At 49.4% G+C, this 71661-nt stretch overlaps 2 protein-coding genes across 15 annotated transcripts; both read right to left on the bottom strand.

The window, feature by feature from the left end:
• Positions 1-43406: 43406 nt before the first annotated feature.
• LOC123069418 (FK506-binding protein 15-like) lies at positions 43407-45223 on the bottom strand. The gene has a single exon (XM_044492270.1). It carries the CDS (start codon positions 44991-44993, stop codon positions 43773-43775), a length of 1221 nt encoding a protein of 406 aa, XP_044348205.1. The 5' UTR covers positions 44994-45223; the 3' UTR covers positions 43407-43772.
• Positions 45224-54970: 9747 nt separating this feature from the next.
• LOC123069416 (KH domain-containing protein HEN4) lies at positions 54971-63363 on the bottom strand. 14 transcript variants are annotated; one of them, XR_006432519.1, is made up of 10 exons: positions 63209-63363; positions 61833-62624; positions 61207-61710; positions 60224-60475; positions 59778-60035; positions 59243-59322; positions 59042-59150; positions 58799-58960; positions 56842-56958; positions 54971-55851 (listed from the first exon to the last, which is right to left on the bottom strand). XR_006432519.1 is itself a non-coding variant. In XM_044492266.1 (9 exons), exons 2-8 carry the CDS (start codon positions 62610-62612, stop codon positions 58817-58819), a joined length of 2127 nt encoding a protein of 708 aa, XP_044348201.1. In that variant the 5' UTR covers positions 62613-62624; positions 63209-63363; the 3' UTR covers positions 54971-56958; positions 58799-58816. The 14 variants fall into 14 exon arrangements, 8 of the variants coding, with proteins under 8 accessions (XP_044348201.1, XP_044348200.1, XP_044348198.1 ...); XR_006432522.1 differs by having other exon boundaries at positions 54971-55815; XR_006432521.1 differs by having other exon boundaries at positions 54971-55785.
• Positions 63364-71661: the final 8298 nt, after the last annotated feature.

Below are 71661 nucleotides of genomic sequence, written 5' to 3'. Positions count from 1 at the left end.
GAATCTCCGGAGTCTGGCCGCGTTCCATGGGTTCGGCTCGAGTCTGTTATCGGATGCATTACGTAAGCGGTACGCTCCTCCGGTGAGTACTTTGTCAATGACGAAAGGACCTTCCCACTTGGGTTTGAGCTTGTCCTTCTTCTTATCCGGTAGGCGTAGAACGAGCTCGCCAATATTGTAAGTTTTGGCCCACACTTCTCTGCTTTGATATCGTCGAGCCTGCTGCTGATAGAATGTGGAGCGGGCTTTTGCGAGGTCACGCTCCACCTCCAGGGCAACCAAGTTATCCTCCCAATCTAACTCGGCTTCCTTCTCTTCGTACATGCGTACGCGTGGTGAATCATGTATTATGTTGCAGGGTAGTACTGCTTCCGTGCCGTATACCATAAAAATGGTGTATATCCGGTAGTGCGATTCAGCGTGGTCCGCAGCCCCCAGAGTATGGAGTCGAGATCTTCGACCCAGTGCGTATCCGACTCTGTCAAGGATCGCACTAGTCTGGGTTTGATGCCGCTCATGATGAGACCATTTACCCGCTCTACCTGGACGTTTGTTTGGGGATGGTAGACGGAAGCGTAACCAAACTTAATGCCCATTTTTCTGCACCAAGTTTTCACTTCATCGGCTGTGAAATTTGAGCCATTATCAGTGATGATGCTGTGGGGGACACCGTAGCGGTGTACGACCCCGGATATGAAGTCTATTACTTGTCCGGATTCGGCCGTTTTGACTGGTTTGGCTTCTATCCATTTGGTGAACTTGTCCACCATGACCAGTAAGTATTTTTTTCTTATGGCTTCCCCCTTTAAGAGGTCCGACCATATCCAGCCCCCAGACCGCAAAGGGCCAAGTTATGGGGATTGTTTGGAGAGCGGTAGGGGGCATATGACTCTGATTGGCAAAAAGCTGGCAACCGACGCAATGTTGGACAAGGTCCTGTGCGTCTGCTCGGGCCGTCGGCCAATAGAAGCCTGTACGGAAGGCCTTGCTGACTAGTGCTCAAGCCGCGGCGTGGTGCCTGCCCAGTCCGGCATGGATTTCAGCCAAGAGCTGCCACCCTTCCTCTTCAGAGATGCATCTTTGGAGCACTCCGGTAGCACTTTTCTTGTAGAGTTCCCCTTCATGGACTTTGTAAGCTTTAGAACACCGGACGATGCAATGTGCTTCATTTTGCTCTTCGGGGAGCTCCTGCCTATTTAGGTAGGCCAAGAAAGGCTCAGTCCACGGGGCGATTACGGCCATGATTTCATGGGCCGAAGGTGTTATTTCGTTGGCAGAGCCTCCGATTGTGTCTGATGGCTCGGAATCTGGGGGTGTGTTCGGATCCGTGCTAGTATTGCCGGACTCCCCTTCCCATACCACGGATGGCTTGAACAACCTTTCCAGGAATATGTTAGGTGGGACAGGGTCGCGTTTAGCGCCGATGCGGGCGAGGATGTCCGCCGCTTGATTGTTTTCTCGAGCCACATGGTGGAATTTGAGCCCCTCGAACCGAGCTGACATTTTGAGGATGGCATTACGGTAGGCCGCCATTTTCGGATCCTTGGCATCAAAGTCTTCGTTTATTTGTGATATTGCAAGGTTCGAATCCCCGCGCACTTCCAGGCGCTGGATGCCCATAGAGACTGCCATCCGAATACCGTGCAACAGAGCCTCGTATTCGGCTGCATTGTTGGAGTCTGTGTATAATATTTGGAGGACATACTGGACCGTGTCTCCGGTGGGAGACGTCAGGACTACACCTGCTCCCAATCCGGCCAGCATTTTAGAGCCGTCGAAGTGCATGATCCAGTTGGAGTACGCGCCGTACTCTTTAGGGAGTTCGGCTTCTGTCCATTCGGCGACAAAGTCAGCTGGTACTTGCAACTTGATGGCTCGCCGTGGTTTGTATATTATGTCAAACGGAAGGAGCTCAATAGCCCATTTAGCAATCCGGCCCGTAGCGTCACGGTTATTTATTATGTCATTGAGTGGTACTTCGGAGGCCACCGTAATCGAACACTCTTGAAAGTAGTGTCGCAGCTTCCTAGATGCCATGAAGACCGCGTATGCTATTTTTTGATAGTGTGGGTATCTGGATTTGCATGGGGTGAGGACCGTGGATACGTAATAAATCGGCTTTTGAAGCGGGAATTTGTATCCGTCCACCTCTTGTTTGACGACGAGCACTGCGCTTACCACTTGATGTGTTGCAGCAATGTACAGTAGCATAGGCTCGCCGATATTTGGAGCTGTTAGGACTGGATTACTGCCCAGTAAGGTCTTTATTTCATCGAGTCCGGTCGCGGCTGCATCCGTCCACACGAAGTGTTCGGTGCACCGAAGGAGGTGGTAAAGGGGTAATGCCTTTTCTCCCAACCTGGAGATAAAGCGGCTCAAAGCGGCCACACATCCAACTAGTTTCTGGATGTGCTTCAGGTCTGTTGGTATAGCCAACTGCGACAGAGCTAGGATTTTTGCCGGATTCGCTTCAATTCCTCTATTGGAAACAATGAAGCCCAGCAGTTTCCCTGAGGGGACGCCGAAAACACATTTTTCCGGATTCAACTTGATGTCGTATGTCCGGAGGTTATCGAATGTAAGCCTCAAGTCATCTATTAGGGTTTCGACGTGTCTTGTTTTTATGACCACGTCGTCCACATATGCCTCCACTGTTTTGCCAATTTGTTTTTCCAGGCATGTTTGAATCATGCGTTGATAGGTTGCACCGGCATTCTTAAGCCCAAAAGGCATAGTATTGAAGCAAAAAGGGCCATATGGCGTTACGAAAGCTGTTGCAGCTTGGTCAGACTCTGCCATCTTTATTTGATGGTATCCAGAGTATGCGTCGAGAAAGCACAGCGAGTCTTGTCCAACTGTGGCATCGATAATCTGATCGATGCGAGGGAGGGGAAAGGGATCCTTGGGGCAAGCCTTGTTGAGGTCTTTGAAGTCGACGCATAGACGCCAGGATTTGTCCTTCTTTGGTACCATTACCAAGTTTGCCAGCCAATCCGGATGTTTAATATGTCTGATGAATCCGGCCTTGAGTAGCTTGGCTAGCTCTTCCCCCATTGCTTGTCGTTTGGGCTCTGAAAATTGCCTTAGGGTTTGTTTGACAGGTTTGTATCCCTTTAGTACATTAAGGCTATGTTCAGCCAATTCACGCGGGACGCCCGACATGTCCAATGGGTGCCAGGCGAAAATGTCCCAATTCTCGCATAAAAAGTCTCGTAATGCGGCATCCATTGCGGGGCTCAACTGTGTCCCGATGGAAGCTGTCTTCGTGGGGTCTGTTGGATGGACTTGGAATTTGACTATTTCGTCTGCGGGTTTAAATGAGGTGGACTTGGGTCGCTTGTCAAGTATCATGTCGTCCCTATCCATGGTGGCCCGCAGCGTTCTTAATTCTTCGGCTGCTAGGGCTTCGGATAATGCTTCCAGGGCTAGTGTTGCGGTTTTGTTTTCGGTGCGAAGTGCGACGTCGGATCACTGGCTAGAGTGATGATTCCATTGGGCCCGGGCATTTTAAGCTTCATGTACCCATAATGGGGTATGGCTTGAAAGCTCGTAAACGCGTCCCGCCCTAGAAGGGCGTGGTATCCGCTGCTGAAAGGAGCCACTTGGAATGTGATTTCTTTGGACCTGTAATTTTCCGGGGTGCCGAATACCATATCGAGTGTGATTTTTCCCGCACACCGCGCTTCCCGACTGGGAATGATTCCCCTGAAGGTGGTGCCGCTTTGCCTAATGCGGCCTTTATCAATTTCCATCTTGTTGAGCGTTTCTTCATAGATCAAGTTTAATCCGCTTATGCCGTCCATGAGTACTTTAGTGAGCTGAAAGCCGTCCACAATTGGGCTAAGGACCAGAGCGGCCGGTGCCCGGACAGTCTGGAATTGAGGTTCATCACTGGCATTGAAAGTTATAGCAGTGTCGTTCCAGGGATTTATCTTTGCCACATGGCAAATTTCAGCAGAGCTTCGATGAGCTCGCTTGCGCCTATTGTTTGAGGCGAAAGTCTCGAAGACTGTTAATACCATATTGTGTTCGTTGGCGGGATGTTGTTCTGCTTTATGGCTTGCAAAAAGATCCTCGCCACTTTTTTCAACCTGCCGGAGTATCCAACATGCTCTAAGGCTATGAGTTGGTGTTATGTCTGGAGTGTTGTGGAGTTTACATGGCCCATTGAGCCATTCTTCCAATATGGTTCCCCGCCCCGGGACGAGCTTTGGTTTCTTGGGAATTGGATCGGCTGACTTACGAGAGTTCGCCCGTTTAGTTCGGACAAAGGTTTTGGTAAGAGTCGTACTATCCCAAAATCATGTTCGGGTTTTCCAGGCACTTTCCATCGCACAGTACTTCCATACTGTGGTTGCCAAGTCCACAAAGTGTACTATGTCACGGCGACTTATAGCATTAAGGATTCCTTTGTTCATGCAATTTTTGCAGAAGAGCGAGACTACGTCCTCCTCGCGGCAATCCTTGACCTTGTTTAACACAAGGAGGAATCTGGCCTAGTAGCGATGTACTGTCTCCTGGGGCTCTTTCCTGACGCGGGAGAGACGGTTTAAGTCCGGGTGGGTGTTGTTAGCTAAATCTGGATTCTGATCCGATCTAGCACCCACGTGCATGGGAGGTTCCGAGCCCGACAACTCGGGATCTGGAGTGCTGTCCAATTTCTTCGGCCCAATGCCCGATTCTAAGTCCGGGACCCGGGTCATGTCTTCCTTTGAGCAGGTGTTTGGCTCAAGGAGTTCGGTGATTCGAACGTAATTCATCCTCAAAGTTGAGGGGCAATCCGTGTGTGGTTCCTCCACTACCGCTATCTCATGGGTGGCCGGCGGGGATCTGATGTCCCTTTGGTCGGGTTTAAGCCCGATCCGGTCATAGTCTGTAGCGACTCCCAGAGCGGCGGTGCAATCCAAGAGCTCATTAAGGGAGGAGAGCTCCATCGGATCCATCTGTTCGGCGAGTTCCGAAATGACGTGAAGGTTATGCTTGATGACCCGAGAGGCCATCGTTGGCGCAACCGCCGATGGGGCAGCCATGATAAAGCCGCCAAGTCGGAGTCTTTGGCCTACAGCCAGAGCTCCCCCTGAGGTAATGTTGTCCTTGACGACGAGGCGAGCCATCGAGTCTTGAGGCGATGACACAGAGGAACTCTCAATGAAAGCACCAATGTCGGCGTCAAAACCGGCGGATCTCGGGTAGGGGGTCCCGATCTGTGCATCTAGGCTGATGGTAACAGGAAGCAAGGGACACAGATGTTTACCCAGGTTCGGGCCCTCTCAATGGAGGTAAACCCTACTTCCTGCTTGATTAATATTGAAGATATGGGTAGTACAAGAGTAGATCTACCACGAGATCGTAGAGGCTAAACCCTAAGAGCTAGCCTATGATGGTATGATTGTAATTGTGATCGGCCTTCTAAGGACCAACCTCTCTGGTTTATATAGACACCAGAGAGGGCTAGGGTTTACATGGAATCAGTTACAAGGAAGGAAACACAATATCCGGATCGCCAAGCTTGCCTTCCACGCAAAGGAGAGTCCCATCCGGACACGGGCCGAAGTCTTGAGTCTTGTATCTTCACGCTTCAATAGTCCGGACGATGTATATAGTCCGGTTGTCCGGGTACCCCCTAATCCAGGACTCCCTCAATGACTTCACACATAGAAAGTATGAGGCATAAAAGTTGTTGAGAGTTAATAAACGTAATTTTGGTCATCGTTGCAATTAATAGGAAGTAATAAGGAAAGAGAGGTTCATATACAAATATATTATCTTGGACATCTTTTATGATTGGGAGCACTCATTAAGTATGACATGCTAAAGGAGTTGACATTGGAAAAGGAAGACAACGTAATGGTTTATGTTTTCTCAAATCTCAGTTAAAGTATATTGTCATTGACCTTCCAAACATGTTGAGCTTGCCTTTCCCCCTCATGCTAGCCAAATTCCTTGCACCAAGTAGAGATACTACTTGTGCTTCCAAATATCCTTAAACCCAGTTTTGCCATGAGAGTCCACCATACCTACCTATGGATTGAGCAAGATCCTTCAAGTAAGTTGTCATGTTGCAGGCAATAAAAATTTCTATCTAAATATGTATGACTTATTAGTGCAGAGAAAATAAGCTTTATACAATCTTGTTGTGGAAGCAATAAAAGCGACGGACTGCATAATAAAGGTCCACATACAAGGGGCAATATAAAGTGACATTATTTTGCATTAAGATTTTGTGAATCCAACCCTCAACGCACATGACAACCTTTGCTTCCCTCTGCGAAGGGTCTATCTTTTACTTTATGTTTTTACTTTTTGCTTGAGTCAAGGTGATCCCCAGCTTTCCCTTTTTCATTTTATCCTTTGGCAAGCTCCTCGTGTTTGAAAGATCATGATATATATATCCAATTGGATGTAAGTTAGCATGGGTTATTATTGTTGACATCACCTAAAGGTGAATACGTTGGGAGGCAACACAATAAGCCCCTATCTTTCTCAGTGTCAGGTTGAAACTCCACAACCACAAGTATTGCATGAGTGTTAGCAATTGTAGAAGACTACATGATAGTCGAGTATGTGGACTTGCTGAAAAGCTCTATTCTCGACTCTTTCTGATGTTATGATAAATTGCAATTGCTTGAATGACTGAGATTATAGTTTGTTAGCTTCCACTGAAGTTTCTAAACCATATTTGACATTGTGAATTGATCGTTACTTGAGCATAGGAAATCATATGATAAAATCTATTTATGTTGTTGTTATAAGAATGATCATGATGCCCTCATGTCCGTATTTTATTTTTATTGACACCTCTATCTCTAAACATGTGGACATATTTTTCGATTTTGGCTTCCGCTTGAGGACAAGCGAGGTCTAAGCTTGGGGGAGTTGATACGTCCATTTTGCATCATGCTTTTATATCAATATTTATTGCATTATGGGCTGTTATTATACATTATATCTCAATACTTATGGCTATTCTCTCTTATTTTACAAGGTTTACCATGAAGAGGGGGAATGCCGGCAGCTGGGATTCTGGCTGGAAAAGGAGCAAACACTGGAAACCTATTCTGTACTGCTCCAAAAATCCTGAAACTCCACGAAACTTATTTTTGGAACTAATAAGAATTATTGAGCAGAAAAAACGCCTCAGGGGGCCCACACCCTGGCCAGGAGGGTGGGGGCACGCCCACCCCTACTGGACGCGCCGCCTGTCTCTTGGGCCCCCTGGTGGCCCTCCGGTGTCCATCTTCTGCTACATGAAGGCTTTTACCATGGAAAAAATCATGGGCAAGCTTACGGGACGAAACTCCACTGCCACGAGGCGGAACCTTGGTGGAACCAATCTAGGGCTCTGGCGGAGCTGTTCTGCCGGGGACACTTCCCTCCGGGAGGGGGAAATCATCGCCATCGTCATCACCAACGATCCTCTCATCGGGAGGGGGTCAATCTCCATCAAGATCTTCACCAGCACCATCTCCTCTCAAAACCCTAGTTCATCTCTTGTATCCAATCTTGTATCCAAACCACAAATTGGTACATGTGGGTTGTTGATTACTCCTTGTAGTTGATGCTAGTTGGTTTACTTGGTGGAAGATCATATGTTCAGATCCTTAATGCATATTATTACTCTGATTATGAACATGAATATGCTTTGTGAGTAGTTACATTTGTTCCTGAGGACATGGGTGAAGTCTTGCTATTAGTAGTCATGTGAATTTGGTATTCGTTCGATATTTTGATGAGATGTATGTTGTCTTTCCTCTAGTGGTGTTATGTGAACATCGACTACATGACACTTCACCATTATTTGGGCCTAGAGGAAGGCATTGGGAGTAATAAGTAGATGATGGGTTGCTAGAGTGACAGAAGCTTAAACCCTAGTTTATGCGTTGCTTCGTTAGGGGCTGATTTGGATCCATATGTTTAATGATGTGGTTAGGTTTACCTTAATACTTATTTTGTAGTTGCGGACACTTGCAATAGGGGTTAATCATAAGTGGGATGCTTGTCCAAGTAAGGGCAGTACCCAAGCACCGGTCCACCCACATATCAAATTATCAAAGTACCGAATGCGAATCATATGAGCGTGATGAAAACTAGCTTGATGATAATTCCCATGTGTCCTCGGGAGCTCCTTTCTCATTATAAGAAATTGTCCAGGCTTATCCTTTGCTACATAAAGGATTGGGCCACCTTGCTGCACTTTATTTACTTTATTTACTTGTTACTCGTTACAATTTATCTTATCACAAAACTATCTATTACCTACAATTTCAGTGCTTGCAGAGAAAACGTTACTGAAAACCGCTTATCATTTCCTTCTGCTCCTTGTTGGGTTCGACACTCTTACTTCTCGAAAGGACTACGATAGATCCCCTACACTTGTGGATCATCAGAAGCCTTGCAAGCAATGTGACTAATGAGTTAGTTATGGGATGATGCATTACGTAACGAGTAAAGAGACTTGCCGATAACGAGATTGAACTAGGTATGAAGATACCGACGATCGAATCTCGGGCAAGTAACATACCGATGACAAAGGGAATAACGTATGTTGACATTGTAGTTCAACCGATAAAGATCTTCGTAGAATATGTGGGGAAAAATATGACCATCCATATTCCGCTATCGGTTATTGACCAGAGAGGTGTCTCGGTCATGTTTACATAGTTCTCGAACCCATAGGGTCCACACGCTTAACGTTCGATGATGATATGTATTATATGAGTTATGTGCTCTGGTGACAAAAGGTTGTTCGGAGTCCCGGATGAGATCACGAACATGACAAGGAGTATCGAAATGGTCGAGAGGTAAAGATTGATATGTTGAAAGGTAGTATTCGGACACTGGAAGGGTTCCAGAATGTATCGGGTACATACCGGAGTACCAGTGGGGTTACCGGAAACCCCCGGGGAAAGATATGGGCCATAGGAGGGAGGCTAACCTGCCCACAAGGGGCTGGTGCGCCCCCCACAAGGGAGGATGCCTAATTGGACTAGGGAAGGGGGCGGCTCCCCCTTTCCTTCTCCTACTCCCTCTCCTTCCCCCTTTTCCCCCTCCGGTAAAAGGAAGGGGGGAATCCTACTAGGAGCCCAAGTGGGACTCCTCCCACTTGGGGTGCGCCTAGGGCCAGCCTCCTCTCACTCCCTCCTTTATATACGGGGGGCTAGATGACAAACCAATTACTCCAAGTCGTGTGCGGTGCCCCCCTCCACAGTTTACGCCTTTGGTCATATTCTCAAGGTTCTTAGGTGAAGCCCTGCGCGGATCACATCACCATCACCGTCACCACGCCATCGTGCTGACGGAACTCATCTACTCCTTCGACCCTCTGGTGGATCAAGATCTCGAGGGACGTCATCGTGATGAACGTGTGTAGAACTCAGAGTTGACATACGTTCGATACTTGATCGGTCAGAACGAGAAGAAGTTCGACTACATCAACCACGTTGAGCAAAAGCTTCCGCTTTCGGTCTATGAGGGTACGTGGACACACTCTCCCCCTCTTGTTGTTATGCATCTCCTTATTAGATCTTGCGTGAGCGTAAGAATTTGTTTTGAAATTGCATGCTACATTTCCCAACAGTGGTATCAGAGCCAGGTCTATGCGTAGATGATATGCACGAGTAGAACACAAAGAGTTGTGGGCGGTGATTGTCATACTGCTTACCACCAATGTCTTATTTTGATTCGGCGGTATTGTTGGATGAAGCGGCCCGGACCAACCTTACATGACCACGTTCATGAGACCGGTTCCACCGACAGACATGCAACTAATTTTGCATAAAGGTGGCTGGCGGGTGTCTGTTTCTCCAACTTTAGTTGAATCAAATTTGACTACGGCCGGTCCTTGTGAAGGTTAAAACAGCAAACTTGATAAATCACCGTTGTGGTTTTTGTGCCGTAGGTAAGTACTGTTCTTGCTAGAAGCCCGTAGCAGCCACTTAAAACTTGCAACAACAAAGTAGAGAACGTCTAACTGGTAGGAGCCTTATGGTTGTTGCTTTATTGTATGAAATACAAATGCCATGTAATTGCTTTACTTTATCACTAAGCGGTAGCGATAGTCGTAGAAGCAAATAGTTGGCGAGACGACCACGACGCTACAATGGAGATCAAGGTGTCAAGCCGATGACGATGGAGATCATGATGTTGCTTTGGTGATGGAGATCAAAATCACAAGATGATGATGGCCATATCATGTCACATATTTTGATTGCATGTGTTGTTTATCTTTATGCATCTTATTTTACTTAGTACGGCGGTAGCATTATAAGATGATCCCTTACTAAAATTTCAAGGTATAAGTGTTCTCCCTGAGTATGCACTGTTGCGAAAGTTCTTGTGCTGAGACACCACGTGATGATCGGGTGTGATAGGCTCTACGTTCAAATACAACGGGTACAAGCCAGTTTTGCACATGTGGAATACTCGGGTTAAACTTGACGAGCCTAGCATGTACAGACATGGCCTCGGAACACTGGAGACCGAAAGGTTGAACGTGAATCATATAGTGGATATGATCAACATAGAGATGTTCACCATTGATGACTACTCCATCTCATGTGATGATCGGACATGGTTTAGTTGATTTGGATCACGTAACATTTAGATGACTTGAGGGATGTCTATCTAAGTGGGAGTTCTTAAGTAATATGATTAAATTAACTTTAGTTTATCATGAACTTAGTCTTGATAGTATTTGCAAATTATGTTGTAGATCAATAGGTCACGTTGTAGCTCCCCTATGTTTTTTGCTATGTTCCTAGAGAAAACTAAGTTGAAAAATGATAGTAGCAATGATGTGGATTGGGTCCGTGATCTGAGGTTTATCCTCATTGCTGCATAGAAGACTTATGGCCTTGATGCACCGCTAGGTGACAGACCTATTGCAAGAGCAGATGTAGACGTTATGAACGTTTGGCTAGCTCAATATGATGACTATTTGATAGTTTAATGCCCATGCTTTACGGCTTAGAACTGGGACTTCAAAAATATTTTGAACGCCACGAAGCATATGAGATGTTCCAAAAGCTGAAATTGGTATTTCAGACTCATGCCCGTGTCGAGAGGTATGAGACCTCTAACAAGTACTTCGCCTAAAAGATGGAGGAGAATAGCTCAACTAGTGAGGATGTGCTCAAAATGGCTGGGTACTACAATCGCTTGAATCAAGTGGGAGTTAATCTTCCAGATAAGATAGTGATTGACAGAGTTCTCTAGTCACCATCACCAAGTTACTGGAACTTCATGATGAACTATAATATGCAAGGGATGACGAAAGCGATTACCGAGCTCTTAGTGATGCTGAAATCGACGAAGGTAGCAATCAAGAAGAAGCATCAAGTGTTGATGATTAAATGAGACCACTAGTTTCAAGAAAAGGGCAAAGGGAAAGAAAGGGAACTTCAAGAAGAATGGCAAGCGAGTTGTCACTCATGTGAAGAAGCCCAAAGCTGGACTTAAGCCTGAAACTGAGTGCTTCTACTACAAAGGAAATGGTCACTGGAAGCGGAACTACCCCCAATATTTGGCGGATAAGAAGGATAGCAAAGTGAAGAAAGGTATATTTGATATACATGTTATTAATGTGTACCTTACTAGTGCTCGAAGTTGCCCCTCGGTATTTGATACCTGTTTGGTTGCTAAGATTAGTAACTCGAAACAGGAGTTGCAGAAAAAATAGAGACTAGTTGAGGGTGAAGTGAAAATGTATGTTGGAAGTGGTTCCAAGATTGATATGATCATCATCGCACACTCCCTATACTTTCGGGATTAGTGTTGAACCTAAATAAATGTTATTTGGTGTTTGCGTTGAGAATGAATATGATTAGATCATGTTTATTGCAATACGGTTATTTATTTAAGACAGAAAATAATTGTTATTTTGTTTACATGAATAAAACCTTCTATGGTCATACACCCAATGTTGATGGTTTATTGAATCTCGATCATAGTGATACACATATTCATAATATTGATTCCAAAAGATGCAGAGTTGATAATGATAGTGCAACATACTTGTGGCACTGCCGTTTAGGTCATATTGGTGTAAAGCGCATGAAGAAACTCCATGCTGATGGGCTTTTGGAATCACTTGATTATGAATCATTTGATACTTGCAAACCATGCCTCATGGGCAAGATGACTAAAACTCTGTTCTCCGGAACAATGGAGTGAGCCAATGACTTATTGGAAATAATACATACCGATGTATGCGGTCCAATGAGTGTTGAGGCATGCGGCGGGTATCGTTATTTTCTAACCTTCATAGATGATTTGAGCAGATATGGGTATATCAACTTAATGAAACACAAGTCTGAAACATTTGAAAAGTTCAAAGAATTTCAGAGTGAAGTGGAGAAACATCGTAACAAGAAAATAAACTTTCTACGATCTGATCGTGGAGGTGAATATTTGAGTCACGAGTTTGGCCTTCATTTAAAACAATGTGGAATAGTTTCATAGCTCATGCCACCTGGAACACCACAGCGTAATGGTGTGTCCGAACGTCGTAACCGCACTTTATTAGATATGGTGTGATCTATGATGTATCTTATGATTTACCACTATCGTTTTGGGGTTATGCATTAGAGACATCTGCATTCACGTTAAACAGGGCACCGTCAAAATCCGTTGAGACGACATCGTATGTACTGTGGTTTTGCAACAAACCTAAGCTGTTATTCTTAACGTTTGGGGATGCAATGCTTATGTCAAAAGGCTTCGGCCTGATAAGCTCGAACCCAAATCGAAGAAGTGTGTATTCATAGGATACCCTAAGGAAACAATTTAGTACACCTTCTACCGCAGATCCGAAGGCGAGATCTTTGTTGCTAAGAATGGAAGCTTTCTAGAGAAGGAGTTTCTCTCGAAAGAAGTGAATGGCAGGAAAGTAGAACTTGATGATGTAATTATATCTTCTCTCAATTTGGAAAGTAGCTCATCCGAGAAATCTGTTCCCGTGATGCCTACACCAACTGGAGAGGAAGCTAATGATAATGATCATGAAACTTCAAATCAAGTTGCTACAGAACCTCGTAGGTCAACTAGATTACGATCCACACCAAAGTGGTACTGTAATCCTGTTCTTGAAGTCATGTTAGTTGACCATGACGAACCTACGAACTATGAATAAGCTATGATGAGCCCAGATTCTAACAAATGGCTTGAGGCCATGAAATATGAGATAGGATCCATATATGAGAACAAAGTGTGGACTCTGGTGGATTTGCCCGATGATCGGCGACCCATAGAGAATAAATGGATCTTCAAGAAGAAGACTAACACTGATGGTAATGTTACTGTCTACAAAGCTCGATTTGTCACAAAAAGGTTTTTGACAAGTTCAAGGTGTTGACTACAATGAGATTTCCTCACTCGTATCGATGCTTAACTCTATCTGAATCATGTTAGCAATTGTCGTACTTTATGAAATCTGGCAAATGGATATCAAAATTGCATTCCTTAATGGATTTATTAAAAAAAGAGTTGTATATGATGCAACCAGAAGGTTTTGTCAATCCTAAAGGTGCTAACAAAATGTGCAAGCTCCAGTGATCCATCTATGGACCGGTGCAAGCATCTCAGAGTTGGAATATATGCTTTGATGAGTATAGTTTTATATAGACTTGTGGTGAAGCCTGTATTTACAAGAAAGTGAGTGGGAGCACTACAACCTTTCTGATTAATATATGTGAATGAAATATTGTTGATCAGAAATGATGTAGAATTTTCTGGAAAGCATAAAAGAGAGTTTGAAGGGAGTTTTTCAAAGAAAGACCTTGGTGAAGCTGCTTACATATTAGGCATCAAGATCTATAGAGATAGATCAAGACGCTTGATAAGATTTTTCAATGAGTATGTACCTTGACAAGATTTTGAAGTAGTTCAAAATGGAGCAGTCAAAGAAAGAGTTCTTTCCTGTGTTGCAAGGTGTAAAGTTGAGTAAGACTCAAAACCCGACCACAGCAGAAAATAGAAAGAGAATGAAAGTCATTCCCCATGCCTCAGCCATAGGTTCTAGAAGTATGCTATGATGTGTACCAAACCTATTGTGTACCTTACCATGAGTTTGGCAAGGGGGTACGATAATGATCCAGGAGTGGATTATTGGACAGCGGTCAAAGTTATCCTTAGAGGACAAAGAAAATATTTCTCGGTTATGGAGGTGGTAAAGAGTTTGTCGTAAAGAGTTACGTCGATGCCAGTTTTTACACCAATCTGGATGCCTCTGAGTCTCAATCTGGATACATATTGAAAGTAGGAGCAATTAGCTAGAGTAGCTCCATACAAGAGCTTTGTAGACATAGAAAATTTGCAAAATACATACGGCTCTAAATATGGCAGACCCGTTGACTAAACTTTTCTCACAAGCAAAACATGATCACACCTTAGTACTCTTTGTGTTGGGGATATTACCACTGGGCGTGAACCGGCCTACCTGGGCCGGGTTAACTTCATTAGTAGTATAAAGGTGATCAAGCAGATGAAGGCCCAAGGCCTGTAGTCGGTTTAGAAACTGTAGCCGTAAACCGGCTTGATATGTAAACTTGTATTGTAAGTTAGGAATAGAGAGATACCAACCGGGATACGAGTATGAACCGGTTGGGACTCTATGGACCGACGGGCGTCACCCGTGTATATAAGGGGACGACCCGGCGGCGGTTCAAAGATAGACAACAACAACTCGAGGCCTAGGCGAAGCTTGTTTGCTCCCTAGTCATCGAGACCACATCAATTCCATCACAACTAGTAGGCTTTTACCTTCATCGAAGGGGCCGAACTAGTATAAACCCTTGTGTCTTTGTGTCCGCTTTAACCCCTTCAAGTTAACCCGTAGCGATGGCTCCACGACAAAGTCCTTTCACAAGGACATCTGCCGTGACAAATCCACGACAGTTGGCGCCCACCATGGGGCTATCGCACGACGGTTTGATGATCTTGGAGGGCAAGCTCAAAGGACTCGAAGGCTATGCTGTGGGCCGGATAACCAAGAGTCGTCGTGGCAAGATCTACATCGACGATGCAGGATGGGGTCCCGAAGCCGATTCGATCGATTACGGGTACCGGGTCCCCTTTGGTGGCATACACGTTTTTATCGGCAAGATTGGTGAGCCTGGGCCTGAGCCGGACATCTGCACCGACCTCGTCGAGACGGCTCAGCGTGCGAGATCTACCCAGGTTAAACCGGCCGTGAAGCGTGCCTTCATGGGAGTCATCCACGGAGGAGAGCATGAGGACGGGTCAGAATATGGTAGCGAGACCGTCGTCTATTCCGGCGACAAGTCTTCAACCGGAGAGACCGAATCATTGTACCGGTTGCAAGACGACCAGATTAGGGGCGGTTCCGATGGCGACAGTATTCCGGACCCCCCAGATCAGATCAACCGGGTTGGAATATTCATGGCCGGCACGCAGGCGGCGAATCACTCTTCGACCGCAGCAGCTATGCTCTCCGGATCAGCAGCGGCAGCAGTAGCAGGGGCAGGAGGCCTTGTGCACCCACCGGTTCAAGTTCTGTCTGACCTGTTTGACGCATTAGCTGCACTTATGGCAGAGGCCAATCCGGCGGATCAGGAGGCCCATGATGTAGAGATTGCAAAGGTGAGAGAGCAGATCGTACAGGCCAAAGCCGACCTGGCAGCAGAGAAGGACAGGATGGCCGCAAAGCGGGCCGCTTTGGATGCCCAGGCTTATAAGCTCATGCTCGACCAGAACACATCACAAGAGGTCTTGAAGCGGAAGCACAGATCACGCCTGCCGTTAGGGTTCGACCCTCGCAATCTCTTTCACACTCCGGGAGCTGGAACCAGTAATCTGCCGGGGCACCTGGAGACAAACCGGGTCGAGGCACCAGGGCCAGGAGCGACGGTCCAACCCCGCCTGATGGAGCCTCCCCGACAGAACATGGTGATTCCTACGCCGGTTCAGACACCTCCGGGTCATTATTCTAATCCTATGGACAATCTTGTTGCAGCTGCTGCGCGATTAGAAGCTATCCCGGTGGAAGGAGACTCTCCGCAAGCAATAGAGATGCGCCGGGTTAAGGAACTTCTCCGGACCGCTTTGATTCAACAGGAGGCATATTCATACAGCCGCGATCGGATTCACTCCACACCTCGTCCAAGCCGGAGCTATAGCAGGTGCCTGGATGAACCGGCCATATCAAGCAATGCGCGAGGCCATGAAGCGGCCCGTGGCAATAACCCGGTAGGTGGTGTTCGTGATGCTCAGGAGGTAGTGGACCGGGCTCGGGCACGAAGGGAGGCCGAGTTAGCAGCACAGAACGAGGCGGGTCAGCTTACACCGGTTCGTCCTACCACCTCTGCCGGGCCAGGGGTCGCATCTGCTTTGGGAGTACCCTGTTTAGTCCCCGCTTTACGCAATGTATGCCTGCCCAAAGATTTCAAGGGTCCGCGCAAGGTGCCGAATTACACCGCTGATTTATCTCCAGAAGCGTGGGTAGAGAGTTATGAGATGGCCATGGAGATGCTGGATGTGGATGAGACCGCGTGTGCGAAGTACTTCACCATGATGCTTGAAGGCACGGCCCGTACTTGGTTGAAGAGCCTGCCGCCTAATTCTATCAGTTCATGGGCCCAGTTGCGGGCCCGGTTTATCCAGAATTTCAAAGATACGTGTAAGCAGCCCAAGTCCATAGTAGACCTGGCGGCTTGTGTTCAGGAGGACGGAGAGTCAACAACCCATTGGGTACGCCGCGTTTCGGAAGTCTTGCACTCGTCTGACAGGATCAATGCTGACTCTGCGATCTTAACCCTGGAGGGCAACTGCCGGTTTATGCCTTTAAAGTTGAAATTGGGGCGTATGAAGCGGTTCTGTAATGACATGGGAACTCTCATGGCCGCTTTGGTGAAGTATGCTGATTCTAATAGTACCAAGGATCCCGAGACCGACGATGATGAAGCAGGGAAGGGAAAGAAGAATAGCAACTCCAAGGGGCATCAGTACAAACCGGCGGGCCACGGAAACGGAGGCAAGCGTAAGGCGGATGGCAGCATGGACTTTGTGGCTAACACTAATGCGCAGGACAAGGGTCAACGGCGCAGAGGTAAAGCGACGAATCGTAATGGGGCTCCAAATCCTAACCCGGATCGCTTAAATTATTTGTTGAATCAGCCTTGTCCAAAGCACGGGACGAAGGAGGCGCCGGCTAACCACCTTTGGAAGGATTGTTACATTATGCAGGAGTTTAAGAACTCTAATGCCTTCCGGTATGACCGTGGGTCAGGTGGTGGCTCAGGATCCGATTTCCATGGGCCGGGTCACGATGGAGCTTCCGGTTCGGGATTCAATCAGGGCGGTCACAACAACCAGAATAATCAGAGCGGTCAAGGGGGTTACAACCAACAGCAGCAGCAGCAGCAGTCGGGTTATCAGAGCCATCCAAAACAGTTGAACAATGGGCAGTATCACGTTTTCACAACTAGCTTGGATAAGCGCGACCGGAAACTCCACAAGCGAGCGGTGAACTCTGTTGAACCGGTCGTACCACGTTACTTACGCTGGTCGGAGCAGCCTATCGTATGGAGCAGGGAGGACCACCCACCCCGGGTTGACAATCCGGGCCAGTTGGCATTAGTGGTAGACCCTCAGGTGGGAGGTTATAAGTTCACCAAGGTGCTCATGGATGGAGGGAGCAGTATTAACATCCTGTACTATGAGACATTCCGCCGCATGGGGCTAACAGACAAAGATCTCAAACCGTCTAATACGGTGTTCCATGGTGTGGTGCCTGGCAAATCAGCATATCCTGTTGGTAAGATAGACCTGGAGGTGGCGTTTGGGGACGAGCATGATTCCCGATCCGAGACACTAACCTTTGAGGTGGTGAAAATCCGGAGCCCGTATCACGCCTTGTTTGGGCGGCCGGCTTATGCCAAATTCATGGCACGGACTTGTTATATCTATTTGCAGCTCAAGATGCCGGACCACAAGGGGACAATAACGGTTCATGGGAGCCGCAAGATTGCTTTGGAACGTGAGGAAGGTGATGCGGCCTATGCAGAGTCGGTTTGTTCCACGGAGGAGTTGAAATATTATAGAGACAATGTTGATCCGGCGGACATGACCCCTTTGAAGAATCCCACTACAGAGCATGATTCAGATCTGAAGTTCAAATCGGCGGCTGAGACCAAGCTTGTTGACTTCGTGCCCGCCGATTCGTCCAAGCAGTTCACTGTCAGTGCCAACTTGGACCCTAAATAGGAAAGCGCGCTCATCGAGTTCATCCGTGAGAATCGGGACATTTTTGCATGGAAGCCTTCTGACATGCCAGGTGTACCTAGGGAACTCACTGAGCACACTCTTACTGTTGATCCCAAGTGTAAACTGGTAAAGCAGTTTCTCCGCCGGTTTAACGAAGAAAGGCGCAAAGCCATTGGAGAGGAAATGGCCAGGCTCTTAGTGGCTGGCTTTATCATTGAAGTGTTCCATCCAGAGTGGCTTGCTAATCCGGTGTTGGTTCTTAAGAAAAATGGCACTTGGCGTATGTGTGTGGATTACACGGATCTTAACAAGGCTTGTCCAGCGGATCCTTTTGCCCTCCCCCGCATTGACCAGATTATTGATGCCACGGCGGGTTGTGAGCGTTTGAGTTTTTTGGATGCATACTCTGGGTATCATCAGATCAAAATGGCGGTTAAGGACCAGGAGAAGACGGCGTTTATTACTCCCTTTGGAGCCTTCTGCTATGTATCTATGCCTTTTGGGCTCAAGAGCGCCCAAGCCACTTATCAACGGTGTGTACAGAACTGCCTGCATAAACAGATCGGCCGTAATGTGCACGCCTATGTGGACGATATTGTAGTTAAGTCAAGGCAGAAGGAGACGTTGGTTGATGATTTGAAGGAAACCTTTGACAACTTGCGGGCTTACAAGATGATGCTTAACCCGGCCAAATGTGTCTTTGGTGTTCCGGCAGGCAAGTTACTGGGTTTTCTTGTGTCCAATAGAGGAATCGAGGCTAATCCGGAGAAGATTACGGCTATCACCTCCCTGGCTAAACCGAAGTGTATCAATGATGTTCAGCGTTTGGCAGGCCGGATTGCCGCGCTGAGCCGGTTTATCAGCCGCCTCGGAGAGAAGGCCATCCCTTTATACCAGATGCTGAGAAAGACAGACCAATTCATCTGGAGTCCGGCTGCTGATGAAGCGTTGGATGACTTGAAGCGGCAATTAGCCAATCCGCCCGTTCTTGCAGCTCCGGTCGACAAGGAGCCGCTATTACTAATGTAGCGGCCAATGCTCGCGCAGTTTGCGTGGCTATTGTGGTAGAACGCAAGGAGGCGGGCAAGGAATATCCGGTTCAGCGGTCGGTTTACTATATGAGCGAGGTGCTTATTGAATCCAAGCAAAGGTATCCGCATTGGCAGAAGCTGGTATATGGAGTTTTTATGGCAAGCCGGAAGTTGAAGCAGTATTTCCAAGGGCACCCCATCACAGTGGTCAGTTCAGCTCCCTTGGGCAATATCATACAGAACCGGGAGGCGACTGGCCGGATTGCCAAGTGGGCTATAGAACTTGGGCCGCACGGATTGAAGTACGTACCTTGGACGGCGGTGAAGTCTCAAGCACTTGTGGATTTCATCAATGATTGGACTGAGTTGCAAGCATCAGAGGAGAAGCCGGATCACACATATTGGACTATCCATTTTGACGGATCCAGGCAATTGGAGGGCTCGGGGGCTGGAGTCGTATTAACTTCCCCATGAGGTGATAAGTTTTGTTATGGTCTCCGCTTAATGTTCCCTTGTACTAATAATGCAGCTGAGTATGAAGCCTTGCTCCATGGTCTCCGGATGGCTAAGGAGATGAACCTAAGTCGGGTTAAGTGCTTCAGTGACTCGGACCTCGTGGCTCAACAAGTGTCTAGCACTTGGGATTCTAAAGACCCACTTATGGTTGCATATCGTCGTGAGGTGGATAATATTGCGGGTCACTTCAAGGGTTATCAGGTGGATCACGTGGACCGTCGAAAGAATGAAGCGGCGGACGCTTTAAGCCGGTTGGGCTCTCAGCGTAAACCGGTCCCGCCTAATGTCTTTCTTGATGTGTTGCACAACCCGTCAGTCAAGCTCCCGGGTGAAGCGGATTTGGCTATTCCTGATTTGGAGGCTCAATTGGTGGCAGCCCTGCATGTTATACCGGATTGGACAGTTCCTTATCTTGCGTATATGAACCGGGGAGAGTTACCAGAGGATGAAACTCTAGCCAGGCAGATAGTACGGCGATCCAAGTCTATGACCATTGTTAATGGCGAATTGCATCATTGCAGTGTGTCAGGGGCGTTTCAACGCTGCGTCTCTCCTGAGGAAGGCTGTGAAATCTTACGTGAAATCCATGAAGGGGATTGTGGTCACCACGCCGGTTCAAAGTCTCTGGTGGCAAAAGCGTTTCGTCACGGGTTCTACTGGTTGACAGCTCATGCTGATGCAGAGGACTTGGTTAAACGGTGTGATGGCTGTCAGAAATTTTCAAGGCATGCTCATGTACCGGCTCAAGAATTGATGATGATTCCAATTACTTGGCCGTTTGCAACATGGGGGCTGGATATGGTCGGACCTTTTAAAAGATCCAAGGATAAGAAAACCCACCTTTTGGTGGCAGTTGACAAGTTTACCAAGTGGGTTGAAGTGGAGCCTGTCAGCAAGTGTGATGCCGCTACAGCGGTGCAGTTCATTAAAAAGGTGATTTTCCGGTTTGGCTTTCCACACAGTATCATTACTGACAACGGTACCAATTTATCCAAGGGTGCTATGAAGGAATTCTGTGAACGTGAGCACATCCGACTTGACGTATCATCAGTGGCTCACCCCCAGTCCAATGGGCAGGCAGAACGAGCTAATCAAGAGATCTTGCGAGGCATCAAACCCCGGCTTATGGTTCCATTGCAAAGAACACCGGGATGTTGGGTTGAAGAGATACCATCTGTGCTATGGAGTATCAATACTACGCCCAACCGATCTACAGGATACACGCCGTTTTTTATGGTCTACGGAGCGGAGGCGGTTCTCCCTAGTGATATCCGGCACGATTCACCTCGTGTGGCGTCTTATGTTGAAGCGGATAATGAGACAGCACGGCAAGATGCTTTGGACCTATTAGACGAGGAGCGCGACATAGCGGCTGCCCGCTCGGCGATTTATCAACAAGATCTTCGTCGCTACCACAGTCGCCGGGTCAGAACCAGAGTTTTTCAAGAAGGAGATCTGGTGCTTCGGCTCATCCAAGACCAAACGGATATGCACAAGTTATCCCCACCTTTGGAGGGACCTTTCGTGGTCAGCAAGAATCTGCACAACAGGTCATACTATCTAATTGATATTCGAGAGCATAAAGACTCACGCACATCAGAGGAGGAGACCAACAGGCCGTGGAACATAGCTCATCTTCGGCCTTACTACACCTGAGCCATTGGCTCTATCTATGTACATATTATGACAGTGTATATATTATCTTTGATATAATAAAACCGGAGCCTCAGCTAAAGCGGGGTCTCTGTCCTTTCATATCATGTGTGGTTACATGGAGTGGTTCTGTTTTAAAGCGGCCTCTGGTTTACCCCTTGAAATTTGCTTTTCAAAAAAAAAGCTTTGTGATATCACTTGGGGCCTTGGTCGTGTCCGAACCAATGCGACACCTTTTGATAGGCGAAAGCCACCAGATCACTTGGGGACATGGTCAAGTCTGAACCAGTCACGCCTCTTGATCGGCCTAAGGCCACAAAATCACTTGGGGGCTTGGTCGAACCCGAACCATTGCCACGCCTTTTGATCGGCATATATGCCACGGTTTCATTTGGGGACCTGGCTGACTTGAACCATTGTCACTCCTATTGGGGGCTTGGTCCTGTCCGACCATGGTAACACCATCTGATCAGCTCAGTAAAGCATGTTTTTTGCAAACGGTTTTTATCATTGCCTTTGCTTCCATATTTCTTTTATGACTATTCCTTAATTTTTGTTGTGTTTCCTTTAAACCAAACAACACTTTTTTACCGGTTCAGCTGACGGATTCGGTTCATTTTTAATCCGGAGAAATATGCCCGGTTTACCTTTCCTGTTAACATCATGGAGTAATAGGGGGGCTCATAATGACCCAGCACAGTTTACCTGGGAGTTGTTTTCTCCCCTTTGACGGTAATGGTTTATAAAACCTCCGTTTCAAGCCTGGCTAAGCCAACTTCATGCCCAGCGATGGCAGGTATTTTGTATCGCCTATTTGGTTATATGTCTTAAATACATTGATGATATATATATATATATATCAAGGTCATAAACCGGCTGGCGGTATAACCGCCACCGCAATTCAAGATTTTCTGATTGCAGGAAATATAAATTGAGGATTTCAAGCAAAAGCATCAGTACTTATGCACGAAGGCATATTTAAAGCGGAGGTATTGGCTATTCTATTACAAGGCAACGCGGTGCCCAAATAAGATCATTGTTCTTCTGGCGGATCATAATAAAGTAGCTATTTAAACCGGCTTCCGGTTCAAGCCTGCTCATCGTCCCGCGCCGCTTCAGCTTCCTCATCTCTATCCATTGGCTGGAAATCAACAGTGGTCCATGTCGATTCCCATTAAAGCTTGAAAGACAGCATCTTCATGGATCAGAGAAGACGGGTCAATATCAGGAGCGTAAGTATGCTTACGGTTTGGAGGAATCAGGTTCTCCGCTTCAAGAGTTGGTGCAGCCACACGTTTGTTCTGATCATTATACTGAGCTTGATAATATGACAAGTCTGCCTCTTTAGCCAATTGACAAGCCAGAGGGCGTACTGCACGGTTTATCGCCCTCAAATCATCTTCATTGAACTCTGAGCCATCTTCCTTCAAGCTGGGATAGCCTTGAGCTGCTTCAACAGGATCGAAATCCGGCACCCATGCTTTTACCCGGATCAAGGCATTAATTACTCCGGTTCGAGCAGCAGATTTCTTCAGTTCTTCAATCCGGGCAGGAAGCATTGACAACCTCTTTAGAGTATCTTGGATTAAAGTGGGTGCCGGATTGTTATGAGATGCAGTGGTGATGATCCGCTGCGCTCCGGTATACAGCTGTTCAATTAAGGTGTAGGCAGCCTTCAGCTTCTTCCGAACATCTGACCCTAAGTGACCAATGCGTGTACCTGCAACAATACAGGAACGATCACAAACCGGATCTATTATAAGAAGGCAAAAGTTGTCAAACAAACCAAAAGGAGCTTACCAAAGATAGCAGCGGTCATGGCATGCACTTGCCGCTTTACGGTGGTCAGCTCATCTACCACCGGTTTAAGGGCAGCTTCAGCGTTTTCAGCTCTTTTTATTAAAGCGGCCTTCTCAGTGGCCCAATCAGCCCGCTCCTTCTTGAAGCCCTCCTTCAGCTGTTCTGTGATGCTCAAAGCGCTGGTTAATTCTTCCCTTGCCTTGTCGGTTTCAGCTTGTTGGGTCTTCAAAGTTTCCTGCAGATCAGTAATCCGGTCCTCTTTGATCCTCACTTCAGCCTGCATAAAGACAGTGCTTGGCTTTAAGAACGGTACAAGAATTTGAAGTACCAACCACATAACAAGTTATACGCTTGATACTTGGGGGCTAATGCACCTTCAATTTTCATCTATTACTAAATCGCAAAGTCCCAAGCTCAATACAGGTATTCAACTTGGCACTTGGGGGCTAATGGCTATTTGTTCAGTTATGTTCTGATATTAGAATCTTTATTGGAGTCCCGGTTTAACTATACTAAGTTGAACCGGCCCTTGGGGGCTACATTGATGGATTTCAAAGTATTGATGACTATATTCAAGTCCCGGTTTGACAAAGGTTACAAACCGGCCCTTGGGGGGCTAGGAGGATTAGTACAGTGGCAGTAATTAAAGAAAGAAGAAGCACAAGGAAGTTACCTCAAATTTATCTCTCATCATCTTTACCAGGCCAGCTTCACAGTCAAAACTAGTATATAGCTGGTTCAAGTAACCAGAATGAAGATCTTGGGCACTCAGAGCAGCATATGTTTCCAGATCAACATCCCATTTACCTTTGTTCATGGCAGAAGAATCTTCTTTCACAGTATGCTTAGCTAAAGCGACAGGATTCCCTGGTTCAAAGCGGCCTACGCCGGTAATTACAACGTCATCATCCTTGGACTCGCCGGTTTGCGTTGGTGCTACCGGTTTATCAGCAGGTCTTGAAGGACTGCGGGATTTTTCAATCCGGACGGGGCTAGTAGGTTGGTCGACAGGGACTGAAGTATTGATAGGCCTCTTCTCAGTAACAGCGTCATCATGCAAAGGAGGGTCACTGGGAATATCTTCATAAACAAACGCTTCAAGATCTGGTGCTTTGTCCTGTTCAGGGGCAACATCTTCCTCGACCGCTTTATCCAGACGGGCTTTATTGCTCGGTTTGGGTTTAGCCCTGAAAGAGGAACAAGGAGTCAAGGAACAGTATAAGTTATAACATAATATACCAGAAGCATATGTTCAGTCTAGCTTACCCAAGAACCATTTTCAGTGGTGGCAGCTGAGTGGCCGACGATTCACCAGAGGATGAATGAGAAGTAACCTGATAATCGGAGTCAGACGGATTAAGAGGTTGACGGATGAAACACGCTTTAGGATATAAATTAATAAAAAGGTCGGAGACCTCGGAGCGGCATTTTCAAACCGGACTGTTTGGTAAACCGGCAGAGGTAACTACCTGGCCGCTGTGCCGGGTTGTGCGGCGAGCTTCATGTTGCTGAGTCTTCATAAGAAATTTGGGATCCAAGTAAGCAAGAGGATGAGAAAATTTAACTTTCCGGTTTGCCTGGTGAAGTTTTGGTAAAGGAAAAGGATCTGAATCGGAAGAAAGAATAGTCACCTCAGCGACATCAGCATTACTGGCTTCAGCGTCGTCCTGACAAGTATCATCATCAATAAGGCATGTAAAAAGTAAGCCTAGTGAATCGAGTTCTACCTCAAGGTCCGAGTTACCCACATCATCATCAACAGCCGGATCAGATGAGGCGGTGGTTTTCCTTTTGTGAGCCGGCTTCTTGATAACCTTGGTCTTTGGCCGGGTTGACTGTTCTGTTTTCTCCGGTTTGTCTTGCGGAAGCTTCTTGCTCCAAAACGGATTATCCCCCTGGTTAAGCAGCAGTTGATGTTAGACAGAAATAGCAGTAACAGGTTCAGTAAAAAATACAAGCAAAATCTTACAGCTGGCGGTTTGTTGGTAGTGCAGAAGGGGAGCAGGCCGGTTTGAGCGTAGAGGTGTTCCGGTTCATTCAACATTTTCTTCACAGCATCTGTGACTTCGTCATCGGAAAGCTGGATTTTAGTGTGTCGGAGTGGGTCATCGACGCTACCAGTATACTTGCACATTAAACCGGAGCGCCGGCTGAGAGGCAGTACGCTCCATGATATCCAACAGCGTGCAAGATCTATTCCTGTTAAACCGTTGGCCATGAAGGCTCGGAGCTTGGACAATTGCGGAGCATATTTACTTCTCTCCTTGGCACTTAATCTTTGTGGAAAGGGGTGAGTGTTGCCGAGCCGCTCCGGACGAAAGCCAAGCAAAGGATTTTCATTGTCAGGGGAGGTGTCTTTGCAGTAGAACCATGTTGCATTCCACTCCTTGGGGTGATTGTGTAGTCTGGCGTGGGGATAAGTGATTTCTTTTCTTTTCTGAATTGCCATACCGCCCAATTCGGTATTGGGGCCATCAGTGAATTCTGTGCGGCGGTTTAAGTGGAAGCAGTCTCTAAACAATTCAACTGAAGGCTCCTCTTGAAGGTATACCTCAGAGAGCACTTGGAAGTGACATAGGTTGGTAATAGAATTGGGGCCAATATCTTGCGGGCGGAGCTGAAAATTGGCTAACACATCCCGGTAAAATTTAGAACCGGGCGGCTTGAAGCCCCGGGCCAAATGATCTGCAAAGATCACAACCTCTCCCTCTTGAGGTGTGGGAGGACATTCATCACCAGGAACCCTCCAGTGGATAGTATCTTTGCTGTCTAAAGCACCGATCAAGACTAAATCATCCAGCTGAGTTTCTGTGACGCGAGAAGGAACCCAGTTGCACTCATATACTTGTTTGGCCATGGTGAGAGCTACAAGAAATAGGTGATTCCGGTTCAAGAATATGTCGGATAAAAGAAGGTGCTGGTCTGAACAATGTTAAACCGGAGGCGGTACATTTAAACCGGATTTCTATGAAGTGGCATCATATGGATAAAGAATTCTGGCAGTTCAACAAGGGGACTAATGGTGTATACCGGTTTACTAACTTTTCCTATTTTAAGTTAAACCGCCTGATCTAGGCATTGAAGGCAATTGCGGATGGCTAAGTATGCAGAAACAGGTTTCACAAAGTCTTATTGCAGCAATGGATCTGAAGCAAGTTCAGAAAAACAGAAAATATTCAAAAGGGTAAAGCAGAACGGAAGTAAATCAATGGGCAGGTATGTGGATGAGATCTATAAACTTGAGTGTGAAACTACAGGCGGATGCTAAAAAGCTACTGCTAGTCAGAGTAGGGTTTCACAGATCTATCCAGGAGTCTAGGTACGAGCATGAACAAGTTATGAACACGGCAAGAACACGAACCCTAGAATAGATCTATGTTAAGAAGAACAGAAGGCTTACCAGAATCGAGGAAGACGCGGAAGGCTACCGCGGTGCTCTGGTGCGTTCAGGTCGATGCAGTGGCCCAAGACGGTGCAGAGGTCAGCGGCGGCGGCGGAGCTCCGAGGCGGGCGACGCGAGGAATACGAAGAGAAAGAGACGAAGGGGAGAAAAGGAAATGACCCTTCGGTCCTATTTATAAGGCAGGGGACGTGTGTCAGGCGCGCGAATCCAGGAGCCAAAAATTTCAGAAGTGGAGCTGCTGCTTTGGGCGTTGCAGATCTATTAATAAAAGAAGGCGTCATAAATGTTAAACTTCGTGATGACGTCATGCCGGTTTACAGCAACCTGAGATGATGACGACATGGCGGTTCACCAATAACCAGAAGATGTTGAAGACAAAGATTTTTGTGAAGGATTGACATGAACCAGTTCAAATCAATCTGGGGCCTAATGTTGGGGATATTACCACTGGGCGTGAACCGGCCTACCTGGGCCGGGTTAACTTCATTAGTACTATAAAGGTGATCAAGCAGATGAAGGCCCAAGGCCTGTAGTCGATTTAGAAACTGTAGCCGTAAACCGGCTTGATATGTAAACTTGTATTGTAAGTTAGGAATAGAGAGATACCAACCGGGATACGAGTATGAACCGGTTGGGACTCTATGGACCGACGGGCGTCACCCGTGTATATAAGGGGACGACCCGGCGGCGGTTCAAAGATAGACAACAACAACTCGAGGCCTAGGCGAAGCTTGTTTGCTCCCTAGTCATCGAGACCACATCAATTCCATCACAACTAGACGTAGGCTTTTACCTTCATCGAAGAGGCCGAACTAGTATAAACCCTTGTGTCTTTGTGTCAGCTTTAACCCCTTCAAGTTAACCCGTAGCGATGGCTCCACGACTAAGTCCTTTCACAAGGACATCTGCCGTGACAAATCCACGACACTTTGGGGGTTAATCATATAGCAATGTGAACTAGATTATTGACTCTAGTAAACCCTTTGGTTGTTGGTCAAATGGCGATGTGAACTATGGGTGTTAATCACATATAGATGTGAACTATTGGTGTTAAATCACATGGCAATGTGAATTAGATTATTGACTCTAGTGCGAGTGGGAGACTGAAGGAAATATTCCCTAGAGGCAATAATAAAGTTGTTATTCAAAATAAGACATTGGTGGTAAGTAGTATGACAATCACGCCCCACAACTCAAGGAAATATAAAATAACAACTTTATTATTGCTTCTAGGGCATATTTCCTTCTGTCGGGCTGTCGGGACTGAAATGGCGGGCGTCCCCGGACGCGCACGGGCGCCCCCATATCCGCCCCATATTTGGGCTGGATATGGGGGTGCCGGTCAGCCCGGGTGTTTGAGGGCCGTTTGAGAGACCCGTCTGGGTCAAAAAATCATGTCCGGGCGGCCTGCCCGGGCGTTTGAGACGGGTTTGAGGGGTCCAGTTGTAGATGCTCTAAGGGCATCTTCGACGACAACCCGCAAAAATCCTCCCGCATCCGTCCGCGGACAGGGAGACCAGCCCGCGGACACGGATATGGGAACACGCCATCCAACGCTAGCCGCATACATTTTCATAACAACTCAAACTAACCGGACGAAATTCGATAAAACACGGCCAGATTTTATATAAAAATGTTGGATTTTGCATATAAACATGATGGATTTCATTACATTTACATCAACTAAGCGGTGCTTGTCCGGCTCTAAAGGTATAATAATACTTGATCTAAATGGCCGCCCGCGAATCCTTTTGTCTTCCTCATGTCCGGCAGCCCAATCACCGGACTGCCGGGAGCCCTAGAGGTATATGCTTTAGCGCAAAGGACGGCTCGCTTCCCCACCGCTCATCGGAGTGGAACCCCGGCTGATGCTTCAGCAGGAGGGGAAAGTAGCGCCTACGCTTCCGTGGAGCCCATGTGGGATCGACAGAGGTCCTCGCAAGAGAAGAACCAGTCAAGACATCGGCTATGTACGCCGGCGTCGCCCGGCGGTGGCCTTCATGGGACCCAAGCGGCGGCCGCCTCCCATGTTCTACTTCTCCTCGATGATGGTGGCGAACGTGAAGGGACTGGCCACTGACTCGTCACTCTCCGTGTTGTCGACGTCCTGGATTTGGGGGTATCCAGTCCTACCTGCCTGCGGCCCACCACGTGGCTCCGACGGCCTGGTGCGGCCCAGCTTTAACACCAATGCCACAAGACCCTCGCGAGGGGTCAAGCCTCGCAAGGCAGGCAACGCCAAGACCCCCGAAGGAATCGGCCTCCTTAGGAGGGTTCCTGGGGGCGGAGAGTTCTATGCAAGTTACCTCATGAGGCTCAGCTGACGTGAGCCATGACGACCAAGGCCAGGCGGGTGCCAGGCGGGCGCAAAGCGCAGGTTTCCTCTTCGGTGCAAAGGAGGCAAGCCACAAGCGCGGAGTCCCGAGGAATCAGCCAAAGGTTTCTATTCTGGTGCAACAAGACCAAGACCGCCAGGACGGCGGGACGGAGGTCATCGACGAGCCCACTGCAGCGTCACGACCACAGGATTTTTGCAGGTGAAGACTACTTTTGTCAGGATAGACTGTACTACTTGTCCCCTTTCAAATCCCGCTGTTGTGGGATCCCTTCCCGCTCATATTTGGGAAGAGGACCAAGGCCACTATATATAGGACTAGCCACCACCATAGTGGGGGGGGGGGTCGGATCCATTCTCACCCGACCACCACACCAGCTCAAGAACACCTCACCTTTTGAGGCTTGTTCATCCACTGTACTTGTTCATCCATAGCCCTTCGAGGCAATCCACCACACCACACTAGATTAGGGTATTACACCACAACGGTGGCCCAAACCAGTATAAATCTTTGTGTCTTTGTGTCTCTTTAAGCTCGACGTGCTAGGCTTGGGAGGATCGCGAGTACGCAGGCTGGGCAGGTTGAGATCTCCGCACGCACCCCAGAGTTCGAACCTCTCAAGGGTTGTCGGATCCCTAAATCCGACATTTGGCCTCCTCTCTTCCGTCGTTCGATCTACCATGCTCCAACACCTCCATGGCCGACGTGCACCAGGCTCGCGCCGAGCGTCGGGCTGCAGTCGCCGCCCGTGTTGCTCAGACGGCTACAACGGGTGACGGTTGCGCCTGCCGCGCTCCTTCTCTGGTGGCCAACGCCGCCATGGGCCCTGCCGGCCACGAGTAGCAGGCTTCATCGCTGCACCCGTCGGTGCGCTGTGACGGCTGCACCGCTACTCCGTCACTGACCCCAGCAGCCTCATCATCCCACGCGCGTCGCGGCCAGGTGGACACGCAGGCCGCTCTGCTCATGGCACGGGAGCTTCTTTGCTACCTCCTGGTGGAAGATCTCTACAAGGAGTGGCTTGAGCGCATCGCCGAGCTCATCAGCGTCGCGCACGGGGGCTCCGACGGGCCGGCTCGCTCGCTGCCTCAGCAACCACCTGCAGTGGGTGACGTGGCGCATGAGGCTCCTCCACCACCTCCGGCCCGGGGTGCTACCATCGAGCCGAGGCGTATGGCTCCACGGCGCGACCCGCAGTGCCCGGCGTCGGCTCGGGATGACATGAGCTGCCAGGTGGTGCAGCGTCCCCAAGGAGAAGCGCACATGCTACTAGCACCCCAGCACCAGGCTCGCGTGCCGCCACAGGAGGTGGCGGTGCGCGTGCACCAGGACCATGTTCCACCCCCTCGACGACCTCCGATGGCCACGGCAGGATGCCGCGCATTCACTCCGGAGCTCCGTAACATCGTTTGGCCAAGCAAGTTCAAGCCTGACCTGCCTCCATGCTACGACGGCACTGCCGACCCCGCCAAGTTCCTGCAGCTCTACGAGCTGAGCATCGAGGCGGCCAACAGCGACGAGAAGATCATGGCAAACTGGTTCCTAATGGCCCTCAAGGATGGCGCGCGTTCTTGGCTCCTGAACCTGACCGAGGGGTCGGTTTCTTCCTAGGAGGAGATGCGCAGCCGCTTCATCGCCAACTTCCAGGGCACTCGCGATCGTCCGTCGGCCACGGGTGACCTATGCCGCATCAAGCAGCAACCTGGAGAGACCCTGCAGAAGTATATCCAGCGCTTCAACAATGTTCGCCTCAAGATTCCCAAGGTGTCGGACGAGGCCATCATCTCCGCGTTCACCAATGGCGTCCGCGATGTCAAGATGAAGGAGGAGCTCGCCATCCACGAGGATCTCTGCACTGCTCTGGAGATGTTCAACATGGCGAACAAGTGCGCTAGGACTAAGGAGGGACGCCTCTCCCTCCTTGAGCTCCCCGATGCTGAGCCAGAAGACAAGAAGACCAAGACCAAGGACGTGAAGCGCAAGGGGCTAGCCGTGCTTGCAGCTGAGCCAGATATGAAGCGCGGTTGCGACCACCCCGAGTCATCCAAGGGCAAGCGGCCGTTCTGCGCCTTCCACAACGTTTACAGCCACAACACCAGCGACTACCAGGAGCTCAGGGCTCTCCACGACGGGCGCCTCGGTCGACGCCCCGAGCGCAACGATCGAGGCTACGGTCGCGGAGGTGGCCGAGGTGGAGGACGCTGGGATGGACGCGACCATTGTCAGGAGTGGCGTGATCAGCCTCGTGAGGACCGCTGACAGGACCAGCCTCGTGAGGGCAACTGGAGGGAGCAGCCTTGTGAGTATCAACCTCAGGGCAACGCAACCTTGCCTCCTCTGCCTCCATCGCCCGGGAGGAATGAAGATCACCACCAGGACGAGGGGGCTGGGGGCTTCCAGGAGCCACGAGCCATTGCCTGCATCTTGGGTGCTTCACACGCCCCGGCTTCCCACCGCGTCATCAAGCAGTTCGCACGCGAGGTGAATGCAGCGCTCCCCAAGCCTGAAGCAATTCGCCCTCTCAAGTGGTCCAAGTGCACCATCACCTTCGACTCCTCAAACCGGCTCAAGTGCACCGCTGGCGCGCTCCCCATGCTCTGCTCCCCCGTCATCACCAATGTGACCGTCACCAAGACTCTCATCAATGGCGGAGCAGAGCTCAATCGTCTCTCTGTTCAGGATTTCGACAGGCTCCAGGTGCCATACTACCAGCTTCACCCCACCAAGCCATTCTCAGGAGTGACCGACGGATCGACACACCCGATCGGGCAGGTTCGCCTCCCTGTCACCTTCGACGAGCGCAACAACTACCGCACCGAGCTCATCGACTTCGACGTCGCCGACATCCGCCTGCCCTACAACGCCATCCTAGGGTATCCAGCACTGGCCAAGTTCATGGCGGCCGCGCACCACGGCTATAACGTCCTCAAGATGCCAGGAAGCGATGGTGTCATCACGGTCGCCTGTCAAGAGAAGGATGCAGTGTGCTCCCTCGAGCGCGCCTTCCAAGCTGTAGCAGTTGAGAACCCCGAAGATGAGGACGGCGCCCTCCCTCTTGAGGCCACCCCGAAGACGAAGAAGTTGCAGCTGGGACAGGGGTCTCGCGAGGAAGCATCACTCGAGGATGCAGCGCTGAGCCTCGCATCTCCGGATGTGGCACCTTCACCCATCACATAGGAAGGCGCGTCTGGCGCTCCTCTCAGGCTGGGCTCGGGGCTCTCCTTTGGAGGGCCTCAGATCTAGCTAGTGTTGCGAGAGTGGCGCTCGGGCACCATCTGGAGGCGCTCTTCAGAGCACGCTTCCTAGAAGAAGGCAGTAGGCATGTGGCACCAGGCGTTCAGGAGTTCATCAGCAAGGCAATCGAGGAAATTCAGGAAGGAAGGGTTCTGCAAGGCGATCGTCGCCTGCCGCATGGCGCAGCTCACTGCCCTGGCGAGGGTAAGGAGTTTCGCGTCTGCATCGACATCCTCGGGCTCAATAGGGCCGCGTCTCGGCTGCTCATGTGGTCGTCTCGTGTCGGCCGATGTGAGGGTCTGCCTCACAGCTACGTCTGCATGCCTTTTGGCCTGGCGGGTGCGGCTGAGGCGTTCCAACGCTGCATGAGGGACGCTCAGACGGCCTGTGAGGCCAGGCACCAGGTGGTCCTGGCGGAGACGGAGGAGCACCTTCAGGAGCCTCTCGGTCCAACCAAGTCTCCCGAGGCTCGGCACCAGAGCGGCTCATGAGGAACGGCTCCAGCGGCACGTCTTTTTGGCTACACCAACACCTCTTCAGCAATGGTACCAGGTGACATCTCTCTAGTTCGTTCAGTTTGGGGGCGCCCCTCGGGCTGCATCATCCCCAGGTCGTGTGGGTCCGTCCCTATGGCATGTATCCCTTCCGCATTTATCAGAGCCAGTTACAATCCTTTGCAAGCTACTTTTGAATTATTGACTGCCTGACCGGCGCTTCGTTGCTAAGAACGTCTCGCGCCCTTGCGATCCCTCACGCTACCGCCTCATGATTAAGGACTGGCACGGCGTCTGTGCTCGGGTCCGTCCCTGTAGCATCGCTAAACCCAAGTAGCAGAGCTCTGGCTCACGGGCCAGTTCCCATGTATGTCACCTCCCATGGCGCTTGGTGCCTTGTTCTCGCATGAGCTAATCATGGGTGGATGAGTGAGGGCGCGCGACCTGGTGCCCCCGTGGCCACGGGAACCGCGCGCCGGTTGTTTTTCTTCAGGATCTTTGCAAGAGAAGATTGGGCATGGCGTCTGTGCTCGGGTTCGTCCCTGCAGCGTTGATAAATCCAACGGTTGAGCTCTGTATGGCGGGCCGGTCCCATTCATGTCACCTCCTGGGGTCGTTGGTATTTGGCCTTCTCATGCAATAGCCTCATGAAACTCATTCGGCGCAGGCTTCCTAACCATCTTGCAGGACCAGTTCAAGCATCTCCAATCAAGACCAAGCGCAACCCGCCTTGAGGTAGGGCCTCGTGAGTCCTGCGCTGGCTCACAGGTGCCCATATACACCTCCTCTAGCCCTGCCGTGCAAGCCACGTATCAGGGCGGGGCTGTACACGCCCCGGGGGCTCTTCTCAGAGGGAGCCCCCTCCCACGCACCAGTGGAAGCACCATGCTCCGCGCTGGCCGTCGACACTGCCGAGGAGCGGCTATGCCCGTCCAAGGGCGGAAGTGCTATGCTCTGCGCTGGTGATAAACAACTGGGGTGGCCTCACGGCCGCATTCACCTCAGGGAGCCTCCGGGCTCAGTGACTAGCCTCACCGTGCTGCTCCCCCTCGGGAAGGTAGCGCGAGGGGGCTAGGCACAGGGCTACGCTCAGGTCACGCCTGGCGTACCCCACCTTGCCAAGCCTCACAGGCCTGGTCTTCGCGCACCCCTCCCAAGCGAGAGCTCAGCGAGGAAAAGGTATGATGGTCTGTTCGTACATCAAGGGGGACTCCTGAGCATCGCGTCTCAGGAGCCTAACTAGCCACGTAGCCCCTCACCTCTTGGGCTCGTCCTAGTGATCCGGACGACTCAACAACGGTTGAGGCATGTGCCGGGCCGGGCCCTGCCAACGCAGAACGCCAAGACCTGGCTCTCACCCTTCCTTTCCAAGTCGTTCGTATGTCAAGGGGGACTCCTGAGCATCGCGTCTCAGGAGCCTAACTGGTCACGTAGCCCCTCACCCCTTGGGCTCGTCCTGGTGATCCAGACGACTCAACGGCGGCTGAGGTATGCACGGGGCCGGGCCCTGCCGACGCAGAACACCAAGGCTTGCCCCTGCACCTTTTCCTAAGCTGTTCGCACGTCAAGGAGGACTCGTGAGCATCGCGTCCCAGGAGCCTAACTGGTCACATAGCCCCTCACCCCTTGGGCTCGTCCTGGTGATCCGGACGACCCAACAGTGACTGCGGTATGTGCGGGGCCGAGCTCTGCCGACGTACAACAACAAAGCGAATGGAAAAGCTAAAGGAGCATAATCTAGTTATTACAAGACATATTGTTCCAAGCAAACAGTTTTAAATGCCTCCCCGAGGCATGTTGCATGATGCAGGACAGACAAGGAAAGGCAGAATCGCCAGGCCACCTCTTCAGACTTGGGCATCACCACTGCCTGCCAGCAGAGCCTCATAGCCAGGCGTGTCGCCCGTTCCACCGGCTTCAGTCGGAGGCCCAACGACCAGGAACTTGCTCAGCATGGCGTCCACGCGGCTCTTCACGGCGGCAGCAATAGCATCCTGGGAGTCGGGGTCCACCAGAGTAAGGAAGGAGGAGAGGTCGAAGCTGGAATCCTTGAGATAAAGATGGCTGAAGACGCATGTCAGGGCCGAGGAAGAAAGTGAGCGCGCCTCGCTTTCCACCAAGGTGGCAAACCTGTCGACAGCATCTTCAAGCACCGCCACGACTTCAGGAAGCAGAGCAGCAGGGCTCTCCCTCGGGGTCGTCACCACCGCCTTCTTCGAGGGATCATCTCCAAAGAGCACCTTCTGGGCCTTGTGGAAACATGCCTCGAGGAAGGTAAGAGTGTTGCGCTACATAGCGGCCAGCTTCCTAGGCTCGGCGAGGGCCGCTTGGGCCGCCTCCGCATCCTCCTTTAGCTTCGTCGGGCGGTCGCGCTCTCCAGCCTGCTCTAAGGCCGTCTTCTTCACCTCGGCGTCTTGGTTGGCGATGGCAGCTTCCTGGGCCTTCAGCTTCTCCTCACGCTCCTAGAGCTGGCTGGCCTGGGTGGCCTGCTGGTCCTTGAGAGCCTTCAGATCAGCCTCCGCCGCACGGCAGCGGTCCTCAGCTTCTGTGGCCTCCTTCCGCGACAGGTCGCGCCCCGTGGCGGCCACCCCAAGGGCCTTCTGGGCTTCCTCCGCAGAATCCCAGGCCGCGCGAACAGACGCACCAGCCTTGAGCCAACCAGAGATCAGCCCCAGGCATCCCTGCGCCGAACGATGATCCGGGCCCTGAAGCTCACCCTGGAGGAGGTCCAGCGCCACCCTTGCCTCCTCCAAGGCCCCGGAGGTACCAGGAGCGCCATAACTCGGCCACGCGCTTGGCACATGAGGAGACGCGCTTGGCACCAAGGCAGAAGAAACCTCAGCCTCAGGAAGGACCGGGGGCTCCGGAGGCTAGACGACCTCAGTAGCCACGGCGGGGCTGGGCTTCGGAGGGGTCAGGCCTACCGAGGGCACCGGCACTTCCTGAGGACGGGCATCCACGTCCTCCGGAGATGGTGTCACCTCTGGGGCTGCGGGGGCAGCGGCACTCTCCTTCACCAGGGTCGCGGTGGCCGCTTTAGCGCATGTGGCCACGGCAACCTCCGAGCCCTCTTTCTGCTTCTTTGACGGCTGCTGCCTAATGACAGGAGAAGACGCTCAATACCACTTCAAGAACCAACAAGCAAGGTTAAGGGAGGGACTTACTGGTCGACGAAGGCATAGCTCCCCTTCATGCTCAGCAGCGGGCGCTGGGGTGGAGCAGCTGGTGCCGAGCTCTTGGGAGCAGGAGAACTTGCGGTTGGCGCCACCCAGGACGGTGTCGGTGAAGGCGGGCTGCTGCCCGGAGGGATCAGCACGGTCCTGCTCTTCTTCGTGGGCGCCCGCTTGGGCTGCTTTGAAGAGGCGACCCCAGACCTCGTGGTGACTCCAGAAGGGCACGGCACCTCCACCACCGAGGGTTCGTCATCATCATTATCGTCAGGAAGGTCGCGCAGGAGCTCCCTTTGCTGCAGGGCAGAGGATTCTTCCACAACCTCGTCCTCAGTGGCCTCGGAGGAATGATCATCGGAGGACAGGTGCACCGGAGCAGTAGACGGTGGAGAAGACCCCAGCCGCACGAACCCAAGCTCATCGAAGACAGGCATGGCCGTGACAACCTCCTCAGTGTCATCACGGCAGATCTGGTGAGTTCTTCCACTGCGGGGAGAACGGGATCTGGAGCAAGACGAAGAAGGAGCAATGAAAGCCTGGCGGCAGGCGGCACCCCTTTTGTCAGACAGAAGCAGTTGCCGAGGCAGCGTTGGGAAACGGAGCCGCCCGCGTCCAATCAATCGCCACGCGTCATCAAGGCCGCAGGCGGTTAGGGCCCGCGGCGCTCCGCACTTGCCATTTGGCTTTGCGTGGAAGCCAAGTCCGGGCGTGCCTTGGGCTCGGGGGCTACTGTCGGCGTCCTGGATTTGGGGGTATCCAGTCCTACCTGCCTGCGGCCCACCACGTGGCTCCAACGGCCTGGTGCGGCCCAGCTTCAACACCAAGGCCACAAGACCCTCGGGAGGCAGGCAACGCCAAGACCCCCGAAGGAATCGGCCTCCTCAGGAGGGTTCCTGAGGGGCGGAGAGTTCTATGCACGTTACCTCATGAGGCTCAGCTGACGTGAGCCATGACGACCAAGGCCAGGTGGGCGCACAGCACAGGTTTCCTCTTCGGTGCAAAGGAAGCAAGCTACAGGTGCGGAGTCCCGAGGAATCAGCCAAAGGTTTCCATTCTGGTGCAACAAGACCAAGACGGCCAGGACGGCAGGACGGAGGTCATCGACGAGCCCACTGCAGCGTCACGACGAGAGGCTTTTCGCAGGCGAAGACTACTTTTGTCAGGATAGACTATACTACTTGTCCCCTTTCAAATTCCGTTGTTGTGGGATCCCTTCCCGCTCATATTTGGGAAGAGGACCAAGGCCACTATATATAGGACTAGCCACCACCATAGTGGGAGGATCGGATCCATTCTCACCCGACCACCACACCAGCTCAAGAACACCTCACCTCCTGAGGCTTGTTCATCCACTGTATTTGTTCATCCATAGCCCTTCGAGGCAATCCACCACACCACACTGGATTAGGGTATTACACCACGACGGTGGCTCGAACCAATATAAATCTCTGTGTCTTTGTGTCTCTTTGAGCTTGACGCGCTAGGCTTAAGAGGATCGCGAGTAGGCATGCTGGTTAGGTTGAGATCTCCGCACGCACTCCAGAGTTCAAACCTCTCAAGGGTTGCCGGATCCCTAAATCGGACACGCGCACCCGGCTTCTGTCTCTACTTGCATGACGCGACCGCAGGTACGGAAGGCGCGATCACAGGCACGGGAGGCGCGGTACAACGCGGCGTCGTCGATGGCAGCGACAATGCCCGTGCCTCCGTGCTCCCCGCCGGCTCGCCACTCCCCATCGAGCTCGCCTGGAGAGGCGAGTTTTTGTACCACGCACCAGCTTGGGGTGGCAACTGGCTCCGTCAGGCTAGGCGAGAGAGGTGGAGCAGCGAGCTGCCTCGCTCGTATCCGGCGGGCTCGGCGGGCCACCCAGCCGGCTTGTATGCCGGAGAACTGCTCTTCGGAAGCCATCACGGTGAAGGAAGAGATGAGGGAGCGGTGGAGAGGTGCGATTTTTGACCGGCGTCTCGCTTGTTTAAATAGAAGGCGGACGAAAGGAGCTCGGCCGGCATTGCGTTTAATACCGGCCTGCTCATGAACGAACGTGTGGCCAAAATAAGCTTACGGGATTTCATGCGGGTTTAAGATCTCATATGCGATTGCCTACTTTTTGCCGCCAACGTTTTGATGTCATATGCGAGTGCACATATACGCTCAATAACCGCTTCGCATGCAACCTTGCCGAGAGGTGAGTTGCCGAGAAAAGATCACAGTGCACCCACCGATCACTTCAACCGCATGATTTCAAAGATAGTGTGTCTATAGATATTTTCTGCGTGATAACAATACCGGTAACTTTGTATATAGAAATTTAGAAATTTTTGTAAGGGCCCATATCCTAACTTAGCTTCGCTCCGCTTCAGCCTAAACCTACCGAAGACGGGTCTCGCTTCGGTCGTTCATCAGAAGTTAGTCGTTCATCATCTCCGCGAGCTGCTTGCCGAGCTGGATCACAAGCTGCCACGCGGCTTCTACTCCCCATGCCTCTCGAGGCAGCCCAGCATGTAGAAGACTATAGGATGCAACTCACATGTATTCCATCGGAGTCGGTTACATTATATACAAGAGGTGTCTTGCGTGACAAGCCAACTAACTCTACAATATCTCTAGAGATCAATCTATACAAGGCTAGAGATAAGAGGAGAATCAGTCGGAAATAAATACAAGGATATCACGTTTCAACACCCCCCCGCAGTCGAAGCGTCGGCGTCGGCGTCGGCGTCGGCGATGCAAAGACTGGAACGGAACTCCTGGAATGCAGCGGTAGGCAATCCCTTGGTCATGATATCGGCAAACTGTTGGGTGGTCGGTACATGAAGTACACGGAGCTGACCCAACTGAACCTTCTCGCGGACAAAGTGAACATCGAGCTCGATGTGTTTAGTGCGCTTGTGCTGCACCGGATTAGCCGCGAGATAGGTGGCCGATACGTTATCACAGAAGACCACAGTAGCCTTCGGAAGAGAAATCCGAAGCTCACCAAGAAGATGACGAAGCCAACAAGTCTCCGCAACAACATTGGCGACAGCACGGTACTCAGCCTCAGCACTCGAACGGGAAACAGTGGCTACCGTTTAGAGGACCAAGAGACCAAGGAGTCACCGAAGAAGACACAATATCCAGACGTGGAGCGACGAGTGTCTGGACAGCCAGCCCAATCCGCGTCAGTATAAGCGAGGAGCTCAGTTGAGGCGGATGCACGGAGACGAAGACCGTAGGTCGGAGTGCCACGAATATACCGAAGAATGCGCTTGACCAAAGACCAGTGGACATCACGAGGCGAGTGCATATGCAAGCAAACTTGCTGGACTGCGAACTGAATGTCTGGTCTGGTGAGCGTGAGGTACTGAAGGGCACCCACAATACTGCGATAAAGAGCAGCGTCGGTGGCAGGCTGGTTTGCAGTCAGTCATGCCGGCACGGTCCAGAAGATCAAGAGCATACTGTCCCTGATGCAGAAAGAACCCAGTGTCATCACGTCGCACATTAATGCCGAGGAAGAAGTGCAATGCGCCGAGATCCTTCAGTCGAAACTCAGAACCGAGGCGACCAATGATGTCGCGAAGAAGATCCGTGCGGGAGGCAGTGATGACAATATCATCAACATAGAGTAGAAGCATAGCCACATGATCAGCCCGATGCAGCACGAACAGGGACGTGTCAGATGTAGTGCTGCGAAACCCAAGAAGACCAAGGAATCCGGCGATGCGCTGGTACCAAGCGCGCGGAGCCTGTTTGAGGCCATATAAGGACCGGGACAACAGACAAACATCATCCGGCCGCTGAGGGTCAACGAACCTAGTCGGCTGCTGACAGAGGACTTGCTCCTTGAAAAGCATTGTTGATGTCGAGCTGATGGACGGGCCAGTGACGAGAAGCAGCCAGCTGAAGCACCACACGAATCGTGGCGGGTTTGACGACCGGAGAAAAAGTCTCAGAGAAGTCAATGCCAGCACGTTGTGCAAATCCTCGGACAACCCAGCGAGCCTTGTACCGATCCAGTGAGCCATCCGGATGGAGTTTGTGACGAAAAACCCACTTGCCCGAGATGATGTTGGCTCCAGGAGGACGAGGAACAAGGGTCCAGGTCCAGTTGGCGACGAGAGCATCGTACTCAGCTCGCATAGCGGCGGTCCAATGCGGATCACTCAACGCAGAACGCACCGATCGCGGAACCGGAGAGAGGGTCGTGACGCTGAGGTTGTGGTAGCGCGGGTTCGGCTGGTGCACACCGGCCTTGGCACGCGTCACCATATGATGGTGAGGTGGCGGAGGAGGCGGGCGTGGACCGCGACACCGAGGCACCACAGCGACCGGTTCAGATGACGAAGAAGAAGCCGGTGCTGTGACGGGTGCCAAGGGCCCGGCCGACGGGGCCGAGAGGGTCGGCTCCTCCAGAGCCGACAGGGAGCCGGAGTGCGCACGCTCGGTCGGCGATGTGGGCGTAGAGGAGCCCGAAGAGCCCGGCTCCGCCTGAGCCGACGAGGCCTCTGATGGTCCGGCTGGGGTGGCGCCCGACTCCACCAGAGTCGGGGGGCGACGACCCAACGAGGCCGGGGAAACGGGCTCCTCCAGAGCCAAGAGGCGGGGGCCCGGCGTGGCCGGGGAGGCCGACTCCTCCCGAGTCGGTAGAGGGAACGCCGAGGGCGGCGAGGCAGCACGCGACGAAGGCGCAGCCGCGCCCGAACGGCGAGGCGGTGGGAGCGCAAGGGCTCCACGAGGCCTGCGAGGAGAGGCGTCCAGAGGTGGCGAGGGACGCGATGCAGCCTGCTGAAACGGAAAAACAACCTCATCAAAATACACGTGCCGAGACACGATCACACGATGGGACTCCGGGTCGTAGCAACGGAAACCTTTGGTGTTTGGTTGGTAGCCAAGAAAAACACAAGCGATAGAGCGAGGCGCAAGCTTGTGCGGTGTCGTGGCGGTGATATTGGGATAACGAAGGCAACCGAAAACATGAAGATCATCGTATGACGGAGGTGACCCAAATAAGAGGTGATGAGGGGTGTAGTTCCACCGAGGTTTGCAAGGCCGGATGCTAAGGAGAAGGGTAGCTATGGCGAGGGCATCGGGCCAAAACCTTGCCGGCATGTGTGCGTGGAAGAGCAAGGCGCGAACACTCTCGTTAAGAGTGCGGAGAACACGTTCGGCACGACCATTTTGCTGAGATGTGTATGGACATGTGAGACGAAAAATTGTGCCATGAGAGGATAAAAGAGTGCGAATGGCGAGGTTATCAAATTCCTTTCCGTTGTCGGTTTGGAGGTGAGCAATGGTGCGGTGAAAGTGGGTGGCAACATAGGCGTAAAAGGCATGAAGAGAGGAAGCGACGTCGGATTTGCGGCGCAACGGAAAAGTCCAAGTAAAGTGAGAAAAATCATCCAAAATGACAAGGTAATATGATAAACCCGAATTGCTAGGCACGGGAGATGTCCACACATCACAATGAATAACATCAAAAGGGAAAGTAGCAATGGATGATGAGGTTGAAAACGGCAAACGAACGTGTTTTCCTACGCGACAGGCATGACAAGTGTGTGCTGCCGAATTATTACATGAAAAGGGAAAAGTCTGCAGAATTTTATGAAGAGCGTCGGCGCCGGGATGGCCAAGGCGAGCATGCCAGAGAGACACATCGGCGTGGAGGGCGACGGGGCCACTGCTTGTTGTTTGGCCACACGGGTAAAGATCGCCGGGGGAGTCACATCGGTGCAGAACCTTCCGCGAGTGGGCATCCTTGACAGAAAAACCATGTTTGTCAAACTCAACAGTAACAGGATGTTCACGAGTAAGAGTGCGGACAGAACATAAATTTTTGATTAAGGATGGAGATACAAGTACGTTATGGAGAGGGAGGGAAGATGATGAGAGAGGGAGGGAGGATGCACCGTGGTGGGTGATGGGAAGAGTGGATCCATCACCGACGATGATGCGAGAAGACAGAGGGTACGGGGAGACACGAGAGAGGATACTGGGGTTGGACGCCATATGAGCAGCGGCGCCTGTGTCCATGTACCAGTCCCCGCCGCCAGAGTAGTTGCTTGGGGAAGGGGCGGCGTGGAGGGCGGCTAGTAGCGTCGGGTCGTAGGTGTAGCCAGTCGGTGCAGCGCCGTAGGAGGATGACGAAGCAGCACCGGGAGCCATGGCCCCGGTGTATGCCGAAGAACCGCCGAATCCGGGACCTCCGGGCGCGGCCAGGAGAGCCTGATGAAGACCCGGGCGAGGGCCAAGTATGCCCGGAGCGGGTGCCCGCGGAAGGGGCATCGAGTAGGCGTGCACCACCCCCGTCCAGGGTTTGTACCCCGTGAGCCAGGGCGGGGGCACCGCGGCCTAAGCAGGAGCGGGCGGGGCCGCCTGGCGGGGCTGGGTGCCACCGTTGCGGCCGCGGCCGTCGCGACCTCCCCGCCTCTTCTGGCGGCCCTGGTCAGGGGCAGCGGGCGGTGGTGGAGCCGCGGCGCGAGGAGGGGCGGGGATGCCCTTGGTGGTGCTAGCGTGGAGGGCGGCGAGAGGAGCTTGCCGCGCCGCGTGACGAAGGCGCTTTTCCTCCATGCGAAGGTACGTGACCGCCTTGGCGTACGTCGGCGTGAGGAGGGAGAGGTTGGCGGCGGACTGGCCGAGGTCGGGGTGGAGGCCGCGAAGGAGGTTGGTGAGGAGGACGGAGTCGTCGATGTTCATGCCGACATCGCGGAGTTCGTCTGCAAGAACCTTCATCCGCGTGCAGTACTCGTCGACCGAAAGATCGTTTTGCTGCATGGTGAAAAAATCACCTTGGAGGAAGACACGGCGTTGGAGTTGATTGTCGAGGAAGAGATCGCACAGCCGTGTCCACATGGTGTACGCCGACGGATCGCGGGAGTTCACCATGCTGAAGAGGCCGGGAGAGATGGTGAGGAAGAGCCACTTGACGATGCAGGCGTCCACAGCGAGCCACTCGTCGTCGTCCTTCATGTCGGTGTAGTCGACGCTCCCGTCAACGTGCTCGATGAGACGGTAGGAGCGGAATAATAGCGCAAAGTACGTGCGCCATGCGTTGTAGGACGGCGAGTCGAGGTTGAGGATGACCGGAACATGGTCCTTGATGTGGATCTCGTTGAGGCGATCGGAGGCGAACGTGGTGCCGGAGAAGGAGCCGGCGTCGGAGGCAGAGGGTTTGGCCATGGAGATGGTTGGGGTTTTTGGGTGAGAGGGGTGGAGCTGCGGCGGCTACAGGAGGTATAGAGGAGCGGTGGCGGCGATTAGGGTTTTGGGAGGGAGAGGTGGCGGCAGGAAGAGTGGGCGCGGCGGCGGCTAAGGCTAGGCGCGGCGGCGGCGGCAGGAGGAGTTGGCGCGGCGGCGGCTAGGGCTAGGCGCGGTGGCGACGGGTTGCGGAAGCGATAGGATCACGGTAAAACTGATACCATGTAGAAGACTATAGGATGCAACTCACATGTATTCCATCGGAGTCGGTTACATTATATACAAGAGGTGTCTTGCGTGACAAGCCAACTAACTCTACAATATCTCTAGAGATCAATCTATACAAGGCTAGACATAAGAGGAGAATCAGTCGGAAATAAATACAAGGATATCACGTTTCAACACAGCAGCTCTAGGAAACCAAATCTCTACTACTACCACCACCATTGACAAGGATAACTACGACCGAAGTCATACTCATTTTCTTCTCTTTGGCCGACAACCAGATTTACAAAAGAGATTTACTCCATCAATTAGCCAGATTGCCAAAGCTACACAAGACACGCCCAAGTTTTCCTTTTCGGTTCAACACGCCAAACCATGTTCTTCTTAAACTGTACTGTATTCTACTCATATACTACAGAGAACATGCTTTGATTTAAGCACGATCGCGGCAGGCAACGACATGCTTGCTTTGTGTACGTATGCACAGATGCATGGATGAAAGTTTGGAGCTCCATCAGTGGCAGATGGGGCACATCATCAAGCCGTTCTCGTTGCACTTGCCGCACCTCTCGACCACGCCGCCGGTGCCACCGACCACCACCTTGCAGCCGCCGCCGCACTCCAGGCACGGCACGAACCGCGCCCCGCCGCACCCCTCGCAGCCGCGGCCGTCCTTGGCCGCGCACGCCTCCCCGCGCGCCCTGGCCCAACGCAGCATCTCCGCCAGCTTCCCGCTCTCCACCAGCTCCGCGCACGCCTCCGCGCCGCCCAGGTACCGCCCCATCACGAACAGCCTCGGCGGCGGCGAGACGCCGGCGCCCTGCTCCTCGTCGGCCGCCAGCAGCTCCCGGAGCTCGCGCAGGTACTCCCCGTGCAGCGCCACGTCGCGCTCGTCCACGGTCAGGCCCGCCGCCTCCGCGCACGTCTCCACCGCCGCACGCGCGCGCTCGCAGTCCTCGAACGTGCGCCGCACGCCGCGGAGCGTCGTCGTGTACAGCACCACCCCGCCGCCGCTCGCGCCCGGGGGGCGTCGCTCGGGATACCCCTCAAACGGGTCCCTCCGGCGCCACTTGGGCGCGGCGGCGGTCCCGTCCGCGTTCTTGGTCTCGCGGTCCCGCAGCAGGAAGGGGTTTTCTTTCACGACGCGCCGCCCTGTGAGCTCCGGCGGCGCGGGCTTCCTCGTGTCAGAATCCGATGCGCCACGCGCGTACGGCGTCGGCGGTGGCGGGGCCTTCTTGGCAGCCTCTCCCGTGCCGGCAACAGACGGCGTCTGGGACGTCTGCTCCTTCTGCGTTGGCGGCGGCGCCGCCGGCTGGGCCTGTGCCTCAGCTGGCTGCTTCTTCTTCTTCTTTTTCTTCTTGGGGGCAGGCTTGGGGTCCGTCGTTTGCTTGGAGTCGAGCGTAGGCTTGATGTCTTCAAGGGCCTTGCTCACCTCGGACCACGACGCCGGCGCGAGCTCGTAGCCGTCGAGCTTGTCGAGGATAGGGAGCGCCACGCCGGCGGTGGGCTTCTTGGCGTCCTGCTCTTCCTCCTCCTCCTCCTCCTCTTCATCGTCGTCTTCGTATTCGTCATCACTCTGGTCTGGCTCGACGTCGCCGTTGGCGGCGGCGGCGTTCTGCTTGGCGATGAGCCACGGCTCCTCGACGGCGCTGATGTCGAAGAGGGAGACGCTGGTGGCGGGAGGACGGTAGGCAACCTCGGCCACCGCCACTTCCTTGGAGCCCGAGCAACCCATGGTGCGCCTGGTGCCTTGGAGCTAGGTGAGGTGAGACTTGGGTGGCGAACTCCAGGTACGGCTTTTGTGGCTGTGGAGGGAAGGAGAGTTTGGAGGAGAGGATGCGATGGAAGCTGTGGAGGGAGTGGGCTGCTTGGGTGGTGATAAGATGGTGTGCACGGATGGACTCGCGGCCCGGTTAACATCAGAGCTGCTCCCAAATTTCTTCCCGCCGCTCTGCGCCATGGAATTGCATTTCCTGTTTCCTTGTCTCTTTGTCTTCGAGAAACCAGTGGCCGAGCTTAAACCTATACTGGTATACTAGTACACCAAGGTACTGTAGACTCTACATCTCAGTCGACTGGAAAATTCGGATTTTTTTTTTTGTTGATGATTACTTCTCCTATCAGGAAAATTGCGCGGTTCGTACCGGCAGATCTCCTGCCGTCCATTGCGTTTTAAAGATTGGTGCAACACTATATTATAGTATAAAAAACAAAGCATTCTGTTCTACTCCCTCCGTTTCCAAATAATTGTCTTTCTAGCCATCTCAAATGGACTACAATATACGGATGTATGTAGACATGTTTTAGAGTGTAGATTCACTCATTTTGCTCCGTATGTAGTCACTTGTTGAAATCTATAGAAATACAATTATTTAGGAATGGAGGATGTATGTAGACATGTTTTAGAGTGTAGATTCACTTATTTTGCTCCGTATGTAGTCACTTGTTGAAATCTATAGAAATACAATTATTTAGGAATATTTCTATAGATTTCAACAAGTGACTACATACGGAGCAAAATGAGTGTAGATTCCGTTCCTAAATAATTGTATTTCTATAGATTTCAATAAGTGACTACATACGGAGCAAAAATGAGTGAATCTACACTCTAAAACATGTCTACATACATCCGTATGTTGTAGTCCATTTGAGATGGCTAGAAAGACAATTATTTAGGAACGGATGGAGTAGAAAATACATGGCTATACAACATGCAAAGGATACGGATGCATGTGCTATCCATTCCCTCTTTCTCTCTCTCTCTCTCTCTCTCAAACTAATGCATACATTTATTTCACCTTTGCTAACTTAAAATCATTCATATCTCTTAAACCAAACTTTCGATTTCAAAAAAAAATTATATATTTGAAATCATGTCGCAAAAATCTTTAAAACAAAACCTTATGAATAAAATGATTTCAGTCAGTTTCACAAATTCACATTTCAGTTTTGTGTTGATTTTCACATTTAGAACTTACATTTCACTTTTCACCGGCTTGTTTCAGATAAATCACATCTATTTCAATTGTACATTTGAAAATGATCGGTTTCACAAGTTGACATTTCAGTTCATATAATCGGTTTCACAAGTTGACACTCTTGAAATAAATTGTTGGACATTTCAAAATAATCAGTTTCACAAATTAACATTTTAGTTTCATATTGTTTTCACTTTCAGAACATGAATTTCACTTTCCACGGGCTTGTTTCACAAAAAGCACATACATTTCAATTGCACATGTTTGAAATAACATGTTTCACTCTTATGAAATAAATTGTTACACATTTGGAAATAATCAGTTTCACAAGTTAACTTTTTGGTTTCATACTATTTTTCACTTTCAAAACATAAATTTCACTTTCCATTGACTTGTTTCATAAAGATACATATATTTCAATTGCACATTTTAAAGATGATGTTTCACTTTTTTGAAATAAATTGTTACACATTTCAAAAAAATGTTATGAAATAACTTATTTTACTCTTTTGAAATAAAAATGTTACATACTTCCAAATAATTAGTTTCACAAGGTGTCATTTGAGTTTAATAGGTTTATGTGGAAAGTGTTATTTTCACATATTTCTAGTGAAATAGGTTTGTTTCAGATTTTTATAGTGAAATGTGTTTATTTCACATATGAAATGTGAAACGTCGAAAATTAAATGTGTTTGAAATGTAACCAAAATTGGTCTAGTTTTAAAGTTCTTGACGCCAGGAGTCCAAATATATATAAAAAATTCAAAAACGAGTCTATAGTTTAAAAGATATGGTTGATTCAAATTCTCTAAGAGGAAATAAAGTCTATGGATTTGTGCCGCAGGTAGAGTGAGAGGAGAAACTTGCATGCATACCGTCCTTGACAAAAGGTGTACTTTGGGGTCCATTATGTTGCCATTGATTTGACTAAAAATAAAAATACAAGAAATATACCAGTGTTATACATTTAGGTGGGCCATACATTTTTACGAATCTCAGAACAAGTGGATGACCTAGATCTACCGGCACATCACGGAACCGCACAATATGACTTTGCGATTACTTCTCACCTAACCAAAATCCACATGGTTATCCTGATTAAAAAAGTCCACATGGTTAAACACATTGTATAGATTGGGTTTTTATTTTGCGGGGCATAACTTTATTTTTTATGCAACTACATTTTTAACCAGCTAACTTGATGTGCTAGTTACCGCCAAAAGAAACTTGATGCAATGATTCAGAGTCTGCATGTTTGTTTTGAATATAGTGGAACCTTTGGTCAGTTTTTTCATGGAAGGGTGCAAATCTATTTTAAAAATTCACGTTCAACATAATAAAATTACATTAAAGTTCATGGACCACCAGACGACCACTGCTGGTATAACAACAAGGTATCGATGCACTGTTGCCGTGCTTCCCTACCGGATGTCCGAAGCCGACCTAACATTGTCGATGAGAGCCAGGAAGTCTTCATGCATTAGTCATATCCTTAGTTTTCCTCCTCCCCAAGAAGCGACTCCCATGCGACTAGGTTTTCCCTCCTCCCATCAGTGTCGGTGTCGGTCCACCTCACCTCTGATGGTCTTTGGGTCGTGGAGGTGGAGAGGACGCCGGCCCCTCTTTGGCGAGAGGGGCCATGCTCTCGTTCTTGTTTGGTTGATCGTCCCGGTTGGGGTTATGTGGCGGCGGCGATGTCCCCTATTAGGGATAATATCTCTATGTCCACTCCTCACCCCGGTGGTGCATTTTAGCGGCGTTGTAGGGCGTGTGATGGTGTGTCTCCATTGTCTCGTGGGATACGGTAGACGCTGGTATTCGATGGATCTATTTCGAACCAATCTTCGTTTGTCTTTGGTTATGTGTCTACATATTTGATCCTTCCGATCCAAATTTTCTTGATTGACGACAATTGTTATTCTAGTGCACTAGTCCTGTCGGGCCTTAGCACGACCACTTCCTTACTAAAACAAGGTTTGCCCAGTTCAGTGCTTGTAGTCATCACTTCTTGGGATGACAGTAATCTACGGTGGAGCACCGTCGAATTCGTCCATGAATGAACTCAAGAAGGATCAAAACCCAAAAAACCAGCTCGAAGGTGAGACACTACCTTTCATCTGAACGCCACTGCAAGAAAAACCTAACTTAAACTCTAGCCATAGTGAAGGAACTGGGATTCCTCCTCTCCGCAGAAGCGAACAAGCAGAGGGGAGAAGAGCTGGGAGTGTGCGTTCGGTCTTTTCGGTTTGATTCGGTTCGGTTTATATAGTTTTTGGTTCGTACGGTTTTATACTTCAGTTTGTACGGTTTCGTATAAAAACACGGTTCGGTTTCAGTAATAACCATTTAAATTCGGTTCGGTTTCGGTAATAACCATATTAACCAAAGTTGACGCGATTTTTTTAAGAACACGTAACTTTTTGTCATATTCAAATTTTAGTTCACAGATAATCAAAGATTGAAGTATATTTCATTGTTGTACATTTGTTTCCTACGCGCAACTTCCTTGAAAGTTCAGAGTAGGAAATAACTTGATGAAGTACATACGTGAGAGTGATAGGCAACAGTCCCATGTAACGAACTTAGTTATCCAATGATGACGAAGTGATTTTGCCGTCTTATTTATGCTTTAAAAGTTTTTTTGAGGGAAATTTATGCTTTAAAAGTTCAATACCTCCTGGATTGGCAACTTCCTATAAGCACATGGTGACTTTATGCGAAATTGGTATAATGGTATCTGCATATTAAGTATATAATTTTTTTCCTTCAAACTATAAATCAGCAAACTCAGTTGGCCTGCTTGGCTAGTGGGCTTCAGCGCACCGCGCCTTCTAGCGAGCGGCCAAGAGTGCACTTCACGTCAGTTCGGTGGACTATCGAGAATCCGGTTTACTACGTTCCCTCTAGCTAGGGTTTACTCTCCTCTCGCCGCCATTGGTGACGTTGAGAATCTACCTTTTCCTTCCACCCGATCGGAGTTAGGTTTCGCGGCCAGGTCTCTCATACTGGTTACGGGCTGGACTGTCGGAGCGGTTAGGGTTTTTGGGTGCTGCCAAGGGCACAGGAGATCGATCTGTATGGCGACTGGCGGGAGTTCGTCGGGATCAGGCAACAAAGGAAAAGGCAACTTGGAGGATCTGATGAAGGAATTGGCCCTGAAGGAAGACGACCTCGATGACGTGATCTTCAAGGATGAAGATGAGCCGGCGGAGGAGGCTCTCCGTTGGATGATTTTGGCCCGAGTCCATATGGATAAGGGCTTCAGCTCGTACTGGTTCTTCTGGAACATGAAGACTGCATGGGATCTAGCTAGGCCAGTCAAGATCAAAACCCTCGAGGAGAATCTATTTCAGATGCAATTCGATTGTTTGGGCGATTGGGAGCGGGTCACGCAAGGAGGGCCATGGCACTTCAGGGGGAATCCCGTGGTTATTACTCCGTATGATGGATACTCAAAGCCTTCCTCAATTGAGCTCTTCACGATTGAGATATGGGCGCGGATCATCGAGCTTCCTATAGCTTTTCATGGCAAAGTCAAGGCATTGGCCTCGAAGATCGGCGAGTTTGTGGACTCAGAACCGTCTTCGTTTGATTTCGAGGGGAACTTCTATCGAGTCAGAGTCCGGCTGGATGTTCGGTAGCCATTGAAGAAAGCAATATCTCTGGTCCGAGGAGGAGAACGACAGATCTTTGCTGTCAAGTATGAGCGCTTGCCGGATTGGTGTCAGGTGTGCGGCATGATGGGACACGAGTTTAAAGAGCACGGGGACGGGGTTCATCCTCCTTCTGCCTTGGTTTTTAAAAACCACCGTGCGCCGGCGACTACAGCTTGGGGGACCCGCCGTAGGACCAGGAATCAGAGAGCCAGGAACGATGATCGTCAATCTACAGCTGAAACTGAACATGATGAGGAGAATATGCAGGAACATGATGTGGATATGGACGTGACTGAAGCCAACTGTAAACGATCTTCTGAACAAGTTACTGGCTCACCGAAAGCTAATACGGCTGCAGGTTTGGAGCTTTCCCTAGTTCCTAAAACCAGCGGGGAGACAGTGCCTCTCAGCCCCCCGCCGAAACAGGAACCAAAGAGGTTAAAGATGTCAGTCCATAGTGAGAAGGCAGGCACGGGTGGCGTGAAGAAAACCCCTACTAGAGGGAAAAACTCGGACATGAGAATGGCGGCCTCCCCGGTGGAGGACCGCCGGACGCAATGAGTCTGCTCTGCTGGAATTGCCGGGGGATTGGCAGCGACCCGACAATTCAAGAACTGCGTGAATTCGCAAACAAGTTTGCCCCTAGAGTACTTTGTATAGTTGAGACCCGGCTCAGTGGGGACAGAGTTGAAAATTTAAAAAGTACTTTAGGTTTTGATAGTTCTTTTGATGTGGATGCCTCTGGTAGAAGCGGAGGTTTAGCTATGTTTTGGAATAATGAAATAAACATTGAGATTTTGGGCTACTCGAAGTATCATATTGATGGTAGAGTAACTGGCATGGGTGACCAACCGTGGAGGCTTTCTTCTTTCTACGGAGAAGTATAGACACATCTTCGTCACCACACTTGGGATACTATGAAAAATTTGTCTACACTCCAAGATTTGCCGTGGGTGTGTATTGGAGATTTCAATGAGGTCCTAAAGCATGATGAGCATGATGGCATTGGCTCGAGGAGTCAGGCGCAAATCCAGGGCTTTAGAGATGCAGTGGATGTTTGTGGTTTGGTCGATCTGGGCTTCAAAGGTACAAGATGGACATATGAGAAGAAAGTAACCAGCGGCTCATATACCCGTGTCAGGTTGGATAGAGCCTTGGGCTCGGTCAATTGGTGCGGACTGTTTCCCTCAGCGGCCGTGGAACATGTTACGGCGGCTACTTCAGATCACTCAGCGGTTCTTCTACACTTAGCACAACCAGGTGGCAGAGGAAAGAAAACAAAACAGTTTCGTTATGAGGTTATGTGGGATACTCATCCGGACCTCAAAACAGCAGTTCAGGCGGGGTGGGAGCTCAACAGCCACAACCCGCGGGTGTGCGAAGTGCGTGCGAACCTGGAGGCGTTGGCCCAAAACTTGGGCGCCTGGTCCAAATCCACGTTTGGCAGTGTTAAGGGCGAGATACGTACTCTGAAGAAGGAGTTGGATCGCCTGCGCAATGATGCAGCGCGGAAGGGCCCGTCGCATGCGGAAGTAAAGATAAACGATCGTCTGATAGAGCTTTACCTGCGGGAAGAGTTGATGTGGCGGCAATGATCCCGGGTGGAGTGGCTATCGGCGGGAGACCGGAACTCACACTTCTTTCATATGCGAGCCTCGATGCGGAGAAGAAAGAATCTGATAAAGGCACTGGAACGGCCATGTGGACAAGTTACTAGTGACCAGACGGAGATGCAGCAAATGGCATTGGAGTTTTATAAAAACTTATATAGCTCGGAGGGGGTTCAAGGGGTGGATGAGGTTCTATAGCATATACCGGTGAAAGTTACCGCGGCTATGAACGAAACCTTGCTGGCCCCTTACGAAGCTAAGGAGGTCAAGACCGCGCTATTCCAAATGTTCCCAACAAAAGCTCCAGGGCCTGACGGTTTTCCTGCTCACTTTTTCCAGAAGCACTGGGATGTATGTGGACATGCGGTAACAAACGCAGTGTTAGCTATTGTGAAGGGGGGGGAAAGTCCGGCTGCTGTGAATGATACATTGCTGGTATTAATCCCAAAGGTACCTAACCCAACGTTGCTATCTCAATTCCGCCCAATAAGCCTATGTAATGTTTTTTATAAGATAGCCTCGAAGGTGTTGGCAAACCGTCTGAAAATGATTCTACCGGAGATTATATCAGCTGGGCAGTCGGCATTCGTTCCTGGAAGGTTGATTACTGACAACATAATCTCAGCGTACGAGTGTTTGCACTTTATGAAACGAAAGAGGTCAAAGAACAATGTTTATGCTGCACTAAAACTTGACATGATGAAGGCTTATGACCGAGTGGAGTGGTCTTATTTGAAGTCAATCATGGAGAAACTGGGTTTTGCTACACCTTGGGTGACTGTCATGATGAATATGGTGAGCTCAGTATCCTTTTCTGTTCTGTTTAATGGTGTGAAGTCAGAAGAATTTCAACCTACGAGAGGTATTCGATAGGGAGATCCAATCTCTCCTTACCTTTTCTTGTTAGCAGCAGAGGGCCTTTCGTGCCTATTAAACTCTCAAAATGAATCATCCCAGCTCAGCGGCATTAAGGTGGCACCGTCGGCACCGGCGGTGAATCATCTTTTGTTCGCGGATGATAGCCTGCTGTTTTTCAGGGCAAGTGTTGATGGAGCGGAGGAAGTTTCAAACCTTTGAATACTTATTGCATGGCATCGGGTCAGAGAATAAATAAGGAAAAATCATCTATATTTTTCAGTAAGGGCTGCCCAGAGATAGTGCATGATGCTGTCAAGGGTTTTCTGCAAGTCCACAATGAGTCTTTGAATGACAGATATTTGGGCATGCCAACTGATGTGGGCCACTCAAAGAAGGGTACGTTTAAGTATTTGAGTGACAGGGTGTGGGACAAGGTGAAGGGATGGATGAGCAATTGCCTATCAGCTGGGGGCAAGGATGTTCTTATCAAATCAGTAGCACAAGCCATCCCGGTTTTTTCGATGTCATGCTTTAAGCTCCCAAGGGGACTATGTGATCACATCAAGTCTATTATCAGGAAATTCTGGTGGGGATGTAAGCAATGTGAGCGCAAGCCGGCATGGGTTTCTTGGGATGTCATGACCCGGCCAAAGCATTTGGGGGGTCTTGGATTCAGGGACCTTGAGATTTTTAATTTGGCTCTGCTTGCAAGACAAGCATGGAGGCTTCTTCAGGAACCAACAAGCCTAAGTGCTAGAATCCTTAAAGCTATGTACTACCCAGACAGGTCTATCCTTGATGCGGAGTTAGGGACGCGACCATCACAGATTTGGCGAGCTATTTTGGAGGGAAGGGATTTACTATAGCAAGGCATTATAAGGCGGATTGGCAATGGACAAACGACAGATATTTGGGCTCATAATTGGATACCGAAGGAGATGACACCACGCCCGATCACGTCGCTAGTGTCAAACCCTCCAAGGTACGTGTCAGAGCTATTGATCCCGGTGACTGCATCATGGAATGAGGACTTGATACGCAGTGTTTTCCTGCCAATTGACGCCAATGCCATATTGAAGATTCCTGTATGTACACGCAATGTATCACACTTCTGGGCGTGGCACCCGGAGAAGAAGGGCAACTTCACTGTTAGTTCGGCATACAAATTTCTTCAGAAAACGAAGCTGCAGAGGGAGGAGTGGCTTGAAGGAAGGAGTGGGTCCTCCAATGACGAACAAGAAGAACGGTCATGGAGCTCAGGAAGTTACAGGTACCATCGAAGGTAAGGATTTTTCTTTGGAGGCTCGCTCATCACTCGCTACCAACGACGGACACTTTGCATAGAAGGAACATGGCGGTACAGGCCACATGACCGCTATGTGGCTGCGTGGATTCATGGAGGCATGCGCTGGTGTCATGCACGATGTCACGCTGCGTTTGGGCTCTATCGGATGAGGTTCTTGTCTCCTAAATGTCTGAAAATTTGGAAGCCAACACGAGGATTTGGTTATTCCAACTGAACGAATCTCTGGACCATGCAAGCTTCACGCGACTGGTAATTACACTATGGTCTATCTGGTATGCAAGGAGGAAGGCTATATATGAATCAATTTTCCAGAGTCCACAACAAACCACATCCTTTGTGAATAATGATATACAAGAGCTGGGCTAGATACATGCGAAGAAGGAGCATGAAATAACGCAAAGGGGGCGGTGGTGCAGCAGAAGAGGTGGCTTCCACCTCCGACTGGCATGGTAAAGTTGAATGTAGATGGAGCAGTGGCCAGGTCTCGGCGCAGAGGAGCTGCTGCAGCAATTTGCCGAGATCAGGACGGCCATTATCTGGGTTCATCGGCGGTTGTTTATCATGGAGTTACCGATCCGATGATGCTTGAGACTTATGCTTGCAGAGAAGCGTTGGCTTTGGCGGAAGATCTTGCGACAATGAACATATGTGTGGCATCGGATTGCCAAGAAGTGGTCAATGATATTAACAGAGGGAAAGGAGGCCCCAACGCTGCTCTTATACATGAAATAATGCTTCGATGTAATAGTTTTAATTCTTGCTCTTTTGTTCATGAGCGTAGGAACCATAATTATGAGGCTCATAATCTCGCCAAGTTTGCATGTACTCTAGGACTAGGTAGACATGTGTGGTTGGGCAACCCTCATGACCCAAACCTTGTACCTATGTCGCTTGTTTTTGAATGAATAAAGTTGGGCGAGAGTTCTCAAAAAAAAAACGTCATTTCAGTTTTTCAGTTTCAACCCAATGGTGTTCGGTTTTTAAACGAAAAATCCGAATGGCAAACGGTTTTGAGATATGGAAACCATAACTGAAACCGAAAACCATAATTTTGGTTCGTTTTTCTTTGGTTCGGTTTTTGGTTTTCAGTTTGGTTTTGCACACCCTGAAGAAGAGCCCATGGGCTGGCCGATGGGGCCAGATATGCCTGTGTGAGAGCGAGCAGAAGACGATTGACCACTATTGCATTGAATTTGTACATATGAGTCACAAAATAGAAGCTTCATACAATATGGGTTACAAAATAGAGCCGAAAGGGATTAGATCTGCCACCGCTTGTGTAAGCGAGAAGACAATAGACCACAGATGAAAAATTACATATGAGCCACAAAATAAAAGCTTCATACAATATGGGCTACAAAATAGAAGCATCCTGGTGCTAGAATATCGTACTAATTTTCTATGCCCATCGCCTGTCTGAATGTGCTTGTGCTCATGTATGCACTGGAAGCGAGGCTTCATGCTGCGTCTGCCTACATTGCTCGTATCTTGTGGAGTGATGTGCTTAACCCTCTAGGACAAGTACACAAACGAATGAGTAGCAGCCGTCCGATCCAGTAAATGAACGGCTCATAAACCAGGAATTCATAGCCGTACGGACGTTCTGACAGCGCTTCTGTGCAGCGTACTTCATAACTTCTTTTTTCGTCCAAACGTCCATTTCTTCACTACGTTTCTAAATATAAGCCCTTTTGAAGATTTCAATGCAAACTACTCCCTCTGTCCCATAGTATAAAAGCGTTTTTGACACTACATTTGGTACATACAAATATATATAGATGTATTGTAAAGTGTAGATTCACTCATTTTGCTCCGTATGTACCCCCTCCGTTCCAAAATAGATGACCCAACTTTGTACTAACTTTATAGGGAGTAGCTCATATTGGATCTAAAAAGTCCTATATTTAGAATCGGTGGTAGTATAAGAATACAGGAATACCTTCTAAAAAGAATAACAGGAATAGAACGATTTGCAACATTTTTTTTAAAGACGATGTGCAACGTTAATAGAGCTTGTTGTTTGTGGGCCACACTCGACTCACCCTGGTTGTTAGCTGTCCAAGTAGTCCAAGGGCAGTCACTTACGTTCAATGTATGTCTTCGCGCCACTTGATTGTTCCTGGTTGAAACGCGCTTGTCATTTTACCAGCTGGATGGAAAGTGGATCACCGGGAATTCAGGAGCGCTTGACATGGAAAAATGCGTCATTTTTTTATAGTTTCTTCTTCTTTTTTACGAGGCATTACATATTCAAATGTAAGATAACCGCTTCTAGGTACAGCTTATTGTTACAAGGTTGCAAGCACAAATATTTTGAGGTGTTGCATGTTCTGTCTTCAGAACCATCCGCATGAAAACATATATGGCATAAGCATATCAAAATGTCCTAAAACTCATTACAATTTAAGCATACAGATTATATTTCATTTATTTTGAAAAGCCGAACATATGTAAAAAAGAAATGTGGCTATGCCCTCATAAACATCTCAGCACATATATTAATTGACTGCAAATCCGGTAGCAGCAATGAATATTCCCAGGTTCATAACCCAAGGCAGCTGAATTCTTCTTGCAAAATTAGTGCATTGTAGGGGTTGTTGGTAGATTCCACAACCTAAGATGTTAAAAGAGTTCGGACCAATATCGTAAACCATACACCACCCGGTTTTGGGGGTTAAAAGCGCAAACCAACAAGATTCAGATTCGACCTTGTTTTCCTAGACTGGGGATGCAGGAACTAGTGGTCGCTAAGCAGGACACACAAGTACTAGACGAACACCCAGGTCGTGCATGGAGCACCACAAGAAAATCAGACTACTTTAGTGAATCACTATTAAAATCCTCCTAATTCTCCATCTTTACCAATATCAAACTAAACTAAGAGCCGACAGTCATAACTGTAGCCAATCCATCCATCCAAACCAAGGCATTCAGAATGATAATACATTAAGCCAATGGTGTACCATCCAACAGTATTTACTAGGTATTCTTATTCACTAAAGGCTATTTATTTCCAATGGTAAAGCAGGTTAGTGGAACATCAACAAGCAATAGGCTGAGTATTTGAAACTCCAATTAATACAAAAATCCAAAAAAAAGGTTGGGAGCCTCGTTGATAAAAAATACATCTAGAGAAAACAAGTCAATCAATCAGACAGAACTACAATATTCATACCTTCTAGGATGCAGCCCCCAATGCTAACATAGCAGCAAAGGATAACCAAGCAGAGATATAACCAACTGTCTGCCTATAAGGAACTACCCCAGTTGACAACTCACCAAAACTGCTGACCTTAAAACATAAGATTCATCAAGCAACCAAATGTCATTTTTGTATCATCATGGTAGCTACTTATCAAAAGCAACACAAGCAAAGTAGGCGCGAAGCAAAGAATGAAAGAAACTACAACCAAAATATAGTAAAAAATGGTCCTTTTCATATATTCAAAATACTATGGGGTGACTGGTTACCCCCAGAGAGTATTTGACTAATCTACAGTGCTCATAAGGCAAGAGATACTTATGGGGGTGATTGCTAACTTGAATCCCCAGGGGGGCACTGGCTAGGATACGCTTGTTCAACAAAAAAACATGCCAAGGGGTGAAATTATGGGTGATTATTTGGTTGGCTTCATGAATGATGCATATCAAAATGACCTAACTAAGGTCAACTCGAGTCTAGACATGGGAGCAGGCTCATTTCCCCGTTCATGGGAGACGGCACCGATGCTTACTTTCTGCATCTGGCCTGGCTACCAGGTGCAAGCTGACCAACCAATTAAGGGGATTGAAAAACATGCTGCATGAGCTATGCAAGTGAATGGATGAGCCAGCCCACCAATCACCCTCTATGTCCCTCTTGTACAAATTTGCTTGGGAGTCCTAACGCACTAATGCAATACAGATTTGCCTTTATCACATTTGTGAAATTCAGGTTCAATTAATTCAATACCATGTTGGATTTACCAGCTAAAGCTATGAAAATAGGAAGAGGTTTTGTCACCGAACAGTTTACATAGGAAAATAAAATTCACCTAACTGTCCGAGTGTCCATAAGGTTTTAGATATAGTAGCAACAGAAGTTTGAAGCATTGGATGAGCCATTCAGTAAGTAGAAAATCATGTACAAAGATTCCAAAATAGCATGTACATGGCAATGGAAAAACATACAGCATTAAGGGAAGGTGACTCAAAAATATAAATAATACTATTTATTTAAAGCAAATGAGACCAATAATGTTTGTAATGCAGGTAACTATGTGAACTAGTAATATCCGTATGTCGCGATACATAACGAACTTCGCAGATATACATAAAAATGTATGTCCTCACAAATAATATAGAAAAATACAACATATAACCAGCAAGACATGCATTCCTAAGATTTAAATGATTGACTTGATCATATTAATCCAAGCAAGGTTTGCCATCATTAGAGCAGTGTTGTATGCAGTATGTTAGGGCAAAAAAATAATGCTACCAGCAACTACTCAACTGCCCTTTGGTCCAACAAGTGCAATATATCAAGCTGCTGCTGCTATAGCTTATGATGTCTACTGCAAATATGTCACTGCAAAGGCCTCTGGGATAGTTGTTCTACCTGAATTTGCTAAGAGTAATTAATACAGGACGCTAGGGAACGATTTGATATGTGTAGGTACTATTCCAGTATTTGATACTAGGTATTAGGGTATTGGTCCAGCGAATAGTGGTCATGTCAGTCTTTAATAATGCAGATGTCAGACCAAAATTCATAACGATCACTAATAGGTTATTTCCCTTCATAGAAGTTCACAACATCGAATGATGGGGTTCTCATACAAAAAGGTTAGAAACTTTCCAACCCCAAGCTACGGCTTGCATAAAATGATAGATTCAGGCAGCTATAATGCTTTCCATATCTGGTGCCACAACTTTGGGAGATTATAAAACGATCCTAGAGAAGTTCCACCACTGGAATTTTAGTCTTTGTTCAGCATAATTATCCATTCACGCATGCAACTCTGCAGACAGAGTGATGAAAAATTCAAACACACATAAGGTTACTAGCTTCATTGCCCAGCACGCAAACAGCATCACCTGGGCCTATGATCTCCCCAGAAGGATCAAAATATTAGAAGGGGATGCATCACCTTCAGAGATATGAAATCTCATGGGGCAGGTGGTTCACTTAGAACAAATGCTTGAACAAGACTTCGGGCTGCATGCATCTGATCCGGTGTGCCAGATATCATAACAGGCGTATCCATGGAATCAGCTAGCGGTTCATCGATTGTTATCTTAGCCCCTGAAAACTGCATATAGGATTAATTATGTCAATCATACACATTATAGTTAACCAGATATGCTACATGACACAAATTTCGGACACAAACCTCGCGAATCATATTCAAACAACCTCCATCATGCCCACATAGAGCAGGTATAACTAATCTTGGAACCATGATATTTCCAGTTATGATTGGCCTAGATGAATGAACAGGACTGCAATTAAATTTTATCAGTAAATACATGATGTTTTCTGATGTTGCTAATCAAAAGGGAAGAAAATTTAAGACACGAGACAAGAAACAAACCCAGAAAATCCACCCATTCCTCTGTGCGCCATTCCAGGAATGCCAGATATTGACATCGGATCACCAACATCCTGCATGCCCTACAAAGTTGAGAGTAGGATCACGATGGTATAGGGCTATAAGCAAAAACATTATGATCTTATGGTGCATTAAAGCCATTTGCCTAATTAATAATCTACAATCCAATGCAGCATGTGATATATATTTGATCACTATTGATTTTGTTAATCAGATGGCGACTACAATTATGGTGCCATGACTCATAGATTAATTCACAACAAATTAGGCAGCCTCGCATCAAAACTCATGCATGCCCATCTTATGCAATGCCACACTAACTGGTGACCAAATTTGGTCCCCAGCCAAACTAATCATTATAAGCAGAATTAAAATGTTTCCAAAGAAAGAGGACCTTTGCTTAGGATGTCCAACATAATTTTGTCAACTGACAAACCAAAAGAACTGAACGCTGTAAACTCCTGTTCCTCTTACAGCATGCTCAAGAAAATATTGGAAGAGAACAAATCGGTCGTACCTTTGTGGTCCAAGGAGCAGACATCTCATCCAATGGTCGTCCCATGAAATCTTTATGAAACTGAGATGCATTAGGATAAATCCTAGGAGATGTAGATTCATGGCTTCCCGGAAATGCACCAAACTGAGGATCCAGCAAACCAAAAGGTGGCTGCATACTGGGACCCATTGAAGCCATTCTGTCCCGGAAAAGATTGTTACGTAGCCTAGCAGTTATCTGCATCAGAGCTTCCTGAATAGCCTCAGAATCCCCGGTTATCTAAAAGATTAGAAATTCTGCAGTTAATTAACCTGGAAAAGAAACTAAAAGTGTCGTACAAAAATATCCAGTATGGTAAAGCCAAGATGTAAAATAACAGATGAAGTTGACATTCGTCAAGGCAAAGATCTTAATGCATTGTTTGTAATAGTGATAAATAGGATCTGTTCAATCCAACAAAAGCAGACCTGAACAACTTCATCAATTTCTTGTACACCCCGTGGGATCTTGTCTTTGCTCAACACTATTATATGAGCTTTTGACAGCTTCCTCATTTCAGCTATGATACTGCCACCTTTGCCAAGGAGGCAGCCAACTTGGTTAGGTGAAACGATCAGCCTAGATATTGCAGGACCCTCCTTGTTAGAGGTGGGTGGCGTAATTTTACGCTGCACATGCAGAATTGCATTCTGTGCTGGGGAAATGCCATCACCTGGATGCTACAGAGCACAAAGAAAGAAATAAAACATTAGAAAGACTACTTTCCAGGTAGAGGATAACTGCCATTCAGAATGGAGTGCTAACAAAAAATACTAAAATGTCATAGCAAACTCCAATGCTATGATTTGCTATTAACAATGAATAACAATGAATGCCGCGTGTGTCAAAATAAGAAACAAACAGTTGAAAAACTCAAGGCAGAGTATGAGGAAAGAAGTACAAAACACCAGAAATGTACCCCAAAATTCTTGCGCCATACAACCTTCTAATGCATTTACAATGTCCACTAACAATTTACCAGATTATGTACTCGCTCTGTTCCATAATATAAGACGCTTTTGCAAGCTAACAGAGCTTGCAAAAACGTCTTACATTATGAGACAGAGGGAGTACAATATTACCATAAGTTATGACAGGCTCCCTGGCAACCACATTTCTGGTTGCTGCCTGTACTCTCAAGAAATTGTACTGTATACAAGTGTGCCATGCTACCAAATGGCAGCCTTGAGGACAAAGCATGAAAAAATATATGAAAATTGCCAGTAACACATTCAAAGAATCCAATTATCTAGAAACACTGGAGAATGAAAAAAACCAAAGAAAAACATTAACTATTCATTTTAATCCTTAAATGCCTTCACTGCCAAGAAACATGGGCTAAAGGGGTAATGAATAGTTACTGGGTTTATTTAATGAAACTGCGCTATCAAGAGAAAAGTAAGGTTGTTACCGCAGGTCCAGAGATAATTATGATGTGATCATCTGACTTTGGAATAGTCTCGAGAATTTTTATTTCACAACCTGTATCTTTCTGAATAGTCTTGATACTGTTTCCACCCTTCCCTATAATACTTCCAACCTTGTCACTTGAACATAATAGCCTGAAGGTGAGAGGTTCTGGAGGAACTGAAGCGTTGCCATGCATGAGAGCATCAGGAAAAGCAGAAAAGGGAGGAATGTTTGAGCGTTGGTCAGGAAAAGTTGAGAAAGGTGCAACATTTGGCCTATGGTCAATGGTATCAAAAGGTCCCCTGGCATGGGATGGCCCTTGAAAAGGGAGATGAAAGTTAGGTGGCATTCCTGGAGGAAGACCATCTGAGGGATTGAAGGTGCGTGACGATGAACCAGAAGGATGAACAACAGGAACTACATCACTTTCCCTAGGGGGGTGAGTAAAGAGCACTTGAGCCACTGCATTCAGACCTTTCCTGACTGAGTCAAGCTCTCCATTAATCTGCAAAAATGATATATCAAGAAATGCCAGAAAAATAATCTTCCAAAAGCAAAATCTTGGACATACTACAAAAGATAATTGCAAGGAACAAGAAAACTAAGTTCAGCACTGGAAAAATCTACCTGACAAAGTTCATCTTTGAGTAAAGCACATAAAGGGAGATTCTCCTTTGAAACTCGGATTTCACAGCCACTATCAGCGGACATTTGCTTAATCACACTACCTCGAATTCCCAAAAGCGAACCTACTTGGCTATCTAGCACCAACAATCTGAAAGAAACAGGAGTTTTCTGGCCTGATGCATCTCCAGTTCCATTTTCACTTTCAGTTATAAAAATCCTATCAAAGACATGCAAAACGGCGTTCATTGCTGATGGTATTACCCTCTCTGGCTCCAACTTTGTAGTTTTCGCAACAGAGGAATCATCATTTTCTTCCTTGCTGTCATCTCTCTCTGCATCATCTTGTTCTTCCTTGCCGTGGGCATTATCTGAATCATCTTTTTCTTCCTTACTGTGGTCTTTCTCCTTCTCATGCTCGCCATCAGCAGAAACAGCAGTACCACCATCATTCTCTTTACCTTGCTCGTGGCTAGCTTCTTTGTCCTTCTCAGCGGTAGTTATGACAATAACTCTCTCATCGCAACCAGGGACTGCTTCATCAACCCGGATTTTCACTCCGTTTTCTTGCCTTATCTTTGCAATGATGCTACCACCTTTACCAATGACATTCCCACATTTCTCAGTAGGGCAGAGAATGCGGATAAGAGGAACTCCAGGCTGTATTGTCAGCTGAGGCTGCTGCGAAGGAGCATGTTTTGTCTTTTGCCACTTGGCCCGACCATTGTGTTCTGAATACTTCTTCTGGAATGGTCTCTTGGAAGGGTAGGCATGCGAAGCCATGTCGTATCCTGCCTGACAGGCAAGCAGAGAGCACCAAGGAAAATAAGAAATTAGCTACTGTGCCAATAACCGACGAATAAATACGACCATTATCTAGTACCAAAATATCATATCAGCTGCCCAATTGTCACAACAAGATGATAATTGAATGAACTTACAGATTTATAGCACTCAAGTAACCAGAAAAAAAAACAGCATCACATGACAAATACGGTTACATGTGCAACAAATGGCAGGACATGGCACATCCATATCCACAGCAACAGATCAAACGTGCTACTTCTGATGCCAGGATTTCTAAGAGGAAACCACAGTAGTGCTTGCTACCAATACATAACAGGCCCTAGTTCCTAGACCTGCATCCAGGGACGGACCTAGTGAAGTCCATGGGGCTTCGGTTGGAAAAATAAACTGCTGTCGGTGCTCCGCCAAGTAGCAAACAGAGAGCAGGCAAAAGAATAAAGTTCCCGGGCAATATAAGCAGGTTAGGGTTCGTTGCCAACAGAAGAAATCAATAGAGGTGCGGATGGATCTCCGCTCCACGGCGATACTGTAAAGCGGAGGAGGTGGGGAGCAGTACTACGAGAGAAGAATACCTTCGAGGTTCCCGTGCTTCGGCGGAAGAAGGGCTGGAGCAGCGGGGGTGTTCGGCGGAGAGGGTTTCGGCGACGCCGTCGGGAGGGGAGGGCGAAGAGGAAGCTCTGCTTCTGGACCCTTTTTTCAGATCCCTTTTACTGGGCCTCGGCAGAAGCTCGTAACTTCAAGGTCTGAGTGGGCCGAAACGTTCACTTCATACCGGCCCTCTCCAATTCCTCGAGCTAGGAGCATCTTCAATAGATGGTTCAAAATTTGGCGGTCCAAAATCGAAGATGTAAAATTTGAACCGTCAAAAAGTGCGTTTTGAAGCTTCGAAAAAGGCCAACTCCAACAGATGGTCCAAATTCTCCTGGTCCAAAAGACCAACTCCAATAGATGATCCAAATTCATGGTCCAAAACCGGCCAGCAGCCACGCGTCTGCTGTTCAGCCACTGTACAGCTGCACATATTGCATAAAAACATGTTTTGAAACAACATAAAAAAATTCATGTCCACAATATCAAATGATTACATAGTTCTTCAGATCCAGGAGATGAAATGCAACACAGATACAACATAGTTTTGCATAATACAACATAGTTTTGAACAAACAAATAATGAATCTATGCAGATCTTTCGCCATGCCATTTCCAATGCTCTTCCATCAAATCTCTCTGGAGTTGGTCATGCACATCGGTGTCTCTAATCGCTCTGTACACCTTCATGAAACGTCTGATGCGCTGTTCTTTTCGCATGGGGTTAACAGGAATGCCCATCAACTGATAGAAGTTGTAATCTAAATATTTTCCACGCTCGTTCTCAATGATCATGTTATGCATGCCAAATCCATGTTTCATGATCAGCAACTGCCTCAAGAATGATAGTGGCATCCTTCCCACGACCCTTGAATTGTCCATGCCATGCTTTGGACAGTTCTTCCATTTTCAATGCATGCAATCCACATACCCGAGCATACCTGGAAACCCTCGAGCTTTGTTCATCTTCAAAAGCCTCTGAGTGTCTTGAGCATTGGGTGCTCTCAGGTACTGTGGACCGAACACTTCTACCATACCTATTGCAAATTGCTTGACATAGAAGATAGAAGTGTTCTTTGCCATCGCCAAAGTCATCAATGTAATCTGCCGGAACACCAAATGCCATCATGTGCAAAGCGGCAGTGACCTTCTGCTCAATGCTATGACCAAGCAACTCGGCACAGTTCCTTCTCTGCTCGAAGACTGGATTATGGTGCTTCACGGAATTGCAAATGCGGAAGAACAAGTATTTCGACATTCTGAAACGGCGTCGAAAGTAATTCTCTGAAAAAAACAGGTGGTGATGCAAAGTAGTTGTGCACCAACCGTTTGTGCGCATCAATCTGTTCTCTCCGAATGAACGCACGACCATAAACGGAACCACATTGCACACAACCACCGTCAAACATACTATCCAATCCCAAGTTAAATCATCAAGTTTCGTCATTTTTTTTACCTTGGGGAATTCCGTCGAACACCTAGTGCGCGCGGTGGAAGAAGATGGCCGCCGGTTGGATTGGCTGCTACGGACGGCTGCGGTCGGCTCCTCCAGACGGCGACGGTTATAAGAAAAGAGCTTCGAGGTCGGCCAAGAGGAGTTCGGCGGGCGGCGAACAGTACTTCGGCAGCCGGGCGAAGGGCGTCGTGCGGCGGTCGTGCGGCCGGCGCAACAGCCGTGAACAGGCTCACGGCTGACAGGGACGAGGTCGGCGGCAGCCTTAGACCCGGCGGAGGCCTACTGCGGCAGCCGGACCGCCGGAGGCGCCGAATCCCACGTCGGCTGCCTCCCGATTCGGCGGCCTCCGGGAGGCTGCGAGCCGGCTACCGACGAGGGAGGCGACCGCGGCGGAGGGCAGCGGCGGGGGTTTGGGGTGGTGGCGGCTCCGACGGCGTGGTTTTCGGCGGTCCCGGCAGCGGCTTCTGGCCGGCTGGTCTTCGGGCGGCCGAACGGGCGCGGGCTGGGACGGAAAGGAAGTGGCGGTTGGGCGTTCGCGGGCGGCGGCTGGTTTTGGACCAGATGCACCTCGTGATGTAAATTTGCACCGCAAGGTGTTGGATTTTACATCACGAGGAGGCTGCGGTCCAAATTTCTTTGCATATGGACCGTCTGTTGGAGCACCTTTTTTGCCCCAGACGGTCTAAAAGTTAGTTATTTTTACATTTGAACCATCTATTGGAGGTGCTCTAAGTGTACTTCCCGTGGGTTGCTCAAAAAAATGTGTACTTCCCGTGGGATTCAACACGGAGACCCCATCTCCCCGTACCTCTTCCTGATAGCAGCGGAGGGCCTTTCATGCCTCTTAAAATTTATAGACGAGTCATCAAGCATGAGTGGTGTGAAGGTGGCGGCTTCGGCTCCACCTGAGAATCACTTATTATTCGCAGATGACAACATGTTGTTTTTCAAGGTAAGTGGAGACGGGGCAGATGAGGTAAACCAGTTGTTAATCACATATTGTCAGGCATCGGGCCAGCCCATAAACTATGACAAATCTTCTATCTTTTTTAGTAAGGGTTGCCCTGCAAGTGTCACGGGGAGGGGGGTAAAAGCCTTGTTGCATGTTCCTAATGAAACTTTGACTTAGAAATATTTAGGGATGAAATCTTATGTAGGTTCTTCGACAAATGGAGCCTTCAAATATTTGAAAGATTATTTGTGGAGCAAAGTCCAAGGACGGATTGAGAAAACCAACATTGTCGGTGTCAAAACCGGCGGATCTCGGGTAGGGGGTCCCGAACTGTGCGTCTAGGCGGATGGTAACAGGAGACAAGGGACACGATGTTTTACCCAGGTTCGGGCCCTCTTGATGGAGGTAAAACCCTACGTCCTGCTTGATTAATATTGATGATATGGGTAGTACAAGAGTGGATCTACCACGAGATCAAGGAGGCTAAACCCTAAAGCTAGCCTATGGTATGATTGTTGTAATATATGTTGTCCTACGGACTAAAACCCTCCGGTTTATATAGACACCGGAGGAGGCTAGGGTTACACCGAGTCGGTTACAATGGTAGGAGATCTACATATCCGTATCGCCAAGCTTGCCTTCCACGCCAAGGAAAGTCCCATCCGGACACGGGACGGAGTCTTTAATCTTGTATCTTCGTAGTCTTGGAGTCCGGCGGACGATGATAGTCCGGCTGTCCGGACACCCCCTAGTCCAGGACTCCCTCAGTAGCCCCCGAACCAGGCTTCAATGACGATAAGTCCAGCGCGTATATAGTCTTCGGCGTTGCAAGGCGGGTTCTCCCTTCAAGTTCCATGTACCTGCCGAACAGTGTCCGGCTTTACCATAAATACTGTTTTTCTCGGCTTCTACGCCCAGTAATGGCCTTTTTCCACGTGTCGCACGAATGCGAAAAGCCAGGGTGTCTTTTTATGTTTCACCCCTAGTTGTGCGAGTCGTTCGCCTACAAAAGAGGCAAAAATCCAGATCCAAACCACACCATCTTCCTCCCGCGAATAGTTCATCGGAGCGCCCTTGACCTAAAAATCCATTCCATCATGGACCGTCGACGCGGCTCCTCTTCTAGCGCTCCCAGCCCACCGCCAGGGGATTGGAGGAGGTGCTCTGTTTCGCACAACGAGCTAGCAAAGCTCCAAGCGGGGGGGTATATCCCTCCGGCCTTCATGGTCCCAATCCGAGCCGGACTGGTCACTTATCAAAGTGGAAGGCAAGCGGAGGCTACCCCAAGCCCCAATAAAGAGGAGCGAGTATGCTTCGTCCCTTATCTGATAAGGGGACTCGGATTCCCAATACATCCGTTCCTCCGCGGGCTCCTGGAGTTGTACGGACTCCAGCTCCACCACCTCACGCCCGCCTCTGTCCTGCATATCACGGGCTACGTAGCTCTTTGCGAGCTATTCCTGGGCATTGAGCCCCATTTTGCATTGTGGAAGAGGCTGTTCTGCCTCGTACCCCGTTCCCACGAGGGTTCCATATATCAAGTGGGCGGCGCCGAAATATGGCGCATTGCCGGGACCGAATACCCATCCGGTACTCCCAAGAAGGCGTCCGAAGACTGGCCTTCAGAGTGGTTTTATATAGGAGACGCTCCGCTGCCGGACCCAGTCCGGATTGGCCTCCCGGAGTTTAGTGCTGCTCCTCTGAAGAAACGCCTCAGCTGGCGCCCACGGAGCCCCCGATTGGAGGAAGACAAGAGCGTCCATTACTTGATGGGCCGAATAAGATTACTGGCCCATTCCGGGTTGACCATGATTGGAATCATGGCGACATGCATCATGCGGGGGGTACAGCCATTGCAATACAGAGGCCACCCCATGTGGGATTTCAACGGGGAAGACGATGCCACCCGTCATGGCCGCGAAGGGCCGGATTCGACCGAGGATCTGGTGGAGATCCTGTCCAGCCTGTACAAGGGGGAGAAGGAGGACTTCCTTCGAACGAACCCTTTGAATGGGTTTTCCATGAACAACCCTAGAGGATGGGTAAGCGAACACTTTTAAGGGCTCAACCCATGCTTTCGAAGTTGAGGCTTCTTACATTATATCTTCGGCGCAGGATCTACGCCGGACTGTTGAGGACATGGTAAGTCCCGCTCCGCAACCCGAGGATCCAGAAAGATCCCTGGATCCGGCCTCCGAAGAGGATCCGGACATCAAGGTGGAGCTGATCGACGGGGTGTTTCACCAGCTCAGCATAGACAATGCTTTGGTCGCCATTACAGCGGACTACCCCGGACTATATCCGGCTTCCCAGGTGACTGTGACCGAGGTCCAGACACCATTATCTCTTCCTTGCCCATTTCTGACCTTCGCGAACGATGGTGCTTTACAGGAAGCGCCTTCAAGGCGGGAAGCCGAGCCCGCGGCGGCTGACCAACAAAGGTCAGTCCGGACCAGCAGGCGGAAAAGGAGCGCGGCACGGACGGAAATGTCGCCGCAAAGGTATAGCTCGTATTTAAATTTTTAGAGCAACGTTCCTAGGAAGCGTCTGAGTGCTCATGATCTTTATAGGAGAAAAAGCGCTCGCCGGACTGCGGGCGTGGAAGTTGCCGATCCAACCTATACCGGCCAGGCTCCAGCGCCCGGCCTGGAGGGGGAGGCAAGCGCAAGACGCGGGCCGGATCCTTCTCCAACGGAGGACACCGATAGACTGTCCGCCACCAAGTCTGAGGTGGAGAGCGCCATGAACCATAGGCGCCGCCAGACAGTGCTTCGTGAAGCATGCTTCTCCCCTGAGGCATTGGACGCCTTTAACGCAGGGGACGCGCACCTCCGGACCGCTCAAGATGGTTTTACCAGAGCCACGGAGCAGTATGTGAAAGACATACGGGTAAGGGAATTTTAATGGTTATATATACCAGTAGCCCCCGAGACTTAAAGTAGTTATGTTAACTGATTTAAGGATCATTTGAAACGCAGGCTCTTACCGAGAAGAATGCCCAGCTGTCTCAGGAGCTGCAAGAATGCAAGGCCCAACTTGAGGCCGCACTTGCTGCCGCAGGAGGAGACGCAGAGACCCCTCCTGGTAACACATTTTTATTAATAAATATAAGCATTGTGCGGCATGCGCGCAAGTCTAATAGTGACATTGCAGGTGCCGCCGGACAAGATCCGGACAAGCAAGAATTACTGCGCCAGCTAAAGGCCGGCGAGAGGGTGCTGAATAGGGTGCAGCAAGAAAGGAACAAGCTCCAGGATGCCAACGCCAAGCTCGGAGAAGAGCTGAAAGGCGCTCGAGCCGGGCTGTCCAGCTCCGTTAAGGAGAATCAGCGGCTTCGTCGCGGCATTTATAGTAAGTTCTTGAGCGGAGTCCTTTGAAAAGAAGAGTTCGGCGAGGAAGTAAATTGACATAATATGTCTTGTAGGTATACTCACAGGTCGCCCTGCGGAGGAGATGCCCATATCAACGGGTGATCAACTTCCCGAGCTGTTGCAACTGCTCGAACGAGTTCGGTAGGCAATGAGCGGCGCCGTCCAGGCTTTATGGCCAGCCCTCTCCCTACCCGAGGGCCTTGGGGAGCTTGCGGAGAAGCTTCAGGGAGTGCGGCAGCGCTTCCGTTTGTGGAAGATTTCAGCTTGCCGTCAAGGTGCCAGGGAGGCTTGGGCCATGGTGAAGACGCGTTACAAGAAGGCGGATCCCAACCACATGGCCGAAATTGGACCGGTGGGGCCCGATGGGAAGGAGATCCCTGTGAGTTTAGTATACAGCCAAGTAGAGTTGGCTGCTAAATTTTCCCAACGGGACTGTAAGTTAGACAGCCTGTTAGACGGGATTGAGGAGGAATACAATCAGTAAATTTGACAATGTATGTTTTCCTTTAAAGTGACATGTGAAATGCCTTCTAGCCGGATTGTAGATCGTTTGTCTTTGCCGACCTTTTCGCTTCAACCTCGGGACCCTAGAGTCCGGAGTGTGTCCGAATACCTTTTTGGTTAAGAAACAACCGGGGTATGCATGGAGACCAGGCGTAGGGGTCATTAGTGCTTTATCAGACAAGTGCCCAACTAGTTATGTTATATTACATGGTTAGTAAGAAACATCTTCCAGGGAGAATAGTTCCGTTAAGGGTTCCTTTCCCTGGGAGGCATGCCCTAAAGTGCATGTCCGGACTACGAAAAAAGCAGAAAAAACGTCTGGGGGCAGATAAATGAGTAGGTAAAAAATCATCTTTTAAGTCACCGACCGAATATTCCCTTAAGAACGCTAGCTTTCGGCTTCACCCAGTCTGAGGTACACATCCGGCTGACCCGGCAGTAACAATCGCAGAGGTGCTCCCTTTACCTCCTAGCCGAACAATCGGGAATGTAGGGGTAAGCACAGGAGCCAGGCAACCCAGCTTGGCCAAAACTTAAGTCATATCGATGCATATAATGGTGAGTAAAAGGTACATGTGGAAGCTTGACACATGTGCTAGGCATGAGACCCTTATAATTGAGCTTCTGTAAAAGAAGCCCCCAGGTATAATGAGTGCAAATGGCACATCAAGTGTATGCGAACAATGCGAAAGTAGGCCCTTACGGGCTTTGTAGTAAAAAAGTAATGAAAAGAGAAACAAAAGACAGCTGAAGTGTAAAAATTTGGACGGAGGAAGGGGACGAACTCTTAGTCCGGCGCTAGGCATAGAATCTTCGGAGGCGGGCTGCGTTCCATGGGTTCGGCTCGAGTTGGTTATCCGACGCATTTCGTAGATGGTATGCTCCGCCGGTCAGGACTTGATCGATAATGAAGGGGCCCTCCCATTTGGGCTTGAGCTTGTCCTTTTTCTTGTCCGGCAGGCGTAGAACTAGTTCACCAACGTTGTAAGTCTTGGCCCGTACTTCTCTGCTTTGGTATCTTCGGGCCTGCTGCTGATAGAATGCGGAACGAGCCTTGGCGACGTCGCGTTCTTCCTCCAATGTGTCCAAGCTGTCCTGCCGATCCAACTCGGCTTCTCTTTCTTCGTACATGCGCACTCGAGGTGAGTCATGAATAATGTCGCAGGGCAAGACTGCCTCTGCGCCGTAGACCATAAAGAATGGTGTGAATCTGGTGGTGCGGTTAGGCGTTGTTCGCAGCCCCCAGAGTACGGAGTCGAGCTCCTCGACCCAGTGCGTGTCAGATTTAGTAAGTGACCGCACTAGTCTGGGTTTAATGCCACTCATTATCAGACCATTTGCTCGTTCCACTTGACCGTTGGTTTGAGGGTGATAGACTGAAGCATAGTCGAGCTTGATGCCCATATTTTTGCACCATGACTTAACCTCGTCGGCTGTGAAGTTCGTGCCGTTGTCGGTGATGATGCTGTGGGGGACTCCGTAACGGTGTACTACCCCGGATATAAAGTCTATCACTGGTCCGGACTCTGCCGTCTTGACCGGTTTGGCCTCTATCCACTTGGTGAATTTATCCACCATGACCAATAGGTACCTTTGCTTATGGGTTCCCCCTTTAAGGGGTCCAACCATATCAAGCCCCCAGACCGCGAACGGCCAGGTAATGGGTATAGTTTTGAGGGCGGTGGGCGGCATATGGCTCTGATTAGCAAAGAGCTGACAACCAACGCATCTTTGGACTAAGTCCTGGGCATCTGCCCGGGCCGTCGGCCAATAAAATCCTGTACGGAATGCCTTTCCTACAAGGGCCCGGGCTGCTGTGTGGTGTCTGCCTAGTCCGGCATGGATTTCAGCCAGGAGGTTTCGCCCTTCCTCTTTGGAGATACACCTTTGAAGGACTCCGGTTGTACTTTTCTTATAAAGTTCTCCCTCATGGACCTTGTAGGCTTTCGACCGCCGGACTATGCAGCGGGCCTCGTTTTGGTCTTCAGGAAGTTCCTGCCTAAGCAAGTAGGCTAGGAATGGTTCTGTCCACGGGGCGATTACTGCCATTATGTCGTGGGATGAGGGTGTTATGTCATCGGCTGAATCGCCGATTGGCGCGGTTTTTTCCGGTTTATCGCTTCCGGGCTCCTCTTCCCATAGTACGGATGGCTT

The sequence above is a fragment of the Triticum aestivum genome, chromosome 3B (assembly GCF_018294505.1).
Source record: "Triticum aestivum cultivar Chinese Spring chromosome 3B, IWGSC CS RefSeq v2.1, whole genome shotgun sequence".
Lineage (NCBI taxonomy): Eukaryota > Viridiplantae > Streptophyta > Magnoliopsida > Poales > Poaceae > Triticum > Triticum aestivum.
This window is presented reverse-complemented; position numbering and strand designations above follow the sequence as displayed.

Bases quoted from the DNA above. Each gene is read 5' to 3' on its own strand.
- LOC123069418 (XM_044492270.1), bottom strand. From the start codon at position 44,993: ATGGGTTGCTCGGGCTCCAAGGAAGTGGCGGTGGCCGAGGTTGCCTAC.
- LOC123069416 (XM_044492266.1), bottom strand. From the start codon at position 62,612: ATGGCTTCGCATGCCTACCCTTCCAAGAGACCATTCCAGAAGAAGTAT. The intron at 60,036-60,223 runs GTCTGCTTTTGT...CTAATCTTTTAG, and splicing joins AAATTGATGAAGTTGTTCAG to ATAACCGGGGATTCTGAGGC. The intron at 58,961-59,041 runs GTTTGTGTCCGA...TCCTATATGCAG, and splicing joins GTTTGAATATGATTCGCGAG to TTTTCAGGGGCTAAGATAAC.